Genomic DNA, 72,089 nt, shown 5'->3' with positions numbered 1-72,089 from the left:
TTCATTTACATATATAAGTAAGTGATTCTGTACATGGGATTTTCTATTCCCCTCAAGTACGTAAAGGTTGGGTTTCATATATTTTTAGATGGGAGATTAGGTACTAAAGTGAGTACTTCGTATCGTTAAGAACAAAAATATTTATGACATACGCAATAAATTGCGTAATCATGTACCACAGACATTTCCAACATGATGTTGACTTGACTGACATTTAGAATTACGACTAAAGCTGAATGACGTAAAATATGTGGTTGCTAAATTTCTTATTGGGTATCAACCGGGGTGTGTTAAGATCAATTCTTGGGGCCCGTACGAGTGAAGTCATTGCGAGTCTGTTCTGTAGGTTATGTTAACACACTTCAACCACTGCCATCAGAGCAAGGTACTCATCAGGAAGGATACCTTGGTGAGAGAGGTGGGATGGGGAATCTATCTTTGGGGTCTGTCATCTTCATTTCTTCACTCTTAATATACTTATACTTTTCTTTCCTTCCATCCTTGTGCAATAGGGATACCAAGTCTACCTTCCCTCTTTCCAGAACCACGTCCCCATGGCCTAAACCACGTCCCCATGGCCTAAACCACGTCCCCATGGCCTAAACCACGAGCCCCATGGCCTAAACCATGTTCCTATTGCTGAAACCATTTTTTATCCTTGCACAATGAGGTAATTAAGAGTCTTTTTCACAGGCCAAGATATGATATAGGGTGCAACACAAAAGATGTATTCAGTATTAGACTGAGACATGGCGGCCTCTTGCTGCACAACTGTCTTAGCAGTTCTACACATCGCTTGCTTGCAATGGCCGTCTGCTAAGGCAGTGAGTTTCTCCCTTTGTTATCTGAGAATATTGTCATCTTGGTGAAATTCTGTAACAAAACTGCCACCTTGCTCAGTGTCCGTTTTTTCTATTGCACTACGCCGTTTTCCAGCGCCAACCATGCACGGCAAATGACTCTTCAGAACTTATGAATTCTGAGACCACGTCAAGTGTTTGCAGTTGCATAGATGGTATTTAGATGCATTCCTTGAGTATGTGTGAACATCGTTTTGTGTGTGAATGTGTGAACATTGTTTTTTGTGTGGCAACTACCACGTCTTGCTCTACTATTTGGTAATTGACTTATAAGTTAGGTAAGCATTCCTACATGCACATGTTAGTGATGTCATGTGAACAGGGAGCAGAGATGAAATAGTAAAGGGAAGTAGTACTTGTCCCTAAAGCATGATATGGCATAGTAACGCCTATGCAAAAAGAAAATAATTATGGTGGAAGTACGAACACGTCGAAATCTTATATCTAGTGACAGAAAACAGTAAAACAGTCTTCATGACCAGTTCTTAAGTACACAGGAGAGAAGGATCAGAACTGAAATAAGGGGAATGATGTAAAATGAAGCGGAAGGAAGCATGTTTTATATAGCCTGGTAAGGTCACTACGCTATGCAGAGAATTTCAACATTTGTAGTTGTAAAGGCCAAAGGTCAGAAACTGGACGTACGATAAGTTTTAAGATGGAGTGTATCCAGTTTTATGTAGATTTAGGAGGTAAAGGATAGGGAGACCCATATAAGGAGCGGTCTAGTCATGTGAATCCAGACAAGGAATGACCTGAACTGATTTTGTAGGGAAAAAAAAAAAAAAAATGAACACTTAGATCACGAATGCAATCAAATACATTCGCAGTATCTATCCAGAGGATGTGAAACAGAATTGAATTTAAGTTAAATTAATTTCTGTCTAAAGCATACAGACTTACCTGGTCATTATTGATTTTTTTTAATACGACATTTCCTGTACCTGTTGAATGATTACATATCTAAGACTTGAAAACATGGACATTAAGATAGACTGGAATATCAGGCTTATGGCTCATTTCATTTCAAATCACCCAAAATAAAGAAATCTTGCTGCCATCATGTCACAGATATTTGTGAAAATTTGGTGTAAGTAAGTACATAAATAAAAAGTGATAAAATAATTTTTTTCAGATTTTTTAGATCAAAACTGTAGTCAGGGGGCCATTTTGAAATGTCTGGCATTTTCTCCATCTGTTGTCAGTACGAAAGGCAGGTTGAAAGTTTTTTATTCAATCTGATGTCATTAGAAAGATAAAAGGACCAACTACACCACTAAACTATAAAAATGCTGCAACTGGGCACATAAATATGCCAATCTGTAATTAGTCATTTTTCAAAAATTTTTGATACAAACTTCATTGATTTTTCATCAAAATCACAAGTTTCACCATTTTAAATTTTGTCTCTAACAATTCCTTTTGTCATACATTTCAGCATACAAAAAAATCGGAAGGGTGTTTGCTCTGTTTAATCATTTAAAACAGAAAGAATATAAATAATAATAATATACATTTCGTTTTGTGACTTACCTAGTGGTCACAAATGATTATAAGTTCTCATAAAAAAAAACATTCATAAAATTCTAAATAGCATTCATTCTTTCAAACAAGTTTTCAATGGACAATATTCTGTCTGATTCAAAAGTATATAAATGACCAGTACGTGTGCTTGCACTAGGAGCAAGCAAGGTCATTAAAATGTTTTCCTAAGGTGTCCAGCATACACCAGTGTGAAGTGGTCATGAATAGCTTAAGGAAGGGCCACTTGGATTCATGAACTTGACTTTTACATCTCTGTGTTCCTCACTTACCTCTAGAATTTTTCCAAGCCACTACTGGTTATCGTAGATAGTTGCTACAAATGTTTCCTCTTCAATTTTGTTAGCAGCAGTGTTTTGAATTCAAAGAGGAACTGGAATGAATTTAGTAGATGATGAAACACACTACCAGTAACTTGTTTTCATTCAGTGGTTTGAAAAAATGATTCACTTGTCCCAGGAAAGGCAGAACCAGTCTAACATCGTTTTTGTAACATTTTTGTGAACTTTGTTATCTCCTCTGTTGTAACATAAAAGGTTTCTATTACTAGAACATGAGTTTTTGGCAAATGTAAACAGATCTTTTGGACTTAAAATAGTACCACCAACTCCATCACATGCATTTTTGCCATGGCTAGTGGCAAAAAAATCCATTCTGCAGTTACTACATGATCTTGCTTGTGATGGCACAAATTTAAAAAGATCTTAAAGTTTTTATATTGTGCAGAAATGCCATCACTGAAGTACATAACATGCTGTATGTGTGGTAATTATTCCAATACATAAGTGACAGCAGTTTTCTGGAAAACATAGAATGTGTTTGGATGAAGGGTGACTTTAATGTTCTGCCAGCGAAAACCTTGTGCAGCATCCTAAAGCAAACACGTATAGTTCTCTGTAAAATCCACTATGATGATGCGTGTAGTATCGGGGAGGGTAGTGACTCAGATTTGAAGTAATAACTTTGAGATTTTGATACATAATGATGATGTGTTAAGTTTTGAAGTTTTTGCATGAGATACTCAACAAATTCATCGGTTGTCTTCATTAATGTCTCCAGCGTATGTCGATCAGTTTGGATCCATTGTTTGAATACAACATTTTCACAGTCTTGTAAGGACTCCAGCTCCATTAAAAAATTGCTCAGTTCATATTTGTCAGGACACCGAGAACAGTGATGCAGCATGCACTTCTCATTTTCCACATTGCACACAAGTTTGTGTAGAAGTTCAGTGTATGGTTCTTTCACATGTGCAGGATGGATTAACGGTTTTACGTTTTGGTGATACGTGCATACTCATACATCGTGCATTCCATGACTGTTTGCAGTAACACATTCTTTTGGCCTAAGTTCACAAAATTTAGTAAAACCAATTTTATCTTCAGGGTATTTTTATCTGAAAGCTAAGTATACATCTTTCAGATTATGTAAAAATAGTTTTTTTGTCTTATACACTCTTTTGCCATTTTCTGAAGGGACAGACAGTCTTTCTTAGCAGAAATGCGACTTATATCATCTTCACAGTAAAAATTCTAGACATTTTTCCACATCCTTACCTATTCTGTTTCCCACTTTATAACTCCCTTTGGACAAAATACCATCATCTTTTAGCAATACCCTCAATTTCTTTACCACGTATTCGGTAGTGTTAAACATTCGGATTTTTTCTTTACTCCATGAAGCCGGTGCTAATGTAAGTATTTGTAGTTTTTCTTTAACGAAACTTTTGCTGAATTTCTCTAAGTTTTTGCATTAAAATATTAGTCTGTACATTCAGCACTGCCAGTTTCTTCAGACATTTTTCACTGGAACATGTAGCACTTCTGTTTTGCTGGAATTTTAAAGCTAAGTAACGAGACTTGGATCGAATGTATTCTGTACGCCTGTTTTGTGCTCTCTTTGTAACCTTAAATGGTGAAATTTCAAGTAATTCACAACTTTCATTAAGTTTTTGAAGAGCTGTAGATGGATCTGGTGTATATCCTTGAGCTTCAACTTCACATTAATCCATCCCTGGAATTATCCCCCATAGGAGATAAAATGTCCTTACGGCATGTTATGCACAGCTTGGTATGTGGGATAAGTCAAAGGGTTTTGTATTTCCTTGCAATGGTTAAAGAAATAGGTTTCAAAGATTTCTTAGCAGTCTTTTTACGAGGCTTCTTGAAAGGGTCACAGCAAATTCTTTGTCTTCAAATGTTCCCAAATAGAGCCTTTTGTGAGAAGAACAAGCACACACAAAATTTTCACTGGTGCTTCTTAGCTTCAATAAATCAATAATTCAATACCAGCTTGATTCAGGCTTGACATATATATTAAATCAAGCTCTTCACTGCTACTACTTTTCTTCTGGCACACAACTGCTGACACAAAACCTAAAGAACGTTTGTTTTCCATTGTGATTTTTAATCAACTGTGTATGTTGCCAGAAAAGAACTGGATGGTTAGAAACTTTTTCTTGTTCTCTAATTAGTCAAGAATGTACTCTGAAGAATCTGTAAGGGGGAAATGAGAAAGAGTTAATGACCACTTTATTAAGTGATCCCTAATATTCTCATTACGCAAAGAGACAGAATGGCTGCTTATGTAATAAGCACAACAAAAAAGTCCTTCAGATATATAAAGTGCACAGACACACTAAACCTAACACACACAGCCTGTGTTGCATGTGAGTGTTGCTGCTAGACTGAATTTTTTATTGTTCATTTCATGTATTGTTGATTAGCTATTTGAAGCAATTAATTATTACAGCATTATTGAAAAGTATAAGATCTAACAATAGAGGGTGAACACTCTTCAGATTTTTTTTATATTGAAAAGTTTGGCAGTAGGAATTACTTTAAACAAAAATACAGATGGTGAAACTTGTGATTCTGCTGGAAAAAATCCTGAATTTGCAAATTTTCAAACATTTGTTGCTTCAACACAGCACTTTAATAATTTTTATATTATATATTATATTATAGCCCTATTCTTTTACTTTCCAATGACACCAAATTGAACAAAAATGATTCATAAATAAAAAAGTTATAGTGGTAACAAACTTACAAGGCACTTCATTTCTCAATGCCGGTTGGTCGAAGGAGCCCACATTTCAAAATGGTCTCCTAGTTACAATTTTAGTTAAAAAATTCCAGAAAATACCGTAATGCATTATATACATTCTTACACCAAATTTTCATAAAAATCAGTGACATAAGGGCAACAGCCACTGGGTGATTTCACATGAAATTATCCCTACGCTTAAATAAATATTCAGTGATATGTGCATTGTCGAGAGAAAAAGATATGAAAAGGAGGTAACAGCTCTAAACCACAAACATTTTATAACAATCATCCTTAATGGAAATATAGACATTAAAACTCATCCTTGACAAATCATTAATTCAGAATGACTGATGTAAAACACCTGAACGTATGTATTTTGCATGAAACGCTTTGGCCCCACGAGACTAATTATTTGTTACACAGTCAAAGCAATCAGATACTGTAGTTAGTTACACAAGTTATTTTATACGACATATTTCATCTTAGTTTGGGGGGGGGGGGGGGGACAATGCAGTGGTGGTGCATTTAATATTGTGACGTCACTCCTCTCTACCATACCAAAGAGAAGAATGCCCCACTGTCTGTGGCTTTTTGAATTTATATGCAGATATGAAGGGCGAAATATGAGCAAAGTGCATCCACAGCTGTGATGAGTGACTGTCTACTTGCAATGGAGAAGTAGTTTATACTTTGCAGCTGCACTTTGGGGATGCTGTGAACTCCAGAGAAGAAGGGTCCTGATAACAATGGTCTAACCTCCAAATATATGAAACTCTACTATGTGATCTCTTACTTACTATCAGTCATTCAGTGTCTTATGTCTTCACTGGCTACAAGTATATTGCAAATGTGAGATCTGTTCATACAATGTTGATATGGTTTATGAGAAACAAATGTGGTGTCACCACCAGATACCACACTTGCTAGGTGGTAGCCTTTAAATCGGACGCAGTCCGTTAGTATACGTCGGACCCGCGTGTCGCCACTGTCAGTGATTGCAGACCGAGCGCCGCCACACAGCAGGTCTAGAGAGACGTCCTAGCACTTGCCCCAGTTGTACAGCCGACTTTGCTAGCGATGGTTCACTGACAAATTACGCTCTCATTTGCCGAGACGATAGTTGGCATAGCCTTCAGCTACGTCATTTGCTACGACCTAGCAAGGCGCCATTATCAATTGCTATTTATCTTGTGATGCATGTACCGTCAGATCGATGTTCACCAATTATGGATTAAAGTGAAGTATTCCAGAAGCTACATACTATTTTTGCTACTATAAAGACCTTGTCCTGTTCCAGACCTCACGCCATCCTGCGTGAGCTTAACACGTTCGCTGCGGTCGCCCGTGCGAGCCGCTAACACGCGAGGCGGACGCTTGTAAGCGCACGTGCGCTGAGAGCTGAAATCATAGCCCTGCGAAACCTGTAAGTTTGTGGCGAATAAACTAGATGCCGCCAGCTGATTCGTTTGGAGTTCGTACGCTGGCTACCAGAGGCGCAGCGTTCCACTCAGTCAAAACAGTTCGGGGCTAGCTGCCAGGAGCGCTGCAATCACTTCTCTTTGCAGCCGCACGGCCTTCTATGATTTTTATTTCGAGGAAATAACTTTACATAGTTACCGACTTAGCTCGCCACTGTATCTTTTCATAATTCTTATGGATGAATAAAACTTTGTTCTGCAAGGGAAGTCAGCAGTTTCAAGTTATAATAAGATACTGCTGGAATTTATATTTCGTAATCCATACCTGGCTGAATACAAATTATGAACACGCCTAAATTTTGATCGCAAGACTAATGTCTAGTTTTGCAACAAATTCATGTTGTGCACGAACGTAATATTGGCAACGAATATAACGTCTGCGGAAGAGGTGCTAGATATAGAAATACAAGTACACTTTAGCTGCATGCCGATCATGTGATAAATGCTGCCTGCTGTCTGTCGCTTATAAGCGTTACATGCATTTATTGCAAACAATTCTAACAAAGCCCCTTATTTATTTATTGTATTGCTAACTGGACAGAAAATGCAATTCACACAAGTGACAAATCCACTCCATTGAAAAAGAATTAGTCGGAAAACACCAAAAGATTTATAAAACGAAGAAAAAGAAACAGGACTCGTCTGCAATGTGGTGCTATGGAAACCCAATCACAAATATATACATATTATAAAAATGACTGTATGTGTATGTATGTATGTTCCACATCTCCTCCTACTGGACCGATTTCAACGAAACGTGGTACACATATTCCTATTATCGGAAAACTATCACTGTAGGGGTAAGAACCACATACGACACATACGTCAGGAGATATGACGTCATGAACAATGTAATTCGTCAAAAACGGCCGCATCATGTGACGATATTCCACATCTGCTCCTAAACTAGTACACCGATTTCAATCAAATTTGGTACAAATCTTCTCTAAGGTAATGAATCATTTGCTATGGTAGCAAAAACTACTTACGATATATAGTTCAGGAGATATGACGTCATAAACAATTCTGTTCTTGAATAACCGCAACATCAGGTTTGTGTTTTCTATTTATTATGTCATTACTACTAAAGCTATTCGCGAAGAATTTTGCAGAGGATATGCATATATACCACTAAATGTAGCTTTGAAATTATATCATAGTATGACACGTAGTACAGGAGATATGACGTCAAAACTATGAAACGCACGAAAATCCGTCCCACTATGCATGTGGTTGTAATGTATTACGTCTGTAATACCAACTCCATTCGCACCTCATTTTGCAGTTTCCTAATATTCTTCCCGGGGAACATGGAAAATTATATTCTTGTGGGACACATAGTACAGGAAATATTATGTCATGAAGATTGACCTGTGTGAAAACGGAACTGAGATGAATGGAAAATAGATAGCGATAGAACAGGAGGCGATGGACAGAGAGAGAAGAAGCAGATGGACTAAAATAAGACAGGAATGAATACACACCCGGGGAACGCCAGGCACTGCAGCTAGTAACAAATAAGTTTTCAAGGTGTAGAGGTGATGTTTTTATAGCAAACCACAAATAAGTCCACATACGGTACTGTACAGAAACATCATATTCTGAGCAACCAATGTAACTATATTTACATGGCTATCAAATAAAACAAACACTTTACAAATCAAACACAAACAGATCTTCCTCTGTAGATACGACGTCCCATTACATTATGGATGTGTAATTGTGCAGCAGTTCAAACAGAATCCAGGTTGGTTTGGACACGTTATACACACGTATGGTGTATCCGTACGCTTGCCCCGTGCCGCGCACGCTTTACATCGCTTCCGCATAACTTGCTTCGTCCCTTCCGTTGCGTCCCGCTTTTGCACAACATGTGTGTCTTTACATTTGTTACGCACACATTTTGTAACGTCCATTGGTGGAAGTAGTCCCTTTATTATTTGTATTCTATAATCATACAAAGTCATATTATGCCCTGAGTATTTATTATATAGGTAATGTGCATTGAACATTAGCATGTCAACTACATGGAAGAATAGTTTCTTTGGCCAGCGGATTGTCTTTCTTTCACATAAATAATAAGACAACATCTGGTCCTGCCTATCGGTCCCAGACATACAACTATTATATCTGATAATTGGCAGTGGTTTCGCGACTATTTGCTGGCGTGCATTCTGCACACGTTCCATTGTATTGGGGTATTCTGTGGAAATATAGGAGACCTCTCGTCTATCCTTCCATTTGCCGATCATTACCCCGTCCGAATATCGTGCTATGGTGTCCCCTTTCCCCAGCTTGGCGCATACCACGTCTTTAGGGGTATTTTTCCTATTTACCCTTAGTGTCCCGGTGCAATGTGTTTTTGCATTCAACAGGGTTTTAGCTAAGGCAAAGCTGTTGTAAAAATTGTCCATGTAAATGTGATGGCCAACATTCACCTTCTCTTCTAACAAATGCAATACTATCTTTTCAGCATGCCCTTTTCCCCCCATATCACCACGCATCCCCGTGTACACAGCGCATTTATTGATGAAGCCGTCTGGGTTATTTAGCATGTACAATTTGATGCCATACTTATTTCTTTTGTTTTTTATGTATTGTCTAAATGACAATCGTCCCCTCCAAAGAATCATTGATTCATCTAAAGAGAGATCCCTACCTGGATAATACACATTACACATTTTGTTGTTGAAATAATTCAATATAGGGCGTATCTTATACAGTCGATCATTTGGTTTCGGTTCGCCTGACTCTGGATTTTTTGCAAAATGCAATGCGCGTAAGATAAGCAAATATCTGTCTCTGCTCATACTCATCGTTATTCCTTTATTTTCGAACAGCGGATCCCTCTTCCAGTAGTCTTGTAGTCGGGCACATTTGACATTACCCATATGTAATGAAATCCCCAGGAAGACAAGTATTTCTTCTATACTTACGGGTTTCCAATTACTAATTCTAGAGCCCTCTTGTGTATTTGCGCTCGCAAATATATTCCGTGCGTTATCATTTGTTTCGTCAACTATGAGCTGCAGTATGTCATCTGTAACCAGTAGCCTAAAGAAATCCATTGGCGTATTGCCAGCAGGCTTCATCAGCAAACATTCTGCTTTCGTAAACGGGTGATACTGCATCCCATGTGGTTCTTCATGCCACGTAACACCTGGTTTGCTTACCTCTGCGAGCGCTGGTTCTTTATCGTCGGCGATTTCCTCATCATCGTCGCCCGTATCGTCCGATTCCGAACTGTCACGAAACATACTGGACAGTTCTGCTTCCACACTGTCATCACTGTGGTCTGTTTCTGCAGTCTCCAAATGCCAGTCACCCTCATCTGGTTCGTCCTCTCTGAACTCTACATCACTATCTTCTAACACACGTAGTAACTCATGGTCAGTATATTGGTCACTCTTCCTACACTTTTTCGCGTTCGAAGGCCCCGGTGTCGCTTCATTCGCCGCCATTGCAAACAATGCACAACACAGACGACAAAAAACGAAAACACACAACTGCAGACAGGAACACGTTACGTGATATGTCGTTGGTTACTTGAACTAACACGAGTGCACAGCCGAACAAACTAAACTGAGAACTCTGCTAGTGAACGCGCCGCTTATATGCGTCAGCCGCAGCGAACATGTTGACGGCGTAGCGTAATGGTCAAGCGCATTGCTCACGAAACAGTCGACCTGGAATCAATCCCAGGTGCTTCCTAATTTTTTTCAATTGTTTTCATTCTTATTTTCCTTGGTTTCGTCAGATTTTGCAACTATTTACCGTAGAATTTAAATACATTCAAGTAGTATATTTATATAACTAGGCGAAAGTTTTAATGAAAATAAAGATTTTAAAGATTCTTGTGATTACGTGCGCTACTTTTTATTCATTACGACAGTAGAAGTTTTGCCATTTTTATGGTGACATATCATAGAAACATGTGAAACATATATGTTTCACTCTAGGCACATTTTATGAAGGCATTGTTTGAGCAGTTACATTTCTCTGCAACATGCTTCATTGGAAAGCACACTTAATTCAAGTTTTAAAACTAAGGTGTTTCCTCTAATAGTTTGGATGCAAACCAAGCGTACTAGATCATAGGGGTGTCCACAAGAGCACTGAATTGATGCAGCACGGTCGAATGTATTTTAATTACATCTTCTCTTGATGATACCTCTCGCTGTTGTTGGAGTTATTCAGGGGCACTTTGTAATCTTTTAATTAGATTTTTGACTTGACGATAGAAATATACATCTACCGTAAATAACCGAACACTCTGAAGATACGAAGTAAAATAAAAATGAGAAAAAAAATCAGGACGGACCTGGGATTGATCCCAAGTCGCCTGTTTCGTGAGCAATGCGCTTGACCATTACTCTACGCCAATAACGACGAACAGAGCGCTAAATAGGGTATAGCCTCCTATAGTGCTATCGGAACAACTTTCGAGAGCATGTTCTCCTTTCCTATGGCCAACTCAGGCGAAATATTTCGGGCACGTTATGTGGAGTCCCACCTCTTTCTAGAAACAATTCGGACGAAATCGGCGTGTCCCAGTTGGCGACCTCCCCTAGTGAGAACTCAGCTAGCGAGCGCACCGCTTATAAGTGTTACCCGCACTGGCTTGCTGATCGCGGCAACGCTTATGAGCGTCAGCCGCTCTGGCGTGTTGATCGCGGAAACGCTTATAAGCGTCAGCCGCAGCGAACGTGTTAAACGTGTGCCCTTCGGCCTCCCGTCCTAGTGGATTGGCTGTCTTGCCAGTCCACAAAACAAATACACAAGAGTTCTTTAAGAAATGGCTATATGATTACGTAGCTAGTTGCTAGAGAGCTCTGTTACAGCCCTCTTCCCGCTGCAGTTGGAAATGAAGTCCCACAGTACAATTAGTTGTACTGCATATAGTACCGATGCATCAAGAATCGGTGGAAAAGTGATCTTAAGAATATATTACAGGTAAACAATATTATGAACAGCATCAGGGTGATAAATCTCTGCATGAAGTAGGTACTCTCAGTAAGGCAAATAGTAAGGCAAAACTGTAGCACTTCAGTTTACATAAAGTGCCTGCAGCAGACAACATTCCCTCATAATTGTTAAGATCATTGGGGAGCCAACGTAACGAAACTTTCCCATCTGGAATTCAGGACATGAGACAGGTGCACTACGTTGCAACATACTAACAAGAGTTATCTACTGAACAAACACTGGTGGAAACTGACCTCAGCCATGATCGATTTGGTTTCCAGAGAATTTTAGGAACATCTGAGCCAATGCAGACTCATGTGTGTCTGTAGAGCTGGTGAAAAGCTCTTGACAATATTGATTGAAGCACACTTTCAATTTACCAGCAATAAAATATAGGTAGCAGAGGCATATTTACAACATGTCCAGGAAATGTACTGCCGTTGTAATGAGTCTAAGCACATGCAAGACAGGCTGAAGTCAAGATGGAATGGGACAGGTTTTAGTTCATCCCCATGTTATTCAATCTGTACAAGACACAAAGAAAATCCAAAGGAAGTTTGGGAAATGAATTAAAATTCAGGGTGGAGAAATAAAAACTATAGTTTTCTGACAATTTTTTAATTCTTTTAGCGATTGCAAGGACAAGGAGGACCAGCTGAATGAACTGTATTGTGTCTATAAGAGGTTATAAGATTAAAATAAACTAAAGTAAGATAAGGGTAATACAATGTAGTAGACTTACACCAGACAATGTCAAGCGAGACAGCAAAAGTAGTACAGTTTTTCTATTTAGGCAACTAACTGCTGATGCCTGAAGTAAAGAGGGTATAAAATGCTGACTGTCAATACCAAGAAATCTTTTTCTGAAGACAAATCTGTCAACATCTCAAACTTTTGCAAAGAGTACATGCTGACATTTTTGATTGTTTTACTTTAAAAACAGCTGACATTTCATTGCTATACTAGAAAAAACAGTCACTTAAAAACGTCAAACACTAGAATGTCTAGCTGTAGAGTAGTTCTCAACAGAAATGTAACGTAGATGTGACAGTATAAAGAAAACGAGTATAGTTTTTGTTTTGCTATCAAAGAAATATGAAGTTAAATGAGAAACTCGGGAGGAGATACTAACTTAACTAAAAGAACAAGTAAGCCGACAGGACATCATGAAGCATCAAGAGCAATTAAAATTTAGTAATAAATGGTAATGTGCAGGAAAATTTTTGTTAAAGGAGACCAAGATGACAATGCCAAAACCAGTTTCAGGACTATGTATGTTGTTGTAACAGTACAGGATTAACTCTCATCAAACCAGTCTTCTGATTAAAGATCAGAACATGATGGTCATTACAAGCTGATACTGATCATCTGGTAAGTGACTAAAGCTCAACCTTCATGCTGCATATGTGGATATTAAGCTGTCTCAGTTTCAGTCACTAATCTGCACAACAGTAACACATTATGTTGCAGTTACCATGTTTGTAACATTTATTTTCTTATAATAAATTATTCTGCATTTATACTTATGAGTACACTACTTTCACTGCATTTACCACTTTCACTGCATTTACCACTTTCTTCCAACAAACAAAAATTTATATGGGCTTCTGCTTTGTATGGGTGAGATGTTAAATATGTATACCAGAATGCAGGAAGCAGATACTAAAACTGGTTGAATTACACTAACATCTGTCCAGTGCCATCTATACACGAAACTACAATATTGGGACGGCAGCCAGTGAAGCAGCTAACAAAATATCATTGTTATTCCTGAAAATAATGAAGACAGCTATACCCAAAACAAACAGAATGTCATCTTTCACTTGGAAAATCTGCGGCAAAGTAAAACTTTCAATGCGTTTTCACGCTAATTTTGTTTTTGTTGGTGTTCATTTGCAGATTTTAGGTAATTGTCACAGTATGTGATGCCTTAATACAGATTTTCCACACAACCGTTTTTGTCCACCAAATCCAACAATTACTAACTTAAATTTGTGCCAAGCCATGGTAGAAAATCTTTTTGTGACAAAATATTACCATCGTGTGATTTATTGTGGCTGTTTAACAATCCACAATGGAAAATATTTTTAGAAGTTAAAAGCTGATTGTGCTTTAAACATATGAGAATTACATTAGTGTATTTTGCTTCAAAATCAACTCTCTTTACTACCTAAAGATCTGTCATCCATTTATAACACAATTATACATTGTAACCTAAATGATTGTTCATGCCAGGAGCTCAGATGAATCAGGTTCTCACTTATTTTATTAAAACTTACTTAACATACTCAGTGCACTAGACGAACATACACAAAGTCTTTATGAACCTAATATTCACATTGGAAATGCACGACACTTAAGACTACACTTAGTAACGACCAGAACGGCCCTCTCGATCCTTGTCGGACCGACCGCGGTCACCTCCCTTCTTCCTGCGGTCCCTGTCACGATCTCTATCACGGCCTCGTGATCTTGACCTTGAACGTCTATATCCAGCAATCCTTTCTCCATCACGGTCACGGCTTCGGCTGTGTGAACGGGATCTGGAAAGTGGGGGAAAAGTTAAATTTAGTAGAGTCTAAAGGTCCATTGAAAATGTAAACTAAAAGTATATCAACTAGCTCAATGCCCACTGCTTTGCTCATGTTTGTGTAATAATTAAATCAAAAATAATTTTATAAACATATATTAGGCCTACTAAAAATCATGAAATTAATGTGCAATTTCTTTTTCTATGCAATTCTGACAGTCAATTTGTTGTGGCGACTAATAGCTTTCTTTGATTTAGTTCATAAATTGTAAAAACTTCTGAGCTTTTCAAGCCAACTGCTTCTAAGACATGGTCTTTTCTGTACGTACTTCTGAACAAAAACCGATTCTGGCAGCTTGAGTCTGAGGTTTCTGTTGATCATGCCTTTTGCGTTCCTGTGGTGGTATTTCCACAGAATATTTCTTCTCCTCACACACATTTCTTTTTATCAATTCGAGAAGTGAAATACCAATTTTCATGGATTTAGCTTTTTTATATAACAAAATATTTTCTTAATAATTTTCATCCCATATTTCACACCCCTTTGGGGATTGAATTTCCAAAAACAGAAAAGACCTATTTTTTTAATTTCTGATCAAGAAGTCAAATACCAATTTTCATAGATGTAGCTTTAAAAATACTTTACAAGTTCTTTAATTTCACCCACTATTTTAAACCCTTATTGGTTGTATTTTTTTTAAAAAGGCTGAAACGTGTTTTTTATTTCTGACTGATTTGGGCTGGGAGATGACGAGTGAGTGGATGAGTCAGTCAGTCAGTCAGTCAGTCAGTCAGTCGACACACTGCCTTTTAGAGATTGTATTGAGAGCAAAGACGGACTAACAAAATTCTAAATATTTAACTCAGCAACACACTTCACTAAGAAATCAGTTGAGATTTCAAAAATCCAGTTAATAACAATTAACTTCAATGTGATGCAACGAAGCTAGCTATGCCCTTGGTACACATACATACTATTAAAATACCTGTGCACCTCCAGTAATACACAGCAATTTTATCACAGCTTGGTATAAATTGACAGAAATAAACCAATGTAATACACAAGTTTTTGAAATCTTGATTTTTTTTACTGTGTGCACACTTACCAGATGATTACGGCGGCATGGACATGAAGAGGACTACTGGTTCTATCCTTTAAGAAATTAGTCCATGAATCTACGAACTTTATTTCACACAAAATGCCACTCCTGATGTGTGTATTCCTACCAAATTTTCCAAAACTGAGCTACTACAGAGGGACCCCCTTGTTTACACTATTGGTAATACCATAAATCAGTTTTGTAAGTTTGACTAGAAAGTACGTTAAGTCACTGAAAAATGTTTCTCACATGGCACCATGAAATATCACAAGGCTAACCCAGTATGTTTTCAACTTCTGCAGGCCATGACACGCACGCATGCGCGCGCGCACACACTTTATGGATTTTTTTTCACCTGTTTTGAAAAAATAATTGACATTATATGGAACAAATTGTTTTGTAGATAATAAGTAAATTGCAAGAAGTCATAAACAGGGAACACAGTGGATGACAATGTTAACTGAATATCCTGTCTGGTTATTTAAGAGAAAGTTCATAAGAATTTCCCCTCTCCCCATCTATACTAGTAGTTGCTGTTGTGGTCTTCAGTCCAAAGACTGGTTTGACGCAGTTCTTCATGCTACTCTAGCCTGCGCAAGCATCATCTCCGAGTAATTATTGCAACCTACACCTCTCTGGCTGTATTCATGTCTATCTCCCTCTATGATTTTTAAACCCGACACTTCCCTCCAGTACTAAAATGGTGATCCCTCGATGCCTCAGAATGTGTCCTACTAAACAATCTCTTATTTTAGTCAAGCTGTAGCACAAAGTTCTCTGCTCAATTCTATGCAGTACCACCTCATTAGTTATGTTATCTACCCATCTAATCTTCAGCATTCTTCTGTAGAATCACATTTCAAAAGCTTCTATTCTATCATTTAAATATCCTTTCAAATGGTCTACAGAAGCTGTCATCCTACCTCTTAGTATTGTACCTCCATTATTTCAAAAGACTATTACAGACACAAACCTAAGTGAAAATGTCAAGTCTGCAAACTGTGAATCTTGTGAAGATAGTTTTGCCCTGGTATAATAAGGGTTCCATTCATGGCAACTCCATTTTGTCATGAAACTACATTCAACACAATGTTCAAGGAGCTATTTCCCTTTCCCAACGCTATCATCCACTTCTGGTCATCAGTATTTTACTACAATGTGTAGATATTACAAAGGCCACGCCCTGACTGGTCTTCTGGATTATATCCGAGTAGACCAACACATACATAATACCTCTGATCACTTTCATTACACTTACATACATTGCACATAATACTGCCTAACAAAGTATCGTAAGCATAACATTAAAAACAGACATAATTCAGTATCAAGATTAGTAGGGCGGCTTTTAGAAACAGCCAAACCTAAAAAATTTCAGTGAAAGGTCCAATCCTAACATGCAACAACTTAAGATGACATATGACTTCTTTCACTTTTAATACTCTTAGGGTATGTTTCACGCATTATTTATGATTTATGCAATATGTATAACAATAATGTAAACTACTGGATGGAAAAGTAAGGGAAGCGCAACTAATAGCCTGTAGAGGATTGGCACATGGCACACAGAACTGAAATGTTTCATTTTGATGTAAAAGGTGGAGAGAGCTTATACCTGTAAGTGGAGCACATGCTTTATGAAATTATTGAAACAAAATCTGGTTGGTTGGTTTGTTTAAATGCGGGAGAAGGGACCAAACTACGAGGTCATCGGTCCCTTGTTCCTAATAAAACAATGCCACAAGTTTGAGAATAACACGGACGAAACATATAACACAAAACAGAAAGAAAGGAAAAGCCACAAGAACAATGGGAAGGCAATGAACACTAAAAGGAACAAACGAGGACAAGGAAACAACAAACACTAGAAACAAAGAGTAAAACATGAAAGCACATTACAGTGGCTGACCAACCACGAGAATAAAAAGGGAATGCCAGCCACTCTGCAACACATTAAAACCTCCACTCTAAAGGCACTAGGGTGGACGACACAGAGGGCAAAGGACATGCGCTAAAACCTACATAGAAGTATAAAACCCACACTCTCACGGATAAAATGTAAAACTAAAGTTGCTGTGGAGGCACTGTCGCCCAACACCAAAGGCAGGGTGCTGGGAAAGTTAAAAGTCTGCCGCAGAGTGGCTAAAAGTGGGCAGTCCAGCAAGACGTGGACGACTGTCATTTGGAAGCCGCAGCGACACTGAGTTGGGTCCTGCGACGGAGTAGGTAATGATGCGTTAGCCACGTATGGCCAATGCAGAGCTGGCAGAGGACAACTGATTCCCTGCGAGAGACCTGCATGGAAGACTTCCACACATTCGTAGTCTCCTTAATGACACACAGTTTGTTGTACATGCTGCTATGCCATTCCGTCTCCCGAAGCCAGGAAACCCTGCGGTGTAAGATAGAACACAGGTCAGCTTCGGAGATGCCTATCTCCAGAAGCTGTTTCTGCGTTGCCTGTCCGGCCAGCCTGTCAGCAAATTCGTTGCCGGGCATTCCAATGTATCCTGGGGTCCACACAAACACCACAGAATGGTGGGAATGTTCCAGGGCATAGATGGACTTCTGAATGGACAATACCAGGGGGTGGCGAGGGTAGCACTGGTCGATAGCTTGTAGGCTGCTCAATGAGTCAGCACACAGGAGAAATGACTCGCCAGAGCATGAACGGATGTACTCAAGAGCACGAGATATGGCCGCCAGCTCTGCAGTGAAAACACTGCGGCCAACTGGCGAGGAGTGCTGCTCAATATGTCGTCCATGAACATATGCGAAGCCTTCGTGACCATCAGCAATTGAGCTGTCGGTGTAAACCTCTTCAGAGACCCGGAACACACCAAGGATCAAGAGGAAGTGACAGCGGAGAGCAGTGGGGTTAACGGAGTCCTTAGGGTCATGCAAAAGGTCCAGACGAAGCTGCAGCCGAGGCATACACCATAGAGGCATACGTGAATGATCCGCAAGTAGAGGTGGTAAAGGGAAGGTCTCCAGTTCGGAGAGAAGGGACCGCATGCGAACCGGAATCGTTAGCCCTGATCTGGGCCACCGATGCAGGAGACGGACTGCCGCAGGTGAGTAAAGGAGATGGTAATTCGGATGCTCAGGGGAACTATGAATGTGTGCTGCGTAACTGGCGAGCAGTTGGGCTCATCTGATCTGCAGTGGAGGGACACCAGCCTCCACCAGTACGCTGGTCACCGCACTTGTCCTAAAAGCTCCTGTCGCTAACGGAACCCCACAGTGGTGCACAGGGTCGAGTAAATGCAATGCTGAAGGCGCTGTCGAACCATAAACCACACTCCCATAGTCAATTCGGGATCGGACAAGGGCTCTGTAGAGCTGCAGCAGCGTACAGCAATCTACACCCCCAACTGGGTGTTGCTCGGGCAATGGAGGGCATTGAGGTGGTGCCAGCACTTCTGCTTCAGCTGACAAAGCTGAGGGAGCCAAGTCAATCGAGTGTCGAAAACCAGTCCTAGGAATTGATATGTCTCCACTACAGTGAGTGGATCCAGAAATGTATGACACACGAGTTTGCGGCTGAAACCTGAAAGCTGTGGGCTAGAGCCCATCTTATACTGTTACTCGTTCCTGTGAACGGGAACACGTTATGCGGATCTTTGAGTCACTCGCGTCCATCTAGAAAAGTTTTTACCAAGTTTAACGAAGGTGATGTTGGCCTGATGTATTTGATGATGCCCTTTGGCTACACTGTCAAAAGGATTGTTATAAGAAATACCAAATTAAGATCAACCTGATGATGCATAAATATGGCGAAACGCGTAGTTGAAAAATAAAACTGAAATTGCAACCAAGACTGTTTTTAACTAATACTGTTAAGCACTGGTTTGCTGTATGCCACATATGGATTGGAAGAATTGTTTAATCATCTGGCTGTGGAGGCGATCAGGCCCAGGAGCTGTGTTGGGGCAATGTGCAAGGGCACTGAGGAGCTCCCACTCTGTAAATGGGGCGTTATAGGATTCACTGCAACGTGTAGTGAATGATCTAAGGACGTTCCCTTCCAGCTGCCGTTTGAGGGTGTGAAAGGCAAGGGGAGGGGACGGGGGGGGGGGGGGGGGGGGGGGGGGGGGGGGGGGGGAATAATTCTCCGACGACGCAGTGGCTCGAGCAAAGTACTGGTCAATTGTGTTTGTGTCGGTACATAACTCGCTATTTAGGGTAACACTGGGGACAGCTGCTGGGGCCTGGTACCGAAAAAAACGTGTGATCTTTGCCCAGACTTGGGAATGTGACGTATGGCACCCAATGGTGGAGACTTACCTCTCCCAACACTCCTCCTTCCATTTTTTGATAAGGTAGCGAACACGGGCACGGAGCCATTTAAAGGCTATGAGGTGCTCCAGGGAAGGGTGCTGCTTATGCCGCTGTAGAGCTCGTCGACACTCCTTAATTGTTTCAGCGACTTCCGGCAACCACCAAGGGACTGGCTTATGCCTCGTGCACCCTAAGAGCAGAGAACACGTTTCCTGCCGCAGAAACAATTGTGCTAGTCACCTGTTCAACCATCACATCAATGTTACCATGTGGGGGAGATTCAGCGGTGACAGCAGAGGTGGAAGTTCCCCATTCCGCCTTGTTTAAACCCCATCTGGGCAGGTGTCCGTGTGCTTGGTGCTGGGGCAGTGACAGGAAGAAGGGGAAGTGGTCACTACAACACAGGTTGTCATGTGCTCTCCAGTGGATAGGTGGGAGAAGTCCTGGGCTGTAAAATGATAAATCAATGGCCAAGTAACTACCACGAGCCACACTGGAATGTGTGGCGGCCCCAGTATTTAAGAGGCAGATGTCAAATTGAGACGTAAAATTTCGACATCTCTGCCTCGGTCAGTACGCATGGTACCACCCCACAAGGGGTTATGGGCATTAAAATCTCCCAGAAGTAGGAAAGGTTTAGGGAGTTGACCAATAAGTGCACCTAATACATTCAGGGGTACTGCACCATCTGGAGGGAGATATACATTGCAGACATTTATTTCCTGTGTCATCCTTATTCTGACAGCCACAGTTTCAAGAGGGGTTTGAAGGGGCACATGTTCACTACAGACCGAGTTTAGGACATAAACGCAAACTCCACCTGACACTCAATTATAGTCACTACGGTTCCTGTAATATCCCTTATAGCCGCAGAGGGCAGGGGTCCGCATTGCTGGGAACCAGGTTTCCTGGAAGGCAATGCAGATGGCAGGTGTAAAGCTTAACAGTTGCCATAGCTCAGCCGGACGGTGGAAAAAACCGCCGCAATTCCATTGGAGGATGACACTGTGAGACTGGGAAGGCATGGAACATTCAATGAGGCAGTTTACGCCTCAGTCACCTGCTGCCACCTATTTATTGCCTGAACAGTCTATATCCATTGAGGGTCTGGCGCCAAAATCTCCACCCCATCCTCAGTCGCAGAGCTTGTAGGTAGCGGTGGTGTGGGTGCCACCGCAACTTCCTTGGTCTTAGGGGTTTTCTTTCTGGATTTCTCTCACTGCTTCTTGGACTTTCCTGGCTGGGAGGACATCACTGGCTCAGTCTTCGGGACTGAGGAAGAGCATGAAGCCATACGACCAGCTGCTTTTGGGCTTTTCAGCCACTGGCAGTTGTCTTTCCCACTAGAAGAAACCTGGGAAGGGAGCTACGCAAGGGACCCCTTCCTAGCGAGAGAAGCCAAAGAAGACTTACGCTTCTCCAGCTTAGAAGTGGGGACTGACGTCCCTGATGGTTGGGGGAAGGGGGGGGGGGGTTGCTCCTGAAGTAGGTGGTGCAGGAGCAACAGGGAGGGAAATGCCCCCCTCCATCATGGGGGCAGGTGTAGTCTTCCACCTCTGAGAGGTGACCTGGGTTGGCAGAGCTGATGGTGCCAGAACTGTTGCAGCGGCAGCGTAAGACGATGTCATGCGCACAGGATGCAGGTGTTCAAACTTTCTCTTAGCCATAGTGTAGGTCAGTCTGCCCAGGGTCTCTTACTCCATTATTTTCCTTTCTTTCTGGAGAATCCTGCAATCAGGCAAGCAAGGCGAATTGCGCTCTCCGCAGCTGACACAGATGGGAGGCAGGGCACATGGGAGTATCGGGATGTGATGGGTGTCCGCAATCTCAGCATGTGACACTGGAAGTACAGCGGGAAGACATATGGCCAAACTTCAAACACTTAAAGCACCGCATCAGGGGAGGGATAAAGGGCTTTACATCACACCGATAGACCATCACCTTGACCTTCTTGGGCAATGTATCACTCTGAAAGGCCAAGATGAAGGCACCAGTGGCAACCTGATTATCCTTCGGACCCCAGTGGACACGCCGGACCCCAGTGGACACGCCGGATGAAATGTACACCTCGCCACTCTAAATTGGTGCGCAGCTCATCGTTGGACTGCAAAAGAAGGTCTCAGTGAAATATGATACCCTGGACCATATTTAAGCTCTGATGGTTACAGAAACATCCCCCAGCTTGTCGCAAGCGAGTAACTCCCGCAACTGGGCAGAGGATGCTGTTTTGATCAAGACTGGCCCAGATCTAACTTTGGACAAGCCCTCCACCTCCCCAAACTTGTTCTCTAGATGCTCAACAAAAAACTGAGGCTTCATCGCCATGAAAGATTCCCCATCAGCTCTCTAACATACAAGATCCGCTGCCATCCTTAGCCTGACGTTCCTCCATTGGTGTGGCCAGGGAGGAGAATGATTTGGGGTCGTACATCTGTGCGTTGAATTGATCTTGTGATCACTTAGAGACTGCTGGTGTTTCACCACCAGCAAGAGATAATGGACTACGTTTCATTGTGTGTCATCCGCCCTGATGCCACCCACTCCGACCAGGGGCCCTCTCCAGACACCACCCAGCCACAGCAAAGGCCACCTGGCAGTATGGCCATTGCTTGGAGTCCCGATGAACCAGGGGGATGGGCATATACCCCTTGGCATATGTGCGGAGTTAATGGCACAGGCATCAGCAGAGCGATCCCTGTGGGATCAGGGGGCTACAACCAACAGGGTACATGGCGGCCCCACCACAACGGACTGGCTACCGTGCTGGATATCAGGTGCAAAGAAGTCCATGGTTATCGTCGACACAAAAATCGACACTGCATAGTGTATGGTGGAAAATGCACCCAGGTAGGTGTCCCCGGCCAAGAGATGGATAATGGGCAGACAGCAATGCAACTACAAGAAAGTGGGGTAAAGATCTCAATGCACAATGGACACGATGCACCTTGTAAGGTGCCCTTCCCCAATTGGCTCGCTCTTTGGGAAAATTTTGAAGAATGGAGGTCAAACCCTACAGGGGACCATCACAAAGGCTGAAACATGTGAAACTCCTTTTAGTCGCCTCATACGACATGCAGGAATACCTTGGGCCTATTGTAACCCCCGGGCCCACAGGGGGAAACAAGATCTCTTGTTATCCAAGCAGTCACACAGAACACTTGACTAGAAATAAATAACCATGGTTAGCGATGCCCAAGAAATACACAAATACAGGAAGACATTCAGGCAGAGCCGTTAGCACTGCTGAAAATGGTGAGGTATGTTCAACCATTAGGCACGCACAGAGATCCGCATTACACTAAATTTAAAAATTGTTTGTGAAGAGCTAAATAGGGTTCCAAACCTCCCCTCCCTCTCTTACTTTCAAACAGTTCTGGATTCAGGATTGACCACAGCGAAACAGGTCACTCCACAGGATTCAGGATTGACCATAGCGAAACAGGTCACTCTACAGAAGTCAGTTTACAAATGTTTTTCATCATATTAAAAGTTATTCTGTGGTACATGTGTCTTATACAATTACTACGCTTAGACATATCTTCACTTTCTACTTGTCATATATTCAACAATGTCAATAGTTTGAAAGAATTGAAGTAAACCCTGTGCCACGTCATTCTCTAAAGGCTGTGTCTTGCATCTGTTCACTGGTCATAATGTGTGCAGAGAGAGAGAGAGAGAGAGAGAGAGAGAGAGAGAGAGAGAAGTAGTATCAGCAGCAGCAGCAGCAGCAGCAGCAGTAGTAGTAGTAGTAAAAAGCTGACTTGTCAATAATTTTAGTGCAAGGACCTGAAGTAGATTTTTAAAAACTCTAAAAACCAGTAAAGAATGAATTGCAAATATGAAAATGTAATTCATTGTAGGTACAGGATACTATATACTTTGTGGCATTTATCAAAATGCTGTGTGAATTTTTGCACATTTACCTGTGTACTTACTATTATCATGATCATCCATTTTTCTCACAATTACTTTCTCATCTCAACCTACAGCTTCTTTAAAAAGTTTCTACTTCTACTACAGAAGTTTGTGTGCATGTTTGAAACTGCTGTTATTGTGCAGAAGTCACCATCTCCTCATGTTTTTTGTACACAACAGAAGTTACCAAATTTTGTGGCATTTACTGCCATGATACACCATTCTCATTTATGCTTGTGATCACACACTGATCACTGTGATATAATGCTGGATAGAACAGCTTATATTTTACCACATTTCCACTTTTTTAAAAATATGTAGGGACATTCCTTGTCAGTTCAACCAGGGGCTCCAGCTCATAGTCTCAGATTTGACTGAAATTCAGTACACTAATCCTACCATGTGTGGAACACTCGTGTACAAAGTATTAGTTTCCCCTACCAATTAGTTCCAGAAGTATGACTTGTGAAAGAAGGTGGCGTGACCCGGAAATTGCAACCCACATCTGGCAATCTATCTTCAGACCCAACTTCAGGTCTTAATAACCTTGGAACTATTACACACAGTCCAGTGAATTTTTTACAACCCAGTAACATCCGTTTAGAGAACACACTCCATGGATCAAAACACCAACATATTTCTGAGGGAAAATAAAAAATTCCAAAATGTGATTAAAAAATGTAATACGTTAAAAGGTACATTATGCAGGTGCCATCTATGCCAAATATAATTAACTAAAAAAGGGTATAAATTTTTTGTGGTAAGCTTACACAGAACTCATCATGCCCACATCAGTCAAAAAAACTGAGTTACAAGCACACGAAAATATGAAAATTTGAAAAATTACCTGGAAAAACATGGATTTTCGAAGAGTGGTAGCACAAAAGGGATAAGTGGTATCCAAGCCAAATTTCACACACTGCATAAGTAGACCATAATGATATATATCTCAAAATTTCAGCATGTTATTGCAGGACATTTGTGTACAATGGAAGTTGACAGATGTATTTGGTGATATGGCCATTGTTCCACAACACAATTTTGTAAAAACATATTGTAAACTGTTCTGCCTCTTCTTATCCTCTCCCACAACAGTTTAATCACTAAGCAATAATATATAGACAGATTATTAATGTTTACTGCACCTTAACTGCTCAAAACCAGTCGATTGTGCTTCGAACAGAAGTTCTCCCACACTTTAGCTACTGTACTCTGTACATTGAGTGGCAAACTGTACTGTCTTCCTGACACTGTGGTAGGAACTGGAACCGTCATAAGAATACGTTCAAAAGGAATCCAACACCTGTCTGCCAAACATGGCCAATGAAATGATCTTTATGGTCCTGCTGGTGCCGTGAAGTTCACAAATACATCACCTTCTGCTTCGTAGCACTCTGCAACACATCCTCAGTACCATTTGTCATCATCATAAACAGCAATAACATAGCAACCTAGTTGTATGTTGCTGCTTTTGCTTGTGAGTCCTGAGTCAGGCATACTGTGAAGACACACATTGTGCATGAACCTATAGTTATAACTGGACAGTCTGCTCATCTGCACACTGTCAGAGTCCACTGGAGAGAAGTGATGATGGCCCCTTGTGCCTGCAACAGTTTTAACGTGTTCTAGTCTGCTTTTTAGCAACTGACTGATTTCATCTCATCTTTCGAAACATAGAATGACTGTACACCAGAGATATTTTTCTGTACCCAGGTAAATAATTGAAGAGGTGTTAGACTGACCTTCTGTAGAGTGCTGCAGACTAGCTTGTGATGCCATGCGCTTAATGGTAGCACCAATACCATCACATACATTTTTACCATGACTTGTTGCAAAAAAATTCCATTCTGCATGAATCTGAAAATCATGGTAACGTATGCATAAATTTTTGAGATTTTTACAGTTTATGTACTAACTGCCCTATCACTGAAGTATTTCGCAAAATGTATGTGAGGCAGCTTGTTTTTCACATAGGCCATGACAGTGCGAATGTGGGCATGAACTGCAATGGCATCTTGAATTAAACAGTCACTAAAAATGCACAAGTTCATGACAGACACATCACCTGATTCACCTCTATAGTAAATCGCAAATGGCTGGAGAGTTGCTTGACTGTTGTCCCAATGATATCCTTGGATGACATCTTTAACTATAAATACATAATTTTCAGAAAAGTTACTATAATTTCATCTTGTTTCAAATTATCCTTAATAAACTGGAGATAAGCCGTTTGTGCTGTTGCTGTGTGTGGTCAGTTTGTTCTTTTTTTTTTGGACAACACATTTCAACAAAATCTTCCACTGTACTTCACTTTGTTTCAAGACTTGTGCGATCCATGTGTGTCCATTGTTTATAAGAAACTAGTTCGTCATCCATAAGGAGTTCACCATACAGTTTGTTATTCATGTGTTCAAGATTTGCCTTACCAGGACACTTTTCACACCTGTGTATAATGCACTGGTAGGAACTGATGTCACACACTAGCAGCTTCCTTGCACCTTTGTAATCCAGACAGAATCCTTTATAGCAGCAAATATCAGCTTAGCATTTTGATGGGTCTGTCATACACAAACATTGTGTGTGCCCCTTGCACTTACAGGCACAACCCATTTTGGCCGAAGATTGAAAAAAGATGATAAACCTACTTTGGTATTGGGATACTTTTCCTTGAATTCTACATATATTTCTGATATGTTGCATAGCAACAGTCTTTTTTGCATCTGTACATGTACATTCCCATTTTCACCGTTAAATGATCTTTCTTTCCAGGCATTATTCAGCTGCAGTCATTTTCATAAAACTCTGACACTAGCACCTTTAATTCTGAGCTCAATTGCTTACCCTGAGCTTTCTGAAGTTGTGAAAGCACTCCTTGGTTGCTTTTATTTTCCTAGCTTGCTTTACCATATATGTAGAAACACTGAATTCCTCTGCAGTGTAGTCAATAGACCAGCTGGAAGGTACAAGGGTAAGAATAGCTACTTTTTTCTGGCGTGTGGATATGGCACATTTTTCTTTAAAATCATGCATAATTTTGTCCAAATCAGAGCATTTCTGGCATGATTTCTGTTCCTTTGGAGCAGATAGTTCTTCCTCTTCCATCATTAATGTGTCAGCCATTTTGTGTTTTAATTCCATTTGAGCTTCTTGTAGTTTTCTTCTACCTGTCTCTCTTCCCAACTTTGTGTGTCTTCATGGGAGACAAACCAAGAGCAGTCACTGAAGTATTGAATTGCTCATCTGCTGTGGTTGTAGGTGGCTGATACTCTTCGTCACTGTCATGTAAATTATCAGAATATTCTTCATTTTTTTAGCAGTGTAACACCTGGAACATAACTTTTGTCCTGGTTTCATGTTAAGTCCCATGCACTGATTCACTTTCAATATTGATTTTATGTCAATTTCTCTGAGGCTACACTTCACTGTCTTCTTATGAATCCGAAATGAATCAAAATAACTTCTTTGTAGGAAAGAATACTTATCCAGAAACACTTTAATATTATGATAAACACTAAAGTTGCCTGGAACTTTACTTCTTGTGCCCACAGGGTGTATCCCGGATCTCCAAAGCAACAAATCTTTGTCCGATTCATCCAGATCATACTGTACAAAGTGAATGCCACATTTTGTTCCATATGTTGTTTTATGGCATTCAGATGCTTGTGCTCTACCAACACTGCAACTTGTTTGAACAAAAGCACCACTAGTATACTCTTCTGTCTCCATACTGACTTTCCACAACAGTACTGACAAGTCTGAACTAGAATCTTAAAAAACATGAGTAACCTGTAACTGTTGCTTGTTTCCATTGTTGTTCCTGCCTAACAATGACTCATCCTGTCCCTGAAATCTACCATTGTTTAGCTTTGTTGCCTAATGGTTCCCAACAAGTGCTGCAGCTTTATCTGAAACAAGCTGTCTCTGCATCCTCACTATTACTTGCTAAAGTGTGTTAAAAGAAATGTAACCAAATACATCTCTGTCAACTTTTATAGTACACAAATGCCTTGCAGTAACAAGTTGAAATTTTGCCACGTATTATATTATGGTCTACTTATGAAGTGTTTGAATTTTGGCTTGGATATCACTTGTCCCTTTTGTGCTACCACACTTAGAAGATCATATTTTTCCAGTAATTTTTCAAATTTTTGTATTTTTGTGTACATGTAACTTTGTTTGTGTGACTGATACGAGCAAGATGAGTTCTGTGTGTTTAGGCCACATTAAGTTAACCAGAAAAAAAATTATACCCTTTTTGAGTGAATTATATTTGGCATACAGAGCACCTACAATATGTACCTTTTAACGTATTTCATTTTTTAATCACATTTTGGAATTTTTTACTTTTCCCTCAAAAATTTGTTGTTGGTGTTTTGATTCATAGAGAGTGTTCTCTAAGTGGTTGTTACTGGGTTGTAAAAATTTCACTGCATTGTGTGGAATAGTACCAAAGTTATTAAGACCTGAAGTTGGGTCTGAAGATAGGTTGCCAGTTGTTGTTGTTGTTGTCGTCTTCAGTCCTGAGACTGGTTTGATGCAGCTCTCCGTGCTACTCTATCCTGTGCAAGCTTCTTCATCTCCCAGTACTCACTGCAACCTACATCCTTCTGAATCTGCTTAATGTATTCATCTCTTGGTCTCCATCTACGATTTTTACCCTCCACGCTGCCCTTCAATGCTAAATTTGTGATCCCTTGATGCCTCAGAACATGTCCTACCAACCGATCCCTTCTTCTTGTCAAGTTGTGCCACAAACTCCTCTTCTCCCCAATTCTAATCAATACCTCCTCATTAGTTATGTGATCTACCCACCTTATCTTCAGCATTCTTCTGTAGCACCACATTTCGAAAGCTTCTATTCTCTTCTTGTCCAAACTACTTATCGTCCATGTTTCACTTCCATACATGGCTACATTCCATACAAATATTCAGAAACGAATTCCTGACACTTAAATCTATACTCGATGTTAACAAATTTCTCTTCAGAAACGCTTTCCTTGCCATTGCCAGTCTACATTTTATATCCTCTCTACTTCGACCATCATCAGTTATTTTGCTCCCCAAATAGCAAAACTCATCTACTACTTTAAGTGTCTCATTTCCTAATCTAATTCCCTCAGCATCACCCGACCTAATTTGACTACATTCCATTATCCTCATTTTGCTTTTGTTGATGTTCATCTTATATCCTCCTTTCAAGACACTGTCCATTCCGTTCAACTGCTCTTCCAAGTCCTTTCCTGTCTCTGACAGAATTACAATGTCATCGGTGAACCTCAACGTTTTTATTTATTCTCCATGGACTTTAATACCTACTCCGAATTTTTCTTTTGTTTCCTTTACTGCTTGCTCAATATACAGATTGAATAACATCGGGGACAGGCTACAACCCTGTCTCAATCCCTTCCCAACCGCTGCTTCCCTTTCATGTCCCTCGACTCTTGTAACTGTCATCTGGTTTCTGTACTAATTGTAAATAGCCTTTCACTCCCTGTATTGTACCCCTGCCACCTTTAGAATTTGAAAGAGTATTCCAGTCAACATTGTCAAAAGCTTTCTCTAAGTCTACAAATGCTAGAAATGTAGGTTTGCCTTTCCCTAATCTATTTTCTAAGGTAAGTCATATGGTCAGTATTGCCTGACGTGTTCCAACATTTCTGTGGAATTCAAACCGATCTTCGCCGAGGTCGGCTTCTACCAGTTTTTCCATTCGTCTGTAAATAATTCGCGTTAGTATTTTGCAGCTGTGACTTATTAAACTGATAGTTCGGTAATTTTCACATCTGTCAACATCTGCTTTCTTTGGGATTGGAATAATTATATTCTTCTTGAAGTCTGAGGGTATTTCACCTGTCTCATTCATCTTGCTCACCAGATGGTAGAGTTTTGTCATGACTGGCTCTCCCAAGGCTGTCAGTAGCTCTAATGGAATGTTGTCTACTCCCAGGGCCTTGTTTCGACTCAGGTCGTTCAGCGCTCTGTCAAACTCTAGACGCAGTATCATATTTCCCATTTCATCTTCATCTACATCCTCTTCCATTTCCATAATATTGTCCTGAAGTACATCGCCCTTGTATAGACCCTCTATATACTCCTTCCACCTTTCTGCTTTCCCTTCTTTGCTTATAACTGAGTGTCCATCTGAGCTCTTGATATTCATACAAGTGGCTCTCTTTTCCCAAAGGTCTCTAATTTTCCTGTAGGCAGTATCTATCTTACCCCTAGAGAGATAAGCCTCTACATCCTTACATTTGTCCTCTAGCCATCCCTGCTTAGCCATTTTGCACTTCCTGTCGATATATGAGAGACGTTTGTATTCCTTTTTGCCTGTTTCATTTACTGCATTTTTATATTTTCTCCTTTCACCAATTAAATTCAATATTTCTTCTGTTACCCAAGGATTTCTACTAGCCCTAGTCTTTTTACCTACTTGATACTCTGCTGCCTTCACTACTTCATCCCTCAGAGCTACCCATTCTTCTTCAACTGTATTTTTTTCCCCATTCCTGTCAATTGTTCACTTATGCTCTCCCTGAAACTCTACAACCTCTGGTTTAGTCAGTTTATCCAGGTCCCATATCCTTAAATTCCCACCTTTTTGCAGTTTCTTCAGTTTTAATCTACAGTTCATAACCAATAGATTGTGGTCAGAGTCCACATCTGCCCCTGGAAATGTCTTACAATTTAAAACCTGGTTCCTAAATCTCTGTCTTACCATTATATAATCTATCTGATACCTTCTAGTATCTCCAGGATTCTTCCGTGTATACAACCTTCTTTTATGATTTATATGTGTTAGCTATGATTAAGTTATGCTCTGTGCAAAATTCTACCAGACGGCTTCCTCTTTCATTTCTCTCCCCCAATCCATATTCACCCACTATGTTTCCTTCTCTCCCTTTTCCTACTCTCGAATTCCAGTCACCCATGACTATTAAATTTTCATCCCCCTTCACTACCTGAATAATTTCTTTTATCTCATCATACATTTCATCAATTTCTTCATCATTTGCAGAGCTAGTTGGCATATAAACTTGTACTACTGTAGTAGGCATGGGCTTTGTGTATATCTTGGTCACAATAATGCGTTCACTATGATGTTGGTAACAGCTTACCTGCACTCCTATTTTTTTATTCATTATTAAACCTACTCCTGCATTACCCCTATTTGATTTTGTATTTATAACCCTGCATTCACCTGACCAAAAGTCTTGTTCCTCCTGCCACCGAACTTCACTAATTCCCACTATATCTAACTTCAACCTATCCATTTCCCTTTTTAAATTTCCTAACCCACCTGCCCGATTAAGAGATCAGACATTCCACACTGATCAGTAGAACGCCAGTTTTCTTTCTCCTGATAACGACGATAATTCTGAAACTATTTGGCAGGGGAACTTAAAATTTTGTACATGTGTGTTCCACACTTGGTACCATTGGTGTGCTAAATTTCAGCCAAATCCGAGACTTATCAGCTGGAACATTATCTCAAATTGGTTGAATTGACATGGAATGACCCTATATGTATAATATTGTGCAAAAGCTTGTACACACAAACAAGAAATTTAAGTTTTTACCTTCTGCCCCTCCTGCGTCTGCTATACAAATAACGACGAAGCTCTCTTGATATTGGTTTCAAGTGCATGAAATTGCAGAAACCACTGCGAGTGCACTCTCTGAAACAAAGTACCAGGAGTTCCAAATCAATAACTAATTAGAAACTCTTAAAATTTTAGTGCCTAGATATTGGTGTGTAAATTTTTATTTTGAAGAGCAAACACACACACACACACACACACACACACACACACACACACACACACACACACACACACACACAAAAACCAGCTACTGGTATCGGGTTTCGGGACAGCTGCTTAGCAATATAGATAAGGGTCATTTTACATCTGTAGATGAAGCTCTGGTAGTTTAGGTCAGATGCAGAATTAATTTGATGGTTTCAGACCTGTGGGATGGGCTTGGATGAATGTGCTGAGGGTGGTGATGAGTGGGCAGCGCTCGTCAGGCAGCCAACTGTGGAAATACCCACATACCTTGCTTTTTATGAATATCTATAACACTGAAACTGCAATTTACGTGAAGCCAAATGCAGCCTGAACTGAAGTGTCTTTACAAAAGAACGACTCAGCAGCAGTACACATTCCTACAAAGGATACATTAATTCTAACACAAATACAGCCAACAAATACATTTACAAAGAACACTCAAATCACTGCACAAATGAAATGCAAGATTAACCAATAGCACTGAACTGAGTACTGCTAGACATCATTGTTCATTTCCTAAATTAGCATCGAATGGCGACTTGCACTGTAAGACCATAGTGGTCCAATTTCTGCCAATTCATTACTTTGGAGCTGCAGAGGATAAAGTACTGCTATTCAGTATGATCAGACTGTCAATGCTGCAAGGACAGCAAATTTCAGCTATTGATACTGAATGAAATATCACAGCTGCAACTGTTGAGAAACTTTGATCTAAAAGTCTGCAGTTCACAAATGGTTCACGCAGACAATACAACACAAATTTCAAGTTAACAGTGATTAATGAAGCAAAGGATAAGAACAGATTGAAAATAATCAGTTCTACACATTAAACTTTCAGGGGACCATGTCAGGGAAGGCTTCTTAAGCTGGAGCCACAGGTTGTTCAATACCTGAGAGAAATGCATGAAGGGCTTTATTCAAAAAGCTGGAATTGTAAAACTGCATTTGTCAATGAATTCAAAGCAAGTGTGGGCTGGTGCCTGACTATCATGAAGAGGGTGGTGCTTATGTATTGATGCAGAACAATAGCTCAGCGACTTCCCACAGCATTTGACAAAAAATTACTTGTGCATCTGTGTCATACAATCAAACAGTAACTGTTTACAATATATACACTCCTTTAGACAAATCTGAATATGCTTTACAACAGCAAATGCGTTTGTGATTCTGATGAGCCAAAATATGGAGATAAAAAATGTGGAAATACCAAGGAAGAACACTGAAATGAAAACTAAAAAAAGATAGTGGAGGCAGAACAACCATGAAAAATACTGTGCCTCAATTCCAGTTCCTTCCAAACACCTGGAAAAAGCTACTTTTGCAAAGCTTTCCACATGATCATCTGAAGTAATGTGTATGACTGCAGTAATTTCTTTATAATGCCACAATCCATTATTGCTCCCATTCTGAAGACATCTGTTCCTCAACTCAAACTTCTGACACCTTTAAATTTGTCATTAAATCTTCCTATCACTACTTTATATTGGCTCAAAGTATTAAATTTTTTCCTGAACTGTCTCTGTGCTAGTCACAGCCGCACACTTCAAGTAGAATGTATGAACAGAAAAGAATTGCGACAATCAGTGTCCAGGCAATCCAACACAATTCAATTAAACTGTTGTCTTATCAATATACTAGCATTAAAATGGTGCAACAATTATCTTAGAAACAGTACATAAAGCTATACTAGTACAACCACTAAAATGGATACACAATAGGAGGCAGAATGACAGTCATCCAACAGATTACTGAAGTTTTCCACTAAGTGACAAAATAATATAAATGAAATAGTTTCTTTAAGACGCTTATTTTTAGAGTATACTATATCACAAATATTTAGGTAATTCATTAGGAATTCAGCAAATTCGAGTTACCTTAGCATGGCTTAGAAGAAACAAGTGTTCCACTGGAGACACACACAGTTTTAACAGTTGAACCTAATCACATATAAAAAAATTTCAAACTAATTTGTGTGCGCATTTCATATTAACTACGTACTTACCCCATTTCATACTGACGACAACAAGCTTCACGGAAATCTGTGACAGGACTCAATTCTGCATACACAGGGCGCCCTCCAAACCAACGGTTGTTCAAATCAGCAACAGCTTTCTCTGCATCTTCTTCACGCCTGAACTAAAAGTAGAGAACACTTCAAATGCCAACTGGTAAGTTTCTTTGAACGTGTACTTGCCCGATGAACAAAAATTATGTCAGTATATAAAACGTTACACGCTATCTATGGAAGAACTGAATTTTTAATATATCCAAAATAGCAATTTTGATTAACACACCTCAATTTTGCAACTGATGTGAAGACAAGTTCAACACACAAAATAGCATGCCAAACAACTATACATGTAAAGAAATAATAATTCACTGCAGGAATCACAAAGCAGCACACGCATACACACAAGAAGAAAAACAGGATGCAGGTTAGTGTTTGGCTTCTGTCAACAGTGTCAATGGAGACTGACCCCAAGCTTGAATCAGCCAAGTATGAAGAAAAGAAATCTGCTGTACTCTTTTCAAAGAAACTGTCCCTGTAATCAACTCAAGTGATTTGGAGAAACAAAACCTAAATCTGTATGTCTAGATATGCATTTGAACTTCGATTGTTGTGTCTTGACTCCCACCAGCTTCATTTTGTTCAAAAAGAGGTATTCCAACTTCATTATTTTTTAAAACAGAACCTTTAAAAGAATATTCCTGGCTCACAGCCATTGTCATTATGAAGACATAAGTTCTACAATAACAACACAGTCTTTGATACTAATAAAGACTGCCACTGTCTCCCAGACAAGGAGACGGAATATTACAATTTGACAGCTCGTTGAAGATAAAATCAAGGTACTGATTCAAATTGCAGCAAGATGAAAAACTCAACCCAACCTGATTTGTTTTTATTTACATGCCCACATTTACAATCAGTCACTGCCAGTATAGCTACTGTTCACTGTATCAAGCTTTATAGGAAACAAGCGGGGCTGGTGATATAGCTTATCCTGCACAAGATCTTGTGATAGGTGTTACCCAACAAAGATCAACCCTCACTCTACTGGTGAAATACAGTCTGAACACACACCAAATTATCATACAGCACATAATCTAGTTAACAATGGAGAAAGCGTTGGTGCCTTCCTGGTGGGCATCCATAACTTCTGTTCATATCAGTCCTATTAAAATTAAATAGTACTGAACTTCACTATGTAATCTTTTTCTTCAGCCTTCAGGTCTGAAAATAATGATCTGTTCTGAAGGGAGATTGGGATTTAACACCTACCAACAAAGGGCATTAGGATTAGACTGGACAGGAAAATGGTGACGAATGTAATGTGTAGTGTCATTTTCAAAGGAACTATTTCAGCACTCATTTAACAAATTTAGGGTAATCAAAAAACTTGGTAACAGATTGACCCTAAATGAATTTGAACTCTGGTCCTTCCAAATAATATAGTTTCCTAGGCACCCCACTGCTTGTTTGATCAATCCTGCTAACGACTCCGCAAGTACCAGGATGATTCGATAAGCCTGGAAGAAAGGAAAACAAAAAACGTGTTTCATATAAAACTCATGTTACTTCTGAACAGTTTCCTTTGAGGGGTATACAATTGGGCAGCAATCCTCCAGCATTTTCACCCTATCGTACAAATAGGTTCTGTAAAACTGTGCAAAATACTAGTTCCTCATTTGATGACTATTTCTTATCAGTATGCCAAAGTTCCAAGTTAGGGAACTGGAATAAGCAATTTTGGGGATAAGTCTGCTGAATAGGATGGCTCAGGAGCCAATTCAATGCCCAATTCATACACATTCATGATTGTTATATCTGATGTGTGGGATGGTGCACTACAATGGTGAAAAAGCACTTTTTGCCTACCAACCTTTGACTTTTTCAGCCGATGCAAGTTTCAAACTATTCAATGATGTTATGGGTCTGCCTTTCTTAATCTCACACATGATCTCTTCATAGCCAAGACTCCATGCAGGATATTATGCACTCGCTCAGGTAGGATGCCTACAGTCCCAATAAACTCACAAATTTTTACTCTGTCTTGCAATACCATATCATGGATTTCGTCAACTGTTTTCTATGTGTTTACCTCAATTCAACAGCCAGAACACATTTCATCTTCAGTGCTTGTATGACAATGTTTAAATACAGTACCCCAAAAATAAATGATCTTCAATGACGGTGCAGAATCCGTGTGAACTTCATCCAATTCAGTACTGATTTGTGCAGCAGTTCAACCCTTCAAATGAGAATGTTTATAACAGCACACACACACACACACACACACACACACACACACACACACACACACACACACACACACACACACACAGAGAGAGAGAGAGAGAGAGAGAGAGAGAGAGAGAGAGAGAGAGAGAGAGAGAGAGAAATCCTAATAATGGGAACTTCTCATGGCCACTTGCAGTGTTCCACAAGATGATGCCTGATGGTAAATAATTTCAAATACTTCTGACCAGAACATAAATTGAGTATATTCATATTGCGGACAAACTGGTACATTATGCTCACTTTCGATGAGGTGAGTAGATTTTTGTGCCACTTTTTTCCAATCTAAAGCAAACTGTTCACAGGACCCGGCTTCAAGCCATATCCCAGTCTCCCCCCCCCCCCCCCACACACACACACACGAAGCATTGAACTTAGCACCAACATTTGACCTGTGGAAAAAGTTTCGTTTTCAATACTATTTTTTAAAATTCTACTCAAGTTCTCCACCGCAGAAAATGCCACATTTACTGTTTGACTTCAGAAAACAAACCACCCTGTCACTAATTTTACCATAGTATGGTAAACAAATTTATTATTGCTAGTGTCTGCCACATCTAAACTTATCTTTTTGTCTTCAGTTTACTATGCAGGTAGTTACCAACCTTAGCAATATATTTTACTGTATTCAGTTCAGACTCATGACTTGTATTCAAAAGTGAAATTCTTAATCCTCGCGTCTTTACGTTATCAAAATAAACACAGGTGCAAAATAATAGTTTAATTCAACAACGATATAATTTACTTACATTATGATCTAAAGCCAAGTTTAATCAGACAATTATAACAAATTTCCTAGAGTTTTTTCACACCAATTTTTTATTTTTCCAGGTTATATTGTGCTTAATCCCAACCAATTTTGATTGATTTTGCGACAAAACCTACAATTTTTTCATTGTACAGGAATACAATGGGGACTGTAATCTGAACGGAAAAAAGCCTTGAATGAACATGGTTTATTTCAACCTAGAAATAAACATAACAGGATCCGACAAAATACAGTCTAGAGTCGTCAGAGAAACCTCTCTGAAGGCTGGCATTACCATGGAACATACTTCAAGAAAACTTGATAAATCTCTTCATATTTTCATGTCCACTGATCACTGATTGATGCAAACAATCCCATCCAATTATTTGAGAATTTCTTCCACTGACATGATTTCTACAAGATTTTGGAACTGATCAGTAATGGTATCAATTTCATGAGCACCACAGTGATTTAAAGTAGTGAGATTTGTCAATGCTATGCCTGTCTTTTCTCATGGTCAGCATTAATTGCCATTTATGGGCCTAAACATGGAATGCCCTTCATAAAGGAATATGCCAGGGGCAATTTATCCAGAATTTTAGATATCGTATTCTTCATTATAGTGAGGGAATCATTTTGGAACAGCCACGATATCTTTCTTGGTTCCGTATCTATTTCGCCTTTCTGAGGTTGCACCAATTAATGTTGTCAGATCTTTTTGAATTTAGTCTGTGTCTACAACCTCCTTGTTTGACAAATTTTCTCATTAATTCTCTACCACAAGATTAAGGGAAGCACAGAAAAATGGAGTTAAGGGGGCATCTGACAAATTTGGTCAGAGAGAACTCATCCTGAGCAGCCAGTCTCAGAAGGCGATGAGATATCAGATCTTGTTCCTCAAAGATTTGCAGACTACTTGGAAGCTGTGACATAAGATTCCAATATTGATCTTAGGTTTAATTTTTATGTACTTATGTTGATACTTCCCTTACACATTTTTAAGGAGCCATTAATATTTGCTGAGCCCAGACTGACAACACATTTTATTTTCCACCCACCAAACAGTGCAAAACTTCAGTGGGGAAACATGCGAGCCTGTAATATTGTCAAAATCAGCTTGGCAGGAGAGAATGTTTTTAAACAGATTACATAAAGCTCTCAAACTGAACAGGATTCCCACCAATGCTAGTACAACCTGTCACCATGTACTGTATGTACACTTCATGTCCAAAAGTCCAGGAACACAGCACCCTCTGGATTACCCTCGACTGAGTTTGCTTTTCAGCTCTCTTCGGAATGTCATGAACAGTAAGGCCATATATGGACACCTAAACAACCTGCCTTTTCAGATTTACCTTAGACTCTGACACACCTGCCTCAAATCCTACTAAATCTTTTGCAGCACTTTCTCAAAAACACACAAGTGGGATACCTGCTTGAACCAGGCCCAACACACTTTCCCAAAAAGGTACAAACAGATCAAATTAAATCACTATCACATCACAGGCATCAAAAATATCCTATAGTTGTTTAGTGAAAAATGGCTCTAGTGTGAACACAATGCTCAAATTTACGTTTGCTTATGAAGCTGCAGTATGAGGCAATGTTACTGTCCAGAAACACATCTGGTAAGAGATTAACAAGCTGCCAATTTCCAGATAAGACAGGTGTCTCACAGCAGCCAGACAAATGGATCTATACCTTCACCATGGCATCCCTCTGCATGTAATCAAGCACCATCGATGATCAGCCAGAAGTTCCTGCAGTAGGTGCTTTATGAGTGCATCGGGATAGGACCTGGTTGCTAAGACACCACAATTGAACAATGTATTCCCTGCCTCCACCACAGAAGACTGAAAATATATGGAGGATAAATAGAAATCCTATTTTTCTTCACTGCAACGTGTAATGGCCCAAATTTCTTTGTTTCTTGTGAGCAACTTCCACCCCATCCCCTCACCTACATCTCTCTATTAGGTTCAAAGAAAGTCAATACAATCTTCCTTGTGTGTGTTTAATTGTATGCAGTTTATGTTATCAGAAATGTTAGCGAGTCAGGATAGAAATGCCAAGAGTTGCCTCAGCCCCCCATGTCCCAGCCACCTACTCTATACAGGGTGTTACAAAAAGGTACAGCCAAACTTTCAGGACACATTCCTCACACACAAATAAAGAAAAGATGTTATGTGGACATGTGTCCAGAAACACTTAATTTCCATGTTAGAGCTCATTTTAGTTTCATCAGTATGTACTGTACTTCCTCGATTCACCGTCATGATTTCATATCGGATACTCTACCTGTGCTGCTAGAACATGTGCCTTTACAAGTACGACACAACATGTGGTTCATGCACGATGGAGCTCCTGCACATTTCAGTCGAAGTATTCGTACGCTTCTTAAACAAAGATTCGGTGATCGATGGATTGGTAGAGGCGGACCAATTCCATGGCCTCCACGCTCTCCTGACCTCAACCCTCTTGACTTTCATTTATGGGAGCATTTGAAAGCTCCTGTCTACACAACCCCGGTACCCAATGTAGAGACTCTTCGTGCTCGTATTGTGAACAGCTGTGATACAATACGCCATTCTCCAGGGCTGCATCAGCACATCAGGGATTCCATGCGGCGGAGGGTGGATGCATGTATCCTCGCTAAAGGAGGACATTTTGAACATTTCCTGTAACAAAGTGTTTGAAGTCACGCTGGTACGTTCTGTTGCTGGGTGTTTCCATTCCATGATTAATGTGATTTGAAGAGAAGTAATAAAATGAGCTCTAACAAGGAAAGTAAGCGTTTCTGGACACATGTCCACATAACATTTTCTTTGTGTGTGAGGAATGTTTCCTGAAAGTTTGGCCGTACCTTTTTGTAACACCCTGTATAAGTCCCCAAGCACCCTCCAGCCACCTGCATTGCACTGCCCCCATTACAGCTTTTAGCTTAATCTTACCTAAACTGCCTCAGTGTTAACTAAACCAAAAACTGCACTCCAAAGCCCAATGACTGCTTGTTAGTTTTCTAATTACACTATTTCATGCATACCACTAAGAAGCTATGATCATTTATACACAGTCAGATCAATAGCTGTCTGTATGCATGTATAGATATTTTTCGGTATACATCTAAAACAATGTACTGCATGCAAACCTACAATGCCCTGGTACTTCTGGTTCAAAATATAATTGGATTCGATAGGCCACAAAAATAAATGTATTTGAATAGGCCACAAACTCACAGAAAGCCCTAATCATCGTGATTAGATTCTGTTAGCAAATAAGGCAATATTTACAGAATGAAACTTTCACTCTTTAGCAGAGCATGCACTGATATGAAACTACCTGGCAGACAAACTGTGTGCCGGACCGAGACTAACTCGAGACCTTTGCCTTTCACAGTCAAGTGCTCTCCAAGTTTCGCAGGAGAGCTTGTGTGAAGTTTGGAAGGTGGGAAATTCTGGTGGAATTAAAGCTGAGGACAGCTCATGAGTCTTGCTTGGGTAGCTCAGTTGGTAAGAGTACTTGCCCACGAAAGGCAAAGGTCCCGAGTTTAAGTCTCGGTCCGGCACACAGTTTATCTGTCAGGAAATTTTAAGGGAATATTTACATTTGAGGAGATGTAAGCACCAAATACTCATCACAGAGTCTTCCTGGCCACATCGCATCACAAGCACATAAATCCACAGCACAACAACAATCTAGGTTAGCACGGCCAAACTGCAGTGGCAGGCATCTAAGGCAAAAGCACATCTCATCTGGACTGCCAAGCCAGGCTGGCTGGTTGGTTGGTTGCTGCATTGGACTGAACAAGTGGAAGGACTGGAGGATGCTAAAACCCAAGTAGAAGATAGTCGCACAGCATCGAGCAGAGGGTGACCGGTGAGAGCAGCACTGCATCAAGCCAAGCAGAAGGCAAGAAAATGCCTCTGCCCAGAAACAAATCAGATGCCATGCCTTTTCCACAATTTTTAGACAAAATACAAAATTTTCCCTAAGTTTCTCTTGAGTTTTCCAGAACAAAAAAAAATATCCAGAATACTGGACACCTTGAAATAACCTTCATTACATCACTGTTGCCACGTACAAGTGTTACCTCACAGTAAAGCACGAAATGGCACAGTTGCAGCAGATCCCAGCCAACTGCTTATTTGATCACTATCTTTTAGACAAATGCCTCATCATGGGACTGTGCTGCTAGCTCATAATCTGCGTAATTTTCTTGCATGGATCGTAAATTTGTCACACAGCCCACTGTATTTTATATTACAGGTGTTCACTTGGATGTTTGACAATGCAGTTCATAACTGCATTAGCTGAAGCAGTAACAAATGTGGTATGGGCTCAACTGTAAACCAGTGGAACAGTATAAGAATATTATTTGTGATTAGCGCACTTGCTCAAGATTTTATAACCTACGAAAGGCAAATTTTAAGTATGCTTTCTTGTGCTGACTGGTGATTTCAGGTGAAATTTATGGTACAGTCAGTGCATGTGCCTTTTCTGTAAATCTCAAATGAATGCTTCTTATTTACATTAATAACATTCAACTCAAAGAAAGTTTGATTTATTTTACTCCACTGCACATGTGATTTCCATTTCTCTATAAGGTCTTTGAACCTGTTTACAATTGTTTTGACATCATTACCTTCAATTAATAACAAAGCATCATCAACATATGTAAAGTAATGTTCCTATCCTTAGAAAGAAGTAAAAGTGCATAGGAAGGTACACTTACTATGTCAACTTAGCAGAGGTAACCCCTAAAGTAGCAGAGAAACGCCTTGAGGTTTTTAAAAAAGCAGTATTTTAAACTATCAACAGTCCATGAAAAAGTAATTGCAAAATAGATGAAAGAGGATTAGATGTAACCATTTTATATACTAACATTCCAATTAATGACACCACTGGAATCGAACTAAGGTTTATAACACAAAACAAATTATCCAACTATAAAATCAGTAGTAAATCGAGTTGCTTACATTAATTGCACAGTATAATTCTGTTAAATTCATGGTTGCTATAATTTCACAGAAAGATGGTTTAAGTACTTCCAGGCCTTATAGCAGATATTTTCATCAATCATTTGGAGAATTAATTTTTTTCCCCAGGACAATCTAGACGTGACAAGTACACTAATATGCTAGTTCAGATACACTGATTAGAGATAATTATGAAGATATTAAAACTGCCAAAAAGTTCAATGACCTATTTAGTCAAATGAAATTCACATGTGAGAATCAAATAGATGTCCTCACACATGAAGATGTTTCATCTATGTGAGAAAGGGTGGGTTATGGGCCTGTCGGAGGAGTTCGAAATTTTTTGCCACCAAGGTATTGTCCTGTGGTACACTACTTAATGAGAAGGTGCCCAGGAGAATCTCCCATTTTTTAGGAATTATTTAAAAATCATTGGTATTCAGCTATTATGAGCCAATTCCAACAGACACACCGATCTCAATACGACCCATATAAGATTATTTCAAGCCAATGGTGTGTGAAAATGAAATAATGTGTAACGGGTGGAAGTTTCATTATTGTATATCAGTTATTGTTCAGTGTTGTACTGAGCTGGACATTGTGTTGCACAGTTTGCGAATTTCGAGATGGCGGAGCTAAGGGACCAACGTGTCTGCATTAAATTTTGTCTTTACAGAGACACACCAACTGATGCAGGAAGCCTATGGCGATGAGTGAAAAGCCATACTTGGTGTTACAAATGGTTCACATGGTTTAAAAATGGCCGGACAGAAGTTAAAGATGCCCCTCTTTCAGGAAACCCTTCGACACTCAAGTCAGGAACGTCAACTAAATTGTTCATGCCAATCTAAGACAGTCTGTCCAAGAGATGGCAGATGAATTTAACATTTCATTTGGATCATGCCATGAAATTCTGACAATATATTGGAATGCACTGTGTTGTCACCAAGTTCGTCCCACGGCTCACGAGTCTCTTCACCTCGCAATTGCGAAGAGCTTTAGGAAGTCGCAAATGAGAATAAGATGTTTCTTAAGAGAATCATAACTGGTGATGAGACGTGTGTATGTTTATGATGTCGAGACCAAAGTTCAATCTTCACAATGGATTGGGAAAGTTTCTTCAAGACCAAAAACAGCTTTCTACATCAGATGTCAAAACCATGCTGATAAAGCTTGTCAGGTCGGGTCAAATGTCGAAGCCACAACAATAGTTTGACATTGAAGGATTAATTCATCATGAATTTGTGTCACAAAGAGTTAACTGATGGTGCTATGTGATGGGCTGAGACAGCTGCGAGAAAATGTGCGAAGGATACGGCCAGAAATGTGGAGAGTATTCATGGGTCTCGCATCATGATAATGCACCTGCACATTCATCCCTGTTGTTGCGTGACTTGCACAAAAAAAATGAGATCACTCTGCTGCCTATCTTCCGTTCTCTCCAGACCTGGAACCCTGCAGAGTAATTTCCAAAGTTGAAAATCCCATTGAAAGCTATAAGATTTGCAACAATAGATGAGATAAAAGAAAATTTGAAGAGGGCATTGATGTGATCCAGCAAGAGGCATACCAAGACTGCTTCTGGAAGTGGTAACAGTGTTGGGAGCATGTATCAATTGTGGAGGAGATCATGTCTAAGAAGACCATGCACAGTAAGTGAAAGGTACACGTTGAAAAATTTTGTGGACAAAGTTCTGGAATTTTTCGAACATACCTCTTATTTCACACATTTATACATGGTGTATTTGAAAGCTTATCAGTTTTAACACCAGGTTGTATAAATTATAATGTGTTTTTATGTGAAACCAATGAGAGAGAACATTATAAAGCAGAATGATTTTGGCTGGGAGGAACATTAGATACTGTTTTTAGTTACAACCACGTTATCTGTTTTATGTATGTATCTTTTTTAAAGGTGGTTGTTGTTGTTGTTGTCTTCAGTCCTGAGACTGGTTTGATGCAGCTCTCCATGCTACTCCATCCTGCGCAAGCTTCTTCATCTCCCAGTACCTACTGCAACCTACATCCTTCTGAATCTGCTTAGTGTATTCATCTCTGTCTCCCTCTACGATTTTTACCCTCCACGGTGCCCTCCAATGCTAAATTTGTGATCCCTTGATGCCTCGAAACATGTCCTACCAACCGATCCCTTCTTCTAGTGAAGTTGTGCCACAAACTTCTCTTCTCCCCAATCCTGTTCAATACCTCCTCATTAGTTATGTGATCTACCCACCTTATCTTCAGCATTCTTCTGTAGCACCACATTTCGAAAGCTTCTATTCTCTTCTTGTCCAAGCTAGTTATCGTCCATGTTTCATTTCCACACATGGCTACACTCCATACAAATACTTTCAGAAACGACTTCCTGACACTTAAATCTATACTCGATGTTAACAAATTTCTCTTCTTCAGAAACGCTTTCCTTGCCATTGCCAGTCTACATTTTATATCCTCTCTACTTCGACCATCATCAGTTATTTTGCTCCCCAAATAGCAAAACTCATCTACTACTTTAAGTGTCTCATTTCCTAATCTAATTCCCTCAGCATCACCCGACTTAATTAGACTACATTCCATTATCCTCATTTTGCTTTTGTTGATGTTCATCTTATATCCTCCTTTCAAGACACTGTCCATTCCGTTCAACTGCTCTTCCAAGTCCTTTGCTGTCTGACAGAATTACAATGTCATCGGCGAACCTCAAAGTTTTTACTTCTTCTCCATGAATTTTAATACCTACTCCGAATTTTTCTTTTGTTTCATTTACTGCTTGCTCAATATACAGATTGAATAACATCGGGGAGAGGCTACAACCCTGTCTCACTCCTTTCCCAACCACTGCTTCCCTTTCATGCCCCTCGACTCTTGTAACTGCCATCTGGTTTCTGTACTAATTGTAAATAACCTTTCGCTCCCTGTATTTTACCCCTGCCTCCTTCAGAATTTGAAAGAGAGTATTCCAGTTAACATTGTCAAAAGCTTTCTCTAAGTCTACAAATGCTAGAAACGTAGGTTTGCCTTTTCTTAATCTTTCTTCTAAGATAAGTCGTAAGGTTAGTATTGTCTCACGTGTTCCAACATTTCTACGGAATCCAAACTGATCTTCCCCGAGGTCCCGCTTTTACCAGTTTTTCCATTCGTCTGTAAATAATTCGCGTTAGTATTTTGCAGCTGTGACTTATTAAACTGATAGTTCGGTAATTTTCACATCTGTCAACACCTGCTTTCTTTCGGATTGGAATTATTATATTCTTCTTGAAGTCTGAGGGTATTTCGCCTGTCTCAAACATCGTGCTCACCAGATGGTAGAGTTTTGTCATGACTGGCTCTCCCGAGGCCATCAGTAGTTCTAATGGAAAGTTGTCTACTCCCGGGGCCTTGTTTCGACTCAGGTCGTTCAGTGCTCTGTCAAACTCTTCACGCAGTATCTTATCTCCCATTTCATCTTCATCGACATACTCTTCCTTTTCCATAATATTGTCCTCAAGTACATCGCCCTTGTATAAACCCTCTATATACTCCTTCCACCTTTCTGCCTTCCCTTCTTTGCTTAGAACTGGGTTGCCATCTGAGCTCTTGATATTCATAAAAGTGGTTCTCTTCTCTCCAAAGGTCTCTGTAATTTTCCTGTAGGCAGTATCTATCTTACCCCTAGAGAGATAAGCCTCTACATCCTTACATTTGTCCTCTAGCCATCCCTGCTTAGCCATTTTGCACTTCCTGTCGATATTTTTGAGACGTTTGTATTCCTTTTTGCCTACTTCATTTAGTTCATTTTTATATTTTCTCCTTTCATCAATTAAATTCAATATTTCTTCTGTTACCCAAGGATTTCTATTAGCCCTTGTCTTTTTACCTACTTGATCGTCTGCTGCCTTCACCACTTCATCCCTCAGAGCTACCCATTCTTCTTCTACTGTATTTCTTTCCCCCATTCCTGTCAATTGTTCACTTATGCTCTCCCTGAAACTCTCTACAACCTCTGGTTCTTTCAGTTTATCCAGGTCCCATCTCCTTAAATTCCCACCTTTTTGCAGTTTCTTCAGTTTCAATCTGCAGTTCATAACCAATAGATTGTGGTCAGAATCCACATCTGCCCCTGGAAATGTCTTACAATTTAAAACCTGGTTCCTAAATCTCTGTCTTACCATTATATAATCTATCTGATACCTTTTAGTATCTCCAGGATTCTTCCGTGTATACAACCTTCTTTTATGATTCTTGAACTAAGTGTTAGCTATGATTAAGTTATGCTCTGTGCAAAATTCTACAAGGCGGCTTCCTCTTTCATTCCTTCCCCCCAATCCATATTCACCTACTATGTTTCCTTCTCTCCCTTTTCCTACTGACGAATTCCAGTCACCCATGACTTAAATTTTCGTCACCCTTCACTACCTGAATAATTTCTTTTATCTCGTCATACATTTCAGCTATTTCTTCATCATCTGCAGAGCTAGTTGGCATATAAACTTGTACTACTGTAGTAGGCATGGGCTTTGTGTCTATCTTGGCCACAATAATGCGTTCACTATGCTGTTTGTAGTAGCTAACCCGCACTCCTATTTTCCTATTCATTATTAAACCTACTCCTGCATTACCCCTATTTGATTTTGTGTTTATAACCCTGTAGTCACCTGACCAGAAGTCTTGTTCCTCCTGCCACCGAACTTCACTAATTCCCACTATATCTAACTTCAACCTATCCATTTCCCTTTTTAAATTTTCTAACCTATCTGCGCGATTAAGGGATCTGACATTCCACACACTGATCCGTAGAACACCAGTTTTCTTTCTCCTGATAACGACGTCGTCCTGAGTAGTCCCCGCCCGGAGATCCGAATGGGGGACTATTTTACCTCCAGAATATTTTACCCAAGAGGACGCCATCATCATTTAATCATACACTAAAGCTGCATGTCCTCGGGAAAAATTACGGCTGTAGTTTCCCCTTGCTTTCAACCGTTCGCAGTAGCAGCACAGCAAGGCCGTTTTGGTTAATGTTACAAGGCCAGATCAGTCAATCATCCAGACTGTTGCCCCTGCAACTACTGAAAAGGCTGCTGCCCCTCTTCAGGAACCACATGTTTGTCTGGCCTCTCAACAGATACCCCTCCGTTGTGGTTGCACCTACGGTACGGCCATCTGTATCGCTGAGGCACGCGAGCCTCCCCACCAACGGCAAGGTCCATGGTTCATGGGGGGTTTTTAAAGGTATAAAACAATAAAATTATAAAACATGCAAATTGTAAAACAAAGTTAATATACCTTGTCAATGCATCACACATGTTGAGGGTGCTGACTAGTATGACCTACAATGAAGCCAGCTGTGTAGTAAACGTGAAGAGTGAACTCAGTGTTCATTCAGCCTTTGGCACAAATAGTCCAGTTGGAAGGAAATTGTCTATATAAGTGGTTGTACGTTTGCTGGTATGTATTTTATCACTCACTCGTACGTGAAGCTTACACAACTGTTATGTATAATGATATAAACAGGTAGATAAAAATCTACTCACCAAGTGGTGACAGCGGAACACACACACACACACACACACACACACACACACACACACACACACACACACACACAGAGGGGGGAGAGAGAGAGAGAGAGAGAGAGAGAGAGAGAGAGAGAGAGAGAGAGAGATCTCGAGGCAGAAGAACTGAAGGGAAAGGAAGAGTGGTGAATGAAAAGGAAGAGAGAGGTAAGTCTCCCTTGACCTGGGGTTCTGGGTGACTTTTCTGAACTGTACCCCCTTCCCTAACCCTCTCCAGTCCTTTTCCTTCACCCTTCTTCCTTGACCTTCAACTCTACTGCGAGAAGGAGCCACTGGCTCCAAAAGCTTGTAAAAGTTAAATGTGTGTGTGTGTGTGTGTGTGTGTGTGTGTGTGTGTGCGTGCGTGCGCGCGCGCGCGCGTTCCTGCCACCACTGAGTGAGTAGATTTTTTTATCTATTCATTTATATTATCTAGACTTGATTACTTTTGTTACGTGTGTACAGTAAGACATGCATGTTGCCTTACTTGAACTGGGCTTTTAAATGTCTTAGCACTGAAGATGGTCACAGTCAACAGAATCTGGATTTGCAATTAACATTTATTTTCAACTGATTGCTGTACCCTTTACCACTCTTCTAAGCAAGCCATGAACAGGCACAGGAACCTTCAGAAGATGTCCCCACAGCTGGGCTTGCCTGGCTATCAGGCATGGTTTCTTGGTTTTAAGCTACAAATATCTCAAGGTGGCAGTGGACCAACAAAAGTTAGCCCTCTTATATCAGCAACAACCTCTTTCTTGCAATGGACAATACTAACATTTAGACTAAAAATATGCAGACAATTTTTTGAGATAATTTATGTAAAGGGTATTTTACCGGCGTTTTAAAATTGCTCAGTACAGCCTAGAATTTCCCTTGCCATCAGAATACATTTTACAATATTATTAAACAGCAATATGCTAGAGTCAATTTAGTTTCACTGTTTATAAAATGCAGAATGCCTATCTTTGATAATCTTACATGCAACTTTAAGATACCAAAGTGGAGGATTGGTTTTTCTGAGAAATTATTTTAAAAATTTCTAACAGTCAAGAAAGAATCCTTTCCAGAGTTTAATGTGTCTCCAGTCACCCCAGTAACCATTCACTCTTTGAAGCTAAATTTTGCAGATCCCACACAAAAACCTATTGACTTCAAAATGTAAAGCTTTTTGTAACCATTACTCAAGAATAAAATTATAAACAGCCGACCAGTTGCAATGGATAAAGAATTCTTTACCTAGGTTTCAACAAATATAAATTGGCTTCTTCAGAAGTTGGCCTAAGGACCATGAACATCATAGCTTACATTAGACAAGTATGAAACTTAAATCAGGAATAGATTTTAACACAAATTAGAGAGCTCTTGCATTACAGAAATATGAGAACTACGACTGGTACTTACAATTTTATATTGGTAAGGACTAATGTACCATCACCGTTTTTACGAATGTCGGCATAGATCCATTTGTCAAAATATGTCAAAGGGGCACCCCCTTTGGCATACAGTACCACCGCATTTTGGAACAGCTGAACAACATCCTTTGCCAGCGCTTTTTGATTATCAATCATAATGACCTGTGATGAGTGACGTCCTACTGAAGATCATTCCCAACCCTCCTAAACTTGTGTTCCATGACCCACCCAACCTCCAATTTTATCACCATAGTCCATCCCCTTGTCATTCCCAATCCTAACTCCTTGCCCAATCACCCATGCAGCAATTCCTATTACAGTGCTGTCACATGCTTATCCTAACCCATCAGAGGCTGGGACACCTTTGGAATCAGCTCTGCTGTAATTATTGCTCCGCTTTTTATATTGGTATGACCACCAATCAGCTCTCTCCACCGGAATGAATGGCCACCACCAAAATTTGACTTGACCAAGAGTAAAGTGGACCACCCTGTGCCACAACATGCAGCTGTACATAACTTGCTCTCAATTTCAATGGCTGCTTTACAAACTGAGTCATCTGGATCCTTCCCTCCACCAACAGCTTTTCAGTAGTGCAGATGTGAGTTATCCTTACAACACATTCTCCACTCCCAAAATTATCCCAGCTTCAACCTATCCATACACACTCCACCCAACTGTTTCCACACTATCTGTCCTGTCACCTCCCCTCACCACCACCATTGTGCTCTACACTCTGCCAGTGCATCCACCAGTCTTTTTCCCCTTTTCTACTCTTTTCCTTATCAAGCTCCCTTTCAACACATATCAGCATATCAGTTGCCTTCTGGCAGGTGTGTGTGTGCGGGGAGGGGGGGGAGGGGGACACTTGTGAAAATTTTGTCTCCTTTTCCTTTCTGAAGTCTTTGGTTGAAAGTTTACATGGAACATTCTTTTCATTGTGTGTCTGCAACCCAATGAGTCATCTTTACGGTACATAGCAATACATCTATTTCATAATATTGCAGACTTTTATAACTCACTGTTATGCAGTCTTCAAAGCTTAGTTCCAATCTACTTGTATAATAACTGAACAGACAATATTTGCACAGACTCAATGCATTCGCAGCACAGTTGCAGTGCCTATTACTGCACAGTTCGGATCAAAGACCCATAGTACCTGATTTTTGTATGGGTCAATAAGAACAAACTACAGAATCATACTTCTTTCTTTTTTCAACTGAGCATGAGCTTTTCATACACTAATCTCACTGGTCTTCAATTATTCGATTACTAGTAGACTGTTTAAATATTCTGTTGCAATTGTAATTACATTAGCATGTTAATGAGGTGAAATTGTGTGAAAACTTTTGTGGGAAGCAAATTTTAATATGACAATAAAAGGAAAAGTGTACAGGACATGCAAAAATAAATTGCTCCCTCTATTAAAATTTCTGCTTAATCCTGTACCCATTGCATTTTTAATAATAAACAGCTGCTAAAGTAATTTGTCATACTGACATAACCTGTTAATTTGATCATTTGCAACTACCTTAAAAGTTCTGTGAGACACACATTTGGGTGTTGGCATAAGCTCTAGAACTACACCTCCCCTACACCACTGCCCCATCTGCAAGGGATGCCACCCCTACTGTTGTCTCCCCCACAGCACTATCTGCACAGCTAGTAGCTACATAACATAAAACACAGTATGTGAAAATATTCTGGTGATAGCTTAACCCATTTGCTGATCTTACCTTAATGTACACGTTTCCAACAAGATGGTCTCCCAAGTTGTCACATACATTCATTTCTTCTATTTCACCATACTGCAAGGAAAAATAAACACTTAAGAAAAAAAAGGTATGCAGGGAGGAATGAAAACATCAGGAAGGAGTGGAAAACAAATTCAACAAAACTAACAGTTCTGAACACTATTACTTTACATCTACTTGCTAGAGAGGATGAGGAGGAAGGAACCATTACTTCCAGTCAAGGTATGGAGTTTCCTTACCTTATCTTCACATTCCACAAAAACATCTTCAAAGAAATTGTCATAATGTTCCTGCATTTCTTCATCTGATACATTTGCCACAACTGAAACAAATACATTTGTCAGTCAACTATTTCACACAACACAATATCTTAGCAATACTGATACTATGGAGGAAAGTAATCAATATCAACAACGCACAGTGCAACAGACAGTGGTTGTATTTACAAATATTAGAATGAAAGTTGCAAGTTTAGAAATTATAAGCAGGTACTTCTTGTACAACGCAACTCTATCTGCATTCATTAACCTCTTCGGCATCACAACATTCACAGGGAGTCACCTCAAATTCAAATAAATATGTTCAGTAACACAAAACCAGGAAGTACTGCAAGTTGAGTAACTGATTACCTAAAAGGATGGAAGGGAGGTTTAATGTCTCGTCAATGGCGATGTCAAAGATGGAGCATGAGTTATGAAATGACGACGGACAGATTAGGACTCAGCCATACCATTCTCAGCAATACATTCATACTTGCAATCATTTTGATTGATTTAAGGTAAACACAGAATACTTAACTCTGTATGGCCAGACTGGGTACAAGCCCTGCTCCTCACAAATTACAATCCATTTTGCTAACTTTAATCAATGGATCACTTTGACATGTTCCAGAATTCTATAAATTAAATACCATTTATCACAGTGAGCATTCCTTTTATAGAAATATGCTAACTAATTAACTTAAAATCACACCACAAGCAAAAACATTACATAAATGAAAATGGATCATGACTATGCTACTGAGAACTGACAGCTAAGACATACTGGTAGAGAGATTTTACAACTGAACAGAATGGAAGATAGACAAAGCAGATTTTCTGATTGGTTGTTGCTATGGCAGCTGACAACTTTGTTTTTATAATCCAGGTACAGATCTAAAAATAGTAAACATTTTAACAGTTGCAACCACATTTCCAGAGAATATGCCAAGATATTTTGAAGATCACAGAGAGACAACACCACAAAACCTGTTGTGAAAGGCAACACAATGGCCATCATAAATTTTGGGGATCATGACAATCTGACTGTAGCCTTTGACAAGTCATACCTTAGACCTCCTGTGAATAATGACACAGTGAGACCTCTGCATGACTATTATAGTTAATGCAAAACAAGTTAGTTACAGAATGAAATTTGCAAATTGTACACACCTATTTGATTATACTACCCAAAATACTTCAAAATCACACCGTAATGTTACATCCATACACCTCAGCAGAAATCTCAAGCCATCACACAAACTGTGTGAATTTACTGAAGGCCATCACATCAATATTTATAAAAAGAAACACTACTGTATTGATCATCAGCTGTATAATCCAAGCTTTGTACTGGCTCATAAACCACATTAGGGCAGGTATAACATATTACATTGTAAAGGTATGTTCATATGTCTTTTTCATGTTCAACTTTGAGTAGGAACATAATTTTTCAACAGTACAACTAAACATGCCTATTTAAGCATGCATAATTTCCTGGAAACTGAAGTCATGCATACAGTGCATCGCTTCCCGGCTTCACTGGGAGTGAGTATTTACAATCTTTAGTAGCTGGTGTCATATGTGTTATATTGTTTAGTGTGTTGAGGTTACGTTGTGAAGTGAATTTTGTGCAAAATGTCTGTTGACTCCAAAAGGAAGCATGTTTAAACTTATACATAATTACAAAGTTGTATGGAATGCCACTCCTGAAGATTATTTGAATTAAAATTTGACACGTATTAGATAATAAGTCTGACCATACTGCTGTATGAAGTAAGATACCATGAGCTTTGAAGTAGTAAAACAGAAGAACATGCTAGAAGTTCATGAAGGGTGGATGAATATTCATGCTATCGTGATTTAATAACCGAGAAGCCCGACATTCAAACACAAGAAATGCTGAGGTATTTGTAGCTCCTAAAAAAGGTACTAGAAATAGAAATGAAGGAAGATGAAAAAAAAATCTGATCTAGTCGATTCTGGTGGCTATGAAACTCCCCAATTTGCTGAGTCTGAGGATGTTAATCTACATATATTATTTAATGATTAAATTGTTTAAACCACTTTTCTTCTAAAATACAAATGGTGCATTGAAAGTTAGTTAATCTTTATATAATTAAGAATAGCCCTTAAATATTTCTCAGTTTTGGAAATAATCACTGAAATGCTTTATTTTGAAATATGAAATAAATAATTCAAACAAGTATATAAGTTGCCAGTTACTAGCCAACAATATTCGTATTGCCAGCCTTAATGCTGCAGTCTCAAGCAGAAAACCTAAAATCTCATTGTGACTCCCTCTTTAAATTTGCGTACAAAATATTGTCACCTTGTACTTTTCATACCACTATTTATATATTTCTTTACCTATAGTCACTTTTGCATTTCCATTTTCTGTTGCCTTTTCATTACAGCAAATACAGAACACACCGGAAGGAAGGAACTCCACAGCAAACTGCTTTTACAATGAGGTAACATGTGGACCCAAGAATGCCAATGCGTACATGCGTACTTTCCACAAATTTATGTGCATGCTCTTATTCCGATGCATCTGCACACTAGGAAAGAAACATTGTGTGGAGGTTCCTTAACAGTTATCGAGGGGAACAAAGATGTGGAAGAATCGATGACCAGTTCAATTCCCCATATTAGTTGCTCCGCATTGTATGTTAAGATTACTTATTCTCTTTACAACCATTTCATAGAATGACTAAGCGGTCCTAAATCAATATTAAATTTGCAACACAAATTTGGAAGCAATTTCTATCCTCCTTTCAAGTAACTCTTGCATTTACAGCAAAAGAACAATCCCTCAGGTCAAATTTCAGAAGACCAAAAAAGCGAACTGAATTCAATAGCAAGGCAAGTCATAGTTCTCAAAGAGAACGTAGGTAAAAACACAGAAAGGTGTGCTTCTGTGCTTCATGCAGGAATGTTGTAATAATTTGCTGTTATATAGATGGGAACAAAACGTCTGTTACACAGCCAGTGTGAGAGCAAGAGGCAGACAAAGTGTTTCAAAGTAATCCTTCCGGAAGAATGATCTATGTTTTAAACTTGTTTGTAACTGATAAAAATTGATTTGTGTACTATAGTATTCTTTATATTTTACTTCACCATACTGACACTCATTTGTACGAAATTTTACTAAAGGCGTGTCAGTGCATCTTGCCATTATTTAAGTTTCTTGGCTTACATACAGATCAAGGCCAGTGGCAGTCACAGCAGTGCTCATCTACTGCTTATGGGTTGGCAATGCATCTGTTCTCTGTAGAAAGTGGGATGATTCATGGATATATCAACCAATGAGGCGCAAAATGGAGACATATTTCTTGCACAAAGGCCATTGTCTTTTAGCTTATTTTTGGTGTGTGAGTGAGTTCCAAGAGAAATATTTTGTGATTAAGGCAGTGATAGCTATAAAGTGAACCGATTTACATGATTTAGTGCTGCACGGTGACATCATCCATTCATGCACGTCTGGTGGATTAATTGCAGAGACACAAAAATATATCAAATGTGATAGTGAAAATACTCAAAGGGTCAAAGGTTCCTGCAAATGGAATCATCTTGTGTTCTTTACCTCAATCATTGGAGAAGGTAGGTGGATCAATGTTTACAAACTATAGTTGCACATTCGATATATTAATAAACATCCACATACCTTCTCCCATGACTTAAGTAAGAAACACTGATCCATTTATTCAGTAGGCCCGCGAAGATCGACTGCTTAGCAACACAAGAGCGTACAAATATCTCTTTGCTTTTTCAAGTATATGATGATTTGCAGCACTGTCCTTGATTTGCAGATACCAGCACAGTTTAAGGAGCTGTAACTCAAACAAGGAACAATGAAATTTATTCACCCTTTCTCCCAAATGTATTACTTCAAAACAAACTGCCTGCTGGCCACGTAACACAAACAGCTTATATGTTGTTCCCATCATACCTCACAGCAAGCGCTGACAACATTGCTGGACAAAATGCCCAAGTACATCACTGACCCTATTCTACACCTTTACCTGCAAATGAAACAAAGATATACTCCCCCAAAGTATTACATCACTTTTTTTAAGTTCAAACTTCAGTTTGCTATTTCCTAATTGCCAGGGGAAAGTCAATGATCACTTGTATATCAGTATTTCCTGGTCACACGACCACCACAGTAAATACATATCTGAAATGAAGAGTTACAGAAATATCCTGTTGCATGTACATACCGTATATTTCTTTATATTTTCGAATCTAAGTGATCTAATATTCCTTCACCATATAAATTCCATATTTGCTTCCATCTAAATACTACATGTTGCAAGTTATTGCTCTGCAAATTTCTTTTATCTTTAAATATATTGTAAATTAATAAAAATTATAAATTTCTGTTCAAAACTGAGGGAACATTAACTTCCTTCACCAAACTAAATACAAGCTACAACCAACCATACATCGTGTACCTAAGAGCACCACCTTCTACAGAGTGCATGGATTGTCACATTCACAATTTTCCAAGAAAACTGGAGAAACTATTTCTTACTTCAAGAAATTTTAATATCAAAATGCATTCATACCATCAAAATTAGCAATACAACTACCTGTAATTATTATTTAGGAAGTTAAATTACTGTTTTTAATCCTGCAATTTAACTTTTCCACAAAAATTGATATATACACCATTTCAAGCTGTCACATTTGGACAGATACTTCATTAAGATCACACCCTTCATTAAATTGCAGGATCATATGCTGTATGTATAATGTTAATTCCCTATCTGATACTATCTATTCTGTTTACCCAAAACTCATTAGTACGTCAACGAGCAATAAATAACAACCTGAGAATCTAATTTCCCTCAAACGCAAAATAGCATTTATTAACTCCCACACATACAGCAGAGACTTAAAACTTAGAAAACCAAACTTACGATGCGAACCATCGGCAGATTTAGCAGAGTTCTGAGGATTGACGTATAGGTTCTGCAGCAGCACGGTCTGAAAATAAAACACAATCAACCAATAATACCAAAAACAAATTGCCTTTAGTTCAAAAGCAGGTAAGCATTCACTTTTAACACGAAACTCACCTGGCTGAATGTTGGTTTGTTGTGTATTCTGGAACACCGATCGCCATGGCGACATGCCCCTATCTTGAAGTAGAATGAACAATTAACTCTGAAAAGGGACACAATACAAAAAATGAACTTCGGTGAGCAAAAGCACCTAGTTAATGCACATAAATATAACGACTCTAAATTCCTATCGCACTGAACTCCCCGTAGCTGTGTGATGGAAACCGATAGTTCAAACAAGTTTGATAGTCAAAACACAACGCTCTATGGCTTCCATTATTTATATAAGGAGGTGACGTTATTTGTCAAAATATCATGTACAATATCAACCGGAGTAATGCATAACAAACTAATCAATGGCGGAAGAAACCAACTGGCCCAAACATAACTGAACAATTACGCGTATTTACACAAAAATTTACGGGGTAAAGTTGTTTGAAAATTCTAAGCGCCACTCCACATTGGTTTCACTGTAAAACACGCAGCTCAACAACTTACTTGTCCTTTTCTGTACCAAAAATTGACGCAAGGTATTCTGCCATTCTTCAATGTTTTTATATCACGCCGACCAAATAATTCGAAAAAGAAATTAGCTATAAATGACAACACTACCACCACATCTCCGTCATCACAAATGGCGTTCCTTCTTCTCAACTCTGAAGCGAAAATCACAGAATGAACAACCGAACATGAAAAATACATCTCTGGTGCCCAGAGGCGAAAATTAAGGCCTGATTCCATACAGAATTGTTAGTGGCACCAACCACAACAACGTAGTCGCCAAATTCACAAACAGTAACCACGTTGCTTCTGGCGGAGTTTCCAATGTTGTTTGAAATGTCATTTGTGATAACCTGTAATTGTGAGCAGGAGAACAATAACTGAATCTGAAAGATGTAATATTCCTACTCGAGAAGTTATTTGCCCGGAGCGCAATAAATGTGTACACAGAAAAATAGTTTCAGCAATAAAAATTGCTATCTTTAGATCATAAAAAGTATGGCTATTTTTTACAGTATATTAATCGTCATTCGTCATAAAGAAGACCTTTTAATACACGTGTCACATATCATCTACATAAATTGACCATTGTGCCACTGTGGTCTACGTATGCAGATGGTATGTAATGCATATATTAGAATTTCTTCTTTATAAAGAATAACGATAATCAGACTGTAAAATTATTTGAATTTAGCATGCCAAAACTAGTTGTCTATATATATATATATATATATATTGCGATCTGGATATATAAACTACTCTAGTAAGAAGATTAATTTACTCAAATTTCATATATCTTGCGGACGACCGGATATGAAGAACATATATGCAGAACAAGGAAAAAGTACATTATAGTGTACACCATGATATACAAACTCCTAAAAGTCGTTAGGCGCATGATCTACGATGTTTTGCAGGTACTTGCAATTTCGATTTTGCATATGTGGCTGGAATCAGCCCACTGAAATACTGCGTCTTTCATGCGGTGTCCAGTGTCGACGGAAAGCGTCGGTCTTTTCTCATTACAAATAAACTGAAATTTTAAAGTTGAATTTTACATAGTTATTCGATATAGCGCTCCCAAATTAGTCTACAACGATATCTGTTTTATCAACATGTGTTAGCAGGGACTGTAAAACACGAAGAACAACCAACAAGCCTACTCCAGTATTGACTGAACAGATCGTTTTTTTTGTCTGTATAAGTCTGTGTTGAAAATATCGGATGAACTGAGTCTTTTCTAAGTCTTTTTTGGTCTGGTGGATACAGGATACGATTCTGAGTTGTCCTATGTATATCGCAATTTTGTGAGTGCATCTCATTGTTGGCAGTATATAGATATTCCATGAAATTTCAGTCTTCTTTTCTGATGCCTGCTGTGAGATTTCATGGTTTCCCAGTTGTTTTTCAGGATTGTAGTCTATCGCCATCTTATATTCTTATGGAGCCGAGTATCTTTCTTAGAACTTCGGGTTCTTCTTTTAGGACCGAGCGAGGTGGTGCAGTGGTTAGCACACTGGATCCGCATTCGGGAGTATGACGGTTCAATCCCGCGTCCGGCCATCCTGATTTAGGTTTCCCGTGATTTCCCTAAATCGCTTCAGGCAAATGCTAGAATGATTCCTTTGAAAGGGCATGGCCGACTTCCTTCCCTAATCCAATTAGACCGATGACCTCGCTGCTTGGTCTCTTCCACCAAATAAACCCAACCCAACCCTTCTTTTAGGATATAATTTGCCTAAAAGCGTTTTGCTAACGTTCAAGACTTCAGGCTTGATAACTGTGTTTTGGTGCCTGATTTTCTGTGTATGGGCACACTTTTTTATGTAGATGTTATAAATTTTACCATAAGCTCTCCTAAGCCTCATTAGCTAGATTTTCTGTACCATTTTCTCTCTCCTTGTAAGTTCAAGGACTCTGCTGCATAAATAATGAACTATGGAACTCTCTCGATTTGTCCATATGATGTAATCAGTTTTTGAATAGGATGTTTTGAGCAGATGTACTTGGTTCTTTGGAAGGATATTTCTTGAGAGATCACATCTGTTTAGCAACTGTCGTCTCGTTGTCAGCTTGTCAGATTATCTGCAAGAATGAGGCAAGAAATTTAGAGGCCAATTTTAGGTATTATAAGTCGGAACGACATACAAGGTTTTGGCTTTTAAGTTTCTTTTTCGCACTCTCGGACGATTCTGCTCAAAATCAGATAAACGACGATAGGGGGCATACCGTCGTCATACCAAAACTAGTTTGATCGAAACGGTTATGACAATTCACCTACGAATGCTACATTGGAAATTCTGTTGGTGAGTGTTTGTTTGACGAGATTTAGGGTTTTTGGATCACGTCCTTGATGTTAGAGGATGACGAAAACAGATTGCCAATTGACTGATCCATACGCCTTCTTGAAGTCCGAAAGGAGAATATGAACAAGCTGTTCCCAAGCACTTTGTACTTCAATGCTGTTTTCAACCGGAATATTTATTTTATACCGGTTCAGTCAACGTGTAAGACAGCTTAGTAGTCAGCAATTTCGTGACTGAGTAGCTTCTGTACCCTTTGTAGGAGGCATGATAATAGAATTTTGTATGTAACTTGCAAAAGGGAGATTCCTTGACAGTTGTTTGAATCTTTTGTGTTGCCTTTTTTTGTGCAGTATGGTGCGAATGAATGAAAGCGCATTTCCTATCTTTGGGAACTTCCTCTGGCAAATCTCTGTCGTGCTTTCTGTGAGTTCTTTGAGGGAATTTGGTACAAGATTTTCATCAGTTCTGCAGTGAATCATCTTTTCTCGAAGCACTGTTATTTTTGAGTTTGGGGACATGCCAGTGAATCTCTTCTTGTGAGGGAGGTAAGGATTTGGCGTGGGCAAAGTGAAGATTGCCTTAGGGGCTCTTTAGGGTGGTTCAGGGCAGTTGAGGAGTTCAGAAAAATATCACGCCAGTTCCCATCAGTTTTTCTGATTCGTCAATGTGAAGCTTCCATCTGATTTTTTGAAACAAAAATTTTGCGCGAAATATCCTCTGATTATTCCTGCAAAAGTCCTAAAAAATCTTTTCTGCTGTAGTTGCACAAATTTTCTTGGATATAATCCAGTTGTTCTTCATGTATTTCCTTTTGTTTTGTCTGATGGTTTTCATCACTTGTATTCTGATTTTAAATAAGACTCGTTTATTTTCTTGTGTTTATCTCTAGAAATAAAAGTAAATGAATTAAAAATGTTAATGTTTGAGTATGTATAATTCATCTTGCCCACTCAAGCAGCACATAAGAAAATAAGATAATAAGCTGTTAGGAGTTATAGATATTAGAACCTGTGCTATATAGGTAAAATAACAGTATCAATATCACAATGGTCTTGCCTGCTGTTTACAAAGAGTATTTAGTAAAATTTTGTGAATGATGTATGATATTCATGTTGTGTATGTTGTAATATGTATTAACTTATTCAATGTGATATGTATTTTTGTATTGACTTATCCCCATACCAATTACACAAGCTATTGTACTGATTTCATCCTCAGGACAAATAATAAATAAATACTTTTATGTTTAAGGGAAGCTTGTTCACATGCTTTTCTGATTATATAAACCCACGAGGCTGTCTGAAATTCCATTCCAGTGGGTTTCATTCTTTAGTCTTTTGTGTCACTTTAGTGTGAAATTTTTCACAGTTGAAGGTTGCTTGTGATGAATTTTTGTAGGTATGCTTTTGAATTTTCTTCAGGCTAACTTTCACTTTGATTCTCATTAAAAAATGGTCCAAGTCTATGTTCGCCCCTCCATGGACTTGAAAGATCAAGAAGAGTAATCATAGACCACATGGGATACCATGATACGGTGGTCCAAATAGTCACTGAACCCCCACCAAGTTCCGATCTAGGAGTGTAAACTCGGCCAGAAGTTAAAAGCAGAGCGAAACAAGATTCAACAGACGAAATTACTGCTTCATAGTCCAGGTTCTACGCGTTTACTATCACGTTTTCCTGTCACAGGCACTTGGATTACTGGGGGGTGGGGGGTACTGGAGTTCCAGAACACCCATCAGTTCCCAGCTTCTGGAGCACCATTCGTGTTGTTTTATTGCTGACAGGTTTGTGAGTGTGACATCTAGTTCTGGTGAAATTTCACAGCTGTCTTCCTTTTATTTGTCGTCCCAATCTTCTTCAATGATCGTCTATCATGACCAATCAACACACAGTTTCCTCCACGTTGTGACTTGATGGATGATGCTTCTCCACTTTCCTTCCAAGAGGAATAAAACTTTAATGTGGAGCCTCTTCAAACACCAAAAACTTCAGCTACCTTGGTTACAGAAGCGCCCATCATGTGAACAACAACGGTTTTTCCGCATTAGAATCACTTAGCTCTGGCATAACACACTCACAACTACACAGAATACTGTTCCAACCAGAACTGGCATTTGCAATGCATTGACGACATTGCATAGGTGTCGTTTGTAGTCAATTGCAACTGCACCATTCACAGGCTTGACTGGCATCTAGCATCTGCATTTATGTTCAAGCATGCATATCTTGTGATGCTTCCATATTTTTGTCCAACACTTATACCTGTGTGTGTATGTGTGTGTGTGTGTGTGTGTGTGTTAAATCACCTCAAACTTGCACCACAAATATTGCTGAAACGGAAAGTGCTACTGATGTGTGGTTTTCATAGAGTGGATTGGTAGTCAGTGGCTTGTGTTCGTAGCTAATCAGCAGATTGTAAAAATATACTTTTTAAATGGAACAATGCCTATTGACGTCAACGCACTGAATGAAGGGTAAATTAGAACGTCAGTGGTGTTGTTGCCATTGTTTACAAGATAATGTATTTCGAAAAGTTTCCACACTGACATCTGTTCAATACTTATGGTAGCACACACTAAAGAACACAAGTACATACACTGGTCATGCGGATCTGACCAGTAACAAGACAATTGACTATCACAGGTAGTGTTCAAAAGACCACCGGCATTGGCAACACACGTTTCCAGTCTGGTATGTAAAAACTGCTGCACATGTGCTAGCATTTCAGCGGAGATATCCAAGCAGGTTTAACTAATACGTCATTGCATATCATTGGGTATGGTTGGTATGTTCTTAAAGATAGTGTATTTCACCTTTCCCCACAGTAAATAGGTTACAGGTGTCAAATCTGGGGAACAGGCCAGCCAAAGTACACGCCTTCTGCCTCCAGTCTAATGATTTGGAAACAATTCATGAAGATATGCTGTAGTACTTCGTGAACTATGGACTGGGCAGCCATAATGTTGGAATCTCAGGTGTCTCCTAGTCTGCAGAGGGACGTCTTCTAGCATCCATGAAAGGTAGTCTTAAGAGGCTGTGATACTTGGGGGCGTTCATTGTTCCATCTGTGACGAACAGGTCTATGAAATGATGGTTCATTATCCAACACCACATTCCATGGACACTGACAGTCCACCTGACGAAGCCAATTGGGATTGTCAACAGACCAACTGTACATGTGGCTGTTTACCTGGCCATGATTGGTAAATGTGGGTTCATCAATAAACCAGGTACATGATAAATCTGGAGTATCCTGTCTTAATGCCCATGTACAGAATTTATCACGATTCTCATAATCATTTCCATGCAACTCTTCGTGGGGATAGATGTGATATGGACGGAACCTATGTCAATGGAGAACGCATAAGATACTTGTCTGACTATTTCCACTTTGTCATGTGGTTAAACAGGAGCTAATGTGCGGATCAGCTGCATCGGCAATAAGAAAATTAATTTTATCCTCTTCTGTCGTCACTTGTTTCCATCTGATATGTTGTCTAGGTGTCACGCTACCACTTTCACATAACTGGTTGAAGAGCTTGACAATCACTGAGATGGTTGACGCCTATTGGGGATCTTGCCACATACACTGTGCTAGAACAAACTGCATTCTTCCTACACTCTCACTGCATATTGGCTTTTTTCTGCACTGATAAATCCCATCGTCCACTGGTTGGATTGTCACACACTAATGGACTAGCAAGTCGCAATGCACTCAATGAACACACCAATACGCTGTAAGCAAACATAACAACATTATACCTATCAACTACAGAGATTGAAAGGCACAAGCATGCGGCAGTATGGAAACTTTTCAAAATACAATATTTCGTAAACGACTCGCACTAGCATCGTGGAAAAAACACCACTGACATTCTAATTTACCCTAATTTCAGTTTGTTAGCGTCAGTAGCCATTGTTACATTTAAAAAGTATATGTTTGCACAAAAATATTAAAATCTGTTGATTGGCTAAGAATACAAGCACCTGGCTACCAATCCATTCTGTGAAAACCGCACATCAACAGCACTATCAATTTCCACAATATCTGCAGTGCAAAATTTAGGTGACTCGCCCTGTATATAAGAGCTCCCCTTTCAGAGTATTTTAGTGTACTATAAGCTACTTATTGTCTTTTGTGGCTTGTTACTGCATAATTGCATTCGACAAATGTTTTACTTAGTTGAAACGTGAGACAGTTAAATGGCTTCACATTACTGCATTGTAGTGCTCATTCTGTTTATAAACTAACCAAAAACTAATTTTAAAAGTTTAAGAAGTAAGATTACAGTTTTAAGTCGCTTCCACAGTCAGATCAGTACAAATGGAACAAAAGTTCGGATTATGAAAGAATGGGGATGGAAATAAGCCATGTCCTTTTGAAAAGAACCATCCTAGCATTTGCCCTGGAGCGATTTAGGACATCTAGAGAAATTTAAATCTGAATGGCCAGACATACATCTATACTGTCATAACCCCAACTGTGAGTCCAGAGTGGGAACCACTGTGCCACCTCGCAGTTGAAGAGTTTCTGTGAAGGTAATCTTCTGTGGAGTACAAGTAGTTGTCAGTAAGAAGTTCAATAAATTAGTCTTAAACATCATCACATATTTTACATGACATTACTTGTTCTCTGGTAGGTTGTTGAATATATGTGTTCCTGTGTATCTGACTGTTTTCTGTAGGAAGGAATGTTAGCACAGCACATTAGAGGTTGCTTTTGGTACTAGGGTTAAGTTAATGAGTTCCATTATACTTTTAGAATAGTATATATATATATATATATATGAAAACAGTCTGTATTTCTGTAAAAATGCAGGTACATCTGGGATCTCCTACCAAACCCCTGGATCAGTTCCAACCAAATATGATGCACAAACTGAAGGCTTCACAAGTATCACTATGTGTTTATAAGCTCCTGGCTCCCATAGGAGTGGAGATATGGGCAAAAATGAGCCTTTCCTGCCCCTGTCATATGGGCTACCCTGTACAACAGGCATGTCGTATGGAATATGAACAGTCTGTACATAATGGTCGAAGTCGATTTTCAAGGCCTTGATGCTTAGACTGCACTGCATGATAGGTGTGTTGTGAGAGTAGTATCAGCTTGCTTTGTCAACCCTTTGCAGGGTCAGCACAACCGGGAGGGTATGGGTGGGGTGAAGTAAAGATGGACAGAGGAAATGGGCAGACAGAGAGAGTAAGCAGTAAGGGACAGATAGGGAGAGAGGGATGGCATGGGGGGGGGGGGGGGTGGTCAGTGAGAGCGGGACGAAGAGATGGACAGAGAGAAGATGGTGGAGGATGTGAACAGAGAGGGAGGAGGATGAGAGGTACAGAGAGAGAGAGAGAGGATGAGAAGAAGGTCAGGGAGAGAAGGGGACTGAAATGCATAGGGAGAGAGGGGAAGGAACAAGTGAGCAGAAAGAGAGGGGTAGATGGAGATGGATAGAAAAAGGGGGTAGAAGGAGATGGGTAGATGGAGGGATGGAAGAGCAGCTCGTCTGAGAGGGAGGAGGAAGAAATGGACAGAGAGTGGGACAGGAGGAGAAAGCAGAGAGAGTGAGGACAAGATGGACAAGATAGGGTAGGAAGATGTATGTGTATTATATCGCAACACATACATGTGGGCAAAGCCATGGGGAGAAGGGTAGTACATCCAGAGTGATTCAGCTGCCACAACCAAAGTCCTATTTGCAACCCACAATGTTATATCTGGCTTTCAAAAACCACACACAATATTTTCATGTTCTATAGCTCGCTATGCGCTAGCGGTTACACATACAGGGCTATTACAAATGATTGAAGCGATTTCATAAATTCACTGTAGCTCCATTCATTGACATATGGTCACGACACACTACAGATACGTAGAAAAACTCATAAAGTTTTGTTCGGCTGAAGCCGCACTTCAGGTTTCTGCCGCCAGAGCGCTACAGAGCGCAGTGAGACAAAATGGCGACAGGAGCCGAGAAAGTGTAAGTCGTGCTTGAAATGCACTCACATCAGTCAGTCATAACAGTGCAACGACACTTCAGGACGAAGTTCAACAAAGATCCACCAACTGCTAAATCCATTCGGCGATGGTATGCGCAGTTTAAAGCTTCTGGATGCCTCTGTAAGGGGAAATCAACGGGTCGGCCTGCAGTGAGCGAAGAAACAGTTGAACGCGTGCGGGCAAGTTTCACGCGTAGCCCGCCGAAGTCGACGAATAAAGCAAGCAGGGAGCTAAACGTACCACAGCCGACGGTTTGGAAAATCTTACGGAAAAGGCTAAAGCAGAAGCCTTACCATTTACAATTGCTACAAGCCCTGGCACCCGATGACAAAGTCAAACGCTTTGAATTTTCGGCGCGGTTGCAACAGCTCATGGAAGAGGATGCGTTCAGTGCGAAACTTGTTTTCAGTGATGAAGCAACATTTTTACTTAATGGTGAAGTGAACAGACACAATGTGCGAATCTGGGCGGTAGAGAATCCTCACGCATTCGTGCAGCAAATTCGCAATTCACCAAAAGTTAACGTGGTTTGTGCAATCTCACGGTTTAAAGTTTACGGCCCCTTTTTGTTCTGCGAAAAAAACGTTACAGGACACGTGTATCTGGACATGCTGGAAAATTGGCTCGTGCCACAACTGGAGACCGACAGCGCCGACTTCATCTTTCAACAGGATGGTGCTCCACCGCACTTCCATCATGATGTTCGGCATTTCTTAAACAGGAGATTGGAAAACCGATGGATCGGTCGTGGTGGAGATCATGATCAGCAATTCATATCATGGCCTCCACGCTCTCCCGACTTAACCCCATGCGATTTCTTTCTGTGGGGTTATGTGAAAGGTGCCAGAACTGCGAGCTCGCATCAATGATGCTTTCAAACTCATTGATGGGGACATGCTGCGCCGAGTGTGGGAGGAACTTGATTATCGGCTTGATGTCTGCCGAATCACTAAAGGGGCACATATCGAACATTTGTGAATGCCTAAAAAAACTTTTTGAGTTTTTGTATGTGTGTGCAAAGCATTGTCAAAATATCTCAAATAATAAAGTTATTGTAGAGCTGTGAAATCGCTTCACGGCTTTTGGCAAATGTTAGAGTATTTTGGGGCATGTATTTTGTTGTCTGGTAAATATTTTTGGCGCTGGTATAAATGGAGATATTGTAGCAATTACGGTTTTTTAAATGGAACAGTATGCTTTTTATTGTTGCATTCGGTAGCCCTTGAGGAGACAATTACAGTGATATTGGGTCTGTTAATGTTGATGTAGATGTTGAAACTTGACGAAATAAAATTCAAGAAATGTCCTAGAATGTGAGAGTGTGGTGGGCAGAAACAGCATTTTCGGTGCAAGCACTGCCACACAGGTGTAAATTTTGGAAATTTATGGTAAGGTTTTATGTGAGCAAACTGCTGAGCTCGTCGGTCCCTAAGCCTACACACTATTTAATCTAACTTAAACGAACTTACGCTATGGACAGCACACACACTCATGCTCGAGGGAGGACTCAAACCTCCGACAGGGGGACCCACACAGACTGTGACAAGACGCCTCAGACTGCGTGGCTACCATGCACGGCGAAGCAGGTGTCTCGAACCAGGTAGCATAGTTGTATACCGTAAGGTAGGCCAGCATTAGGACAATAAAGCTTTATTTCCCCGTGAACTAGCTTATACCCTGGATGCAGGTTCACCTATGAATTTTGTGCATGGGAAAATGACATAGGCCAGAATCTAGAGTATCACAAAAGGAAAAGGAAACTGTTCACATGTGTGTATCCTCCCGGATTTACTTAAGCTGGAACAGAGAAATCAGCTGTTCATTCTTCAACACTAAAGAGGTCTTATACATTGCAAAAGGCGAATACTGTATTAGATATTTAAATTTTAGAAAGAAGATTTGATTAAGATTTGACCTATCTTTTCCTGTATGTGGCTGTGTGTTTAGAAGTAAAATACATGCTACTGGACAACTTTCTCTACCTACACTGCTCTAAATTATATTGTATGGGAGACATTCTTTGGTGACCATCTTACACCTTACACCGCAAAATAAATATTCTTCTTAACGAAATGTCGTTTTATGCTGAATGTAACCGTGTAATGACATTGTTACAAGCTACGTGCAATAGACGCTGTCGACTTATTTGACATTGCAGTGTAATTTCGTACACACGTAAATGAAATAAACAGTTTACTAACAATGATTTAGTAACCACTCAAATCACATAACATAAATTTTGTGTTCCAAACATAACTTTACTCTTTATTTAAGCATGTGTTCAAACTGTTGAGCATTGACTGAAAGACATATCTACAGTCGCTGTTCGAAAGGGGAATGAACAGATGTAATTACAGTGCATGATACGTTAGAGCATGTATTAGTGATTCGATGACACATACTGGCTGGTGTAGTTGGGGCTTAATCATGGACTGCATCTTTGAGTGTTCCCCAAAGAAAGAAATCAAGAGGAGTCAAATAGGGGGACCTCACAGCCATTTGACAACAGACTTCCTTCTTACCAACATCCAGAAAAGTTCTCATTCAGTATTTGCATTGGAACAGGGGATGAGCGAGCTGGACAACCGTCATGTTGCAGCCACAAGCACTGTCGAATATCCAGTTGCACCTCTTCTAGAAGAACCGGCAGAAAGCGTGCGTATGAACGTCGATTTAGAACGCCTGACATGAAGTAAGGTCCCACAGTGTAATTTCCTAAGATGCCACACCAAACGTTTATGCTCCACAGCTGTTGATGTTGCACCTGACGAAGCCATTCGGGATTTTCAGCTGTCCAGTAGTGCATGTTACGCAAATTTACAATGGAGTTGTTACGCAAATTTACATTGGCGGTAAAGAGCACACGTTGGAGAAATATAGTGTCTCTCTCAGTTGCTGAATGGCAAAACAAAAAATTCTGTACCATGTTCGAAATCACTGATGTCGAGTGCCTTATGTGGTGACAGATGACGTGGATGGAAATTCTGTCGATGCAGGATGCGAATGACACACGTCTGGCTGATTCCTTAGCAATATACCCACTGTGAAGATTCATTCTTCCCGTTGTAGCCAGAATAGCTTCTTCGTGTTCTCTGTCAGTTACAGTCTTCTTTCTTGTTCTCTTTTTGACATTCAAGTACCCTCTACCTAGCGTCTTAAGAATTCGTGCTATCGCCTGGTACGTTGGACATTGGCAATCTGGATATATAATGCTATAGCTGTGTACTGTTTTTATGGCATTTCTTTTACACTCACAATATAAACGTAGTATATGGAACTTCTCCTCAGTGGTGTACATGTCTGTACACATAAATTTGAAGCAGAAATGAGTGGCCTGTGGTGCAGACAAGTAAACAGGCAGATGTGTTGACATTCTGACACAGCGTGGCATGAGAGCTCTGCCTAATGATGTTGGCACCATTAATGCTGATTCTGGCCACCATACTCCAAAATTCTAGGACATTTCTCGATTTTTTTTCAAAACGCCATATCACTGTAATTGTCTTATATAGAGCTGCCGAACATAACAAAATATACTGTTCCATTTAAAAAAACATGCTTGATTCAATACCTCCATTGACACCAGCGCTAAAAACGTTAACCAAACAAAGAAATACGTGCTCCTTGACGCTCTAACATTTATCGAAAACCGGATTTAGATATGTGCAGTAGTTCACAAAATAAAAGAAGTGTTACATCTTATGTGACTCACCCTGCATATATGCAGAACGATCCATGAAGATGTGCAAATATTTTATGTTAATCTATAAGTAAAACAAAAAAAAAATCATGTAAACATAGGTCCGCAAATGTTTAGATATGGAGCTATGGCTAAAAAAAGATTTTGCATGAAATTTAGCAACTTCGCTAACATGAAGCCATCGCAAAACTGTATGAGGTTAAAGTAAAGCACGATTTCGATTTGTTTTGTTGTTACTCATCTGGCGAATCTAATAAAATATTTCCCAGACATGTATCTGCAGCAGTTTTCCTGAACATCAAGAGAAGCAAAGAAGTAATTTCGTAAAATGTTTAATTTATTAACTACTTGCCGCAATTTATTTTTTAAATTCCCAACAATTGCACAAAGCTTTCAACAGAAGTAGTAGAGAACTTAATTTTGGAAAAATGATGGTAATAACGTTAAATGAAAGCATATGAATATGTCACATAATCGGCTTTTATTAATTTCGTAGCACACGTGAATTCATGTTAAACCGGAAAGAAAAGCTGAGTATTAAGGAAGTTCTACAATGCACATAGAGTTTCACAATAAATGTTCGAAAATGTCTTCACCGAGTTCAGTGCATTTAGCTGCACGTGTATGAACAGAGTTTTTTGCTCATTTCAGTTTCACAGAATTGTTCTTAAGTTCGTCTATTGCATTCATAATGCCAGTAATGCCTCACATGTACTGAAGTTGTCCTCATAAACTACGTCTTTCATACTTTCCCATACACAAATATCCATAGTTGTTAAATTGGGCGATCTGGGTGGTAGCACCACGACCAATCAATTTCTGGGGAAAATGTTCATTTAAATGTGAAGTAAAGGCGTTGGTGAAATGTGGAGGGGCATTATCATGTTGAAAATACATTTGTAATTGTGTAGCAAGTGGAACACCTTTGAGCAAGTGGAGTATTTCTTCTTGAAGTCTTGTGTGAGTACATTTCGCCAGATAGATGTCCTGGGAAAATGAATGGTCCAATAAAGTGCTTGTTGATTATACCACATCACACATTTATGCTAAATCGCTGCATGAAATTGCATTGCACTGTTGGATGTGGGTTTGTTTCAGACCATACAAGCTCGTTATGTAAACTGTGGCTCATCAGTAAGTAAAATGTATTTGTGTAACTGCCGATTAGTATTTAACCAGTTGCACAACTCCAAGCGAAAGATAGGATCTCCCACATGTAAATGATGCACTTTTTGTTTATGGTAATGATACAGATTATTGTGCTTCAGTGTATGCCATACCTTAGATTGTGAAACGCCTAATCGTTGGGCCACATTGAACAGCATCCATAATATCCTCATCATCATTCTCTCATATCGAGTGCTCATACTGATTATGAATCTAGATAGAGAACTTGTCACCTGTAAAATTCAAAATACTCCACTAATTGTTCGTGCATTCGGAATCCTCTGAGTTGAATAACGTACGCAATGTTTGTCAACTGCATCCATAGCATTACCACCACATTTGCCATAAATAAACATCATATCGGCGCTTCCTATGTCATAAATTTGAAAAGCAATCCTATTTCATAAATAATCTAAAACCACAACAGTTACTACGTGGCCTCACTTAAATACAGTGTTGTTATTATGTTATATCACTGAACAATACAGAAAACTAACTCGTTTCAAGGTTAGGAAACGACTGAATCAACTCACTAACGGTTGTCAATAATGACATAAACGTTTCTACATTCTTAATGAAAAGTAACCAAATTTACTTGTATAATAATCTTTGCTTCTCTGGATGTTATGGAAAACTACCGCAGATAAGCGTCTGGGACATGTTTTATTAGATTCACCAGACCAATAACCACAAAACAAACGGAAATCGTGCTTTATTTTAACCGTGTACGGTTTTGCGATGGCTTCATATTAGCAAAATTGCTAAATTTCAGGCAAAATCTTTTATTAGCTGTAACTCTATAACTACACATTCGTGGACCTATATTTATACAAACTTTTTTCTTTAGTTTTAGTTGTAGAACATCATATTAAAATATTTGCATATCTTTGTGAATTACCCTGTATATATAAAGAAGAACATATGTAGGTTTGTGTGTGTGTGTTCAGAATCTGCTCCCAAAGCCAGAGATCGATTACAGCCAAATATTGCACAGAAACAGAAGGCATCATAAATATCAGCACTGTGGGGTTTATAAACTCTTAGATACAATAGCAGCGAAGATATGGGCTAAAATGTGTGTTTTTTAGACCCTGGCATATAGGCTGTCCTGCATGACAAGCGTGTTTTGTGGAAACAGTATCGACTTGCCAAATTAACATGCTCTGCAGAGCAGCCCAAACGTCAGGGGCTAGAAACTTGTTTGCAGGCCCAACATGTAGGCTGCGCTGAATGACAGGCATGTTGTGTCGGAGTAGTATCAGCCCAGTTTATCAAGATACTGCATGGCAACCTATACGTTAGGTTAAAGAAAACTATTTTGTACAATGGGCTTGCTAAGGGAGTAGTATAATTCTGCTTTACCTGTCTGTGTTGTAGGGGCTACACATGTGCATAACTATGGTTGGGGGAATGTAGAGATAGATAGAGGAGCAGGTGGACAGAGAGAAGTGGCATGAGAGGTTGGAAAGGGAGAGAGGAGGCAGCAGATGTTGGACAGAGTGAGGGGGGGATGAACAGTGAGTGGGTAAGAAAAGGAAATGCAGAAGGAGAGGGTTAAAGAGAGAGGTAGGAGGATATGGCTAGGGAGGGGGCTGGTAAATGTGGATATGGAGAGAGGGCTGAAGGAGATGGTTAGGGAGTGGTGGGGAGGTGGAAGTGGATAGGGAGAGGGGAAAGCAGGAGATGGATAGAGATATGACAGCAAGAGTAGACAGAAGGGGAAATTGTGCGAAAGGAGATGGTATAAAATGACGGGAGCAGGAGATGGATAGTGAGCAGAAGGTGATGGAGAGAATGAAGGGTATAAGGAGATGTGTAGTGGGAGGGAAAGATGGAGGATATGCAAGAGGTGAGAGGAAGGTGCAATAGGATAACGGGTAGATGGAGAAACAAGAGAGAGGAGGAAGAGGAGGAGGAGGAAGATACAGACAGTGTAAGGTGGAAAAGATATGGCGGACAGAAGGGGCAGAGGACATGAACGAGGAGTGAGGTGGAGGAACCTGATAGGTGGTAGGAGGATGAGGTGGACAGAGGGATGGGACAAGGGAAAGGTGGACACAGAGTGACGATATGTGTTAGAGCTACTGGAACACGGTGCAGCTGCCCTGTATTTGTGCACCACAGAAAGCCAGAAACGGAGAAATCGGGACTCATTTATGTGTTCCTTTTTAAGTAAGCGAACTGCTACCGAAACTTTTAATTAGGGAATTTATGATTTTCAAGAATGCTGAAACACGAATTTAAATATACGGTCTAAAAGCTGGTAAGGTCAATAACAATATAAAAGACTGTATACCAGTAACAACAAGGAAGATGATTACTTTTCAGTTTTTGGTTGTTGGTGATTCATACAAAGGTTTGATATACCAATTTTAAACATGGCTGTTTCTCAGCAACCGTATACTAGTTTCATATTAGTTTGATATATGTTTTTAAAGTTCAGTTATAAATGATATAAATCAGTTTGCAAAGCTTTGGTAGAAGGACTTAAACATTTCATTTAATTTGAAGTAACACTCAAGTGTTTATGTTAATATGGAGGTTCTCCAATGCAGCAAGAGAACCACTAATTTCATAAACGCGGTGCATCTACGACCGGAGTTATGTGACGTGGAAAGTAGCGCATAAAAACACAATAAAAACAAAAGATCGTACACAAAGGTGGCATGTTGCTGCCAAAGATACACACGTGACGAATCTTCAAGAGAATTTGTGGCGGTACGCCACGTAACGTGAAAAAATAAATTGAAGAACTTCGCATATATAACAAAACTGACGTCGGAACGAAATAAATATTATTGCAGAAAAATCACAGGAGGCAATATATATATAATTAGCAGATATCATGAGTATTG

General features: G+C 39.7%; 1 protein-coding gene across 2 annotated transcripts; it reads right to left on the bottom strand.

Annotated features, from left to right (window-relative positions):
• Positions 1–14,141: 14,141 nt before the first annotated feature.
• Positions 14,142–56,258, bottom strand: LOC124802769 (splicing factor U2af 38 kDa subunit). Of its 2 annotated transcripts, none has more exons than XM_047263762.1 (8): positions 56,058–56,258; positions 55,575–55,662; positions 55,425–55,482; positions 50,473–50,555; positions 50,216–50,287; positions 33,509–33,642; positions 31,297–31,395; positions 14,142–14,436 (listed from the first exon to the last, which is right to left on the bottom strand). In XM_047263762.1, the coding sequence occupies exons 1-8, from the start codon at positions 56,099–56,101 to the stop codon at positions 14,262–14,264; spliced, it is 753 nt and encodes a 250-aa protein (XP_047119718.1). In that variant the 5' UTR covers positions 56,102–56,258; the 3' UTR covers positions 14,142–14,261. The 2 variants fall into 2 exon arrangements, with proteins under 2 accessions (XP_047119718.1, XP_047119717.1); XM_047263761.1 differs by having other exon boundaries at positions 55,416–55,482; positions 56,058–56,254.
• Between the last annotated feature and the right edge of the window lie 15,831 nt (positions 56,259–72,089).

Source organism: Schistocerca piceifrons, chromosome 6 (assembly GCF_021461385.2).
Source record: "Schistocerca piceifrons isolate TAMUIC-IGC-003096 chromosome 6, iqSchPice1.1, whole genome shotgun sequence".
Lineage (NCBI taxonomy): Eukaryota > Metazoa > Arthropoda > Insecta > Orthoptera > Acrididae > Schistocerca > Schistocerca piceifrons.
Note: the sequence above shows the minus strand (reverse complement) of the source record. Positions and strands in the feature narration are given on the sequence as shown.

Excerpts from the sequence above, each read along its gene's own strand:
- LOC124802769 (XM_047263761.1), bottom strand. The coding sequence starts at position 56,101 with ATGGCAGAATACCTTGCGTCAATTTTTGGTACAGAAAAGGACAA. Across the intron at positions 55,663-56,057 it reads TTTGGTACAGAAAAGGACAA|AGTTAATTGTTCATTCTACT; the intron begins GTAAGTTGTTGA and ends GTCCCTTTTCAG. Across the intron at positions 55,483-55,574 it reads ACAAACCAACATTCAGCCAG|ACCGTGCTGCTGCAGAACCT; the intron begins GTGAGTTTCGTG and ends TTTTATTTTCAG.